This window comes from Malus sylvestris, chromosome 1 (assembly GCF_916048215.2).
Source record: "Malus sylvestris chromosome 1, drMalSylv7.2, whole genome shotgun sequence".
In the NCBI taxonomy this organism is placed as follows: domain Eukaryota; kingdom Viridiplantae; phylum Streptophyta; class Magnoliopsida; order Rosales; family Rosaceae; genus Malus; species Malus sylvestris.
Window position 1 is genome coordinate 9,588,951 of NC_062260.1, and position 72,089 is coordinate 9,661,039.

General features: G+C 37.6%; 2 long non-coding RNA genes and 1 pseudogene across 3 annotated transcripts; 1 reads left to right on the forward strand and 2 right to left on the reverse strand.

The window, feature by feature from the left end:
- Positions 1 to 30,770: 30,770 nt before the first annotated feature.
- LOC126628376 (metallothionein-like protein type 2) lies at positions 30,771 to 31,079 on the reverse strand (annotated as a pseudogene).
- Positions 31,080 to 55,871: 24,792 nt separating this feature from the next.
- On the forward strand, positions 55,872 to 58,989 carry LOC126628381 (uncharacterized). 2 transcript variants are annotated; one of them, XR_007625402.1, is made up of 5 exons: positions 55,872 to 55,915; positions 56,732 to 58,016; positions 58,133 to 58,224; positions 58,312 to 58,390; positions 58,479 to 58,989. It is a non-coding gene; the product is annotated as an uncharacterized LOC126628381 (long non-coding RNA). The 2 variants fall into 2 exon arrangements; XR_007625403.1 differs by having other exon boundaries at positions 57,780 to 58,016.
- Positions 58,990 to 60,978: 1,989 nt separating this feature from the next.
- Positions 60,979 to 63,610, reverse strand: LOC126628391 (uncharacterized). Its single transcript, XR_007625404.1, has 5 exons — positions 63,266 to 63,610; positions 63,023 to 63,182; positions 62,849 to 62,917; positions 62,100 to 62,158; positions 60,979 to 61,228 (listed from the first exon to the last, which is right to left on the reverse strand). It is a non-coding gene; the product is annotated as an uncharacterized LOC126628391 (long non-coding RNA).
- Positions 63,611 to 72,089: the final 8,479 nt, after the last annotated feature.

Consider the following 72,089-nt stretch of genomic DNA (forward strand, 5'->3'; position numbering starts at 1 on the left):
AGCTGAAAGAATAACTCATACGTTCCTCTAGACGATGGTCAACAAAAGTCAAAATCCTTGCCTCTAGGGCATTTCCGTCAATTCCCTTAATTAAAATAAATAAAAATGAAAATTTTAGGAACGGGTTGTCACATACTATTTGAATTTTAAAATGTTATATTTCTTAAAAAAATGGAAATAAGGATTTCACAATAAAAAAAAAACTCTGAAATCATGTCTTTTAATACTCAACGAAATTCATAATTGTTGTAGGTAATAATAAAATTCATTAACATAATTAGGGTATTGTGGCATAAGTTGTAAATAATTTATAATAATAGGTTACTTATTTCCCACATTCAACAAGTTTAAATTTTAGGTTTTATTAGAATGTTGAAAGATAGATGGGTTTAAGTTTAGGAAATAACAGTTACAAGGCCATGTCCAACCGAAGGGGGGCCAGAGGGCTCCTTTTAGCATTTTAATGAACAGTGTCAGACCATATTTCTTACCATCTTCAACCAAGAGGCCAAAAGGCCATAGGCCAAATATAGCCTTGTGACAAAAAATCATCTCTAACCGAGGGGGCCATAAGCCAAACATAATTTATTAATTGAATTGAATTAACATGGTTACTTAAATTAAACTACCTCGATAATTTTTCGAGATGAAATCTCAATAATTTTACGTCTTGAATTTCAAGTGCCACATGTCGATATGTGAGTAACTTTGCAGATTTCGTGTCGATAAGGAATCTCAATAATTTTACGTCTCGGATTTCGAGTGCCACATGTCGATATGTGAGTAACTCTCCAAATTTCTTGTCAATATGTAATCTCAATATTTTTTCGGATAGGATTTTGAGTGTCATGTGTCAAGATGTAATTGGTTGTGGGAATTTTAGATAGGATTTTTATCTGCATGATACTTCTTATCTTCAGCTTCCAATGTCCATAAATAAGGTGGATATTGGCCTATAATTCACACACCTTCAGCTTTGCTGTCTCCAATATCTCTTTCAATTCAAGTTTGCAATGAATTCCAACTTTGGATCCTCTTCGGATTCCAACTGGGGGTCATCATCCAATTCTGAATTGGAAGATAAATAGGCGCATATGAGATGAGAAGATGAGGAGTCTGATGAAGAAGATGAAACATGGTGCAATACATCATATATGGCAGCCATGGCGTTTTAAGTTTTATGTTGTTAAATGTTTTTTTTTTAATGTTGTTTAAGTTTCATGTTGTTAAATGTTTTTTTTTTAATGTTGTTTAAGTTTCATGTTGTTTAATATTGTTTAATGTTTTTTAAGTTTGATGTTATTTAATGATCTTCCGTATTGTTTAATGGCTTAGGTAGTTATAGGGAAAAAAAATTAGAATTTTTTTTTTAAATTTTGTCCCAAAACAAAAAAAAAAGCAAATCCAACGTCTACCTGGCATCACGCTGACGTCAGCTAGCTGTTGCAATTCAAACCTTGGGCCAGCTAGGGGCTGGCTAGATGGATTGGGCCAGCCGGTTGGCTTGATTTGGTAGTTTTGGCTTGGTGGGGCCCACGAGCACTTTGGCCTAGCCATCGGTTGGAGACGGTTTTCGTGTCATTTCGGGCTATTTTTAGCCTTATGACCCTCTGGCCGGATCGGTTGGAGATGGCCTAAAGTGTTGCATCTTACGAGGTGGGCCTTCGAGTTATCAGTTCTTGTGTTTTTAGGAAAACTAATGAAAAGAGCTTGAAAACTTTGAGTTATAACAATAAGTTCCCTTAGTTTTTCGTAACAAGGTAAGCTTGTTTGTGTTAAGGGTAAAACTAAGGAGATTAAATTTATAAACAAAATTTACAAACTAAATAATGTGTCACCAATATAAATGAGCACATTTAATAATGCTTAAGTAATAAACCAATCATCAACTTTCATATCCTTTAGTTTCCTAAATTTTTTTCTACAAATTTAGTTTTTCTAGTATTATCCTCGTGTTAAACTATTAATCGGGGCAAAGCAGAAACAACCCGGCCAATTAAAAAGAAAAAATAAAATAAATTTTAAGTTTACATCTCTTTCATCAAAATAAAACTCACATTCATATCATTGAAAAAAAAATAGAGATGTGAATAGGATGTGAACGGATTTGGTAGTTGGAGCATTGCTCTTAATATCTTACATGGACAAATTATATAAAGACTATGTTTAAGAGATGACATGACACAATTGTTCCCAAATTTTAGTCAAACAAGCAAACCACACAAACAATTTACTACGAGATATTCAAACCAAACGATGCAGCATGTTGGTCCAATGAAAAAGCCACGATGGTCCAATTTCCAATTATATATACATCAAATCGATTATTTGGACATGACCAATGAATAAAAATGTCATGCACGTGGTCAAACAAACAACCATTTCAATTCAAAGTATCAATTACCATATTATGTGAGTGATTTCCAATCGTGCTTCCGTTTGGTGCCGCCCATTCTAGCTGCGGCTAGGATCGATTGGTGGTTTTTTGTATTTGCTTTTTCTTTCTTCTCCCCTTCCATTTGCTGATGGTTTTTTCCTTTTCCTCTGGTTTTTTTGCTTTTGTTTTTTCTTTCTTCTCCCCTTCCATCTGCTGATGGTTCTTCTCCTTTTCCTCTTTGGCTTTTCCCATCCCTCAACCCCCATGGGTATCACTTTTCATGGCCCTTCCGTGCTTTGTTTTTCAGCCATGGTTTCTGTAGAGTTCGTGTGTAGAGTTCCGGTGTTGTATCCGGCTCTGGTGTTTCCCACACCACCACGTTCTCCTTGTTGTCTACCGTTTGCAGCGGTGTTGCTCGGGATTTTCCCTGAGCTTCTTTCCAATGGTTGGCTTCTCGCTTGCCGACTATCTCTTGTTGATGGCTGTGTGCAAGTGGCACCTGTGGAGGTGATGATCGGCGGTGGACAAATGATTGGATGGCTTGCTGCTTCTCGGATTGGCGGTGGAGAGCACATTGGATGTTTCTCAGATGTTTGTTTTTGTTTGGGCTTCACTGTCGTTGGGCTCATTTTATATGTTTTCTTTGTTTTTAAGCCCGTTCTTTGTTTGTTTCTAAGAATAAACTGAGCCTTTGTTTTGTTTGTAAGTGTGTTTGTTTTAATAAAAGCTTCTCGTTGGTGATTCAAAAAAAGAAAAGAAAAAAAGTATCAATTACCACACAACCTCAAAAAAGTCTTTTAACTTCCCAGAAATTGCGTTGTAGATAAGTGGGTGACAATCCGGATTGCGGGATTGATGAAGGATGGAGCCGATTGGAAAGGAGAGGGAGTGGATTGGTGAAAATCATGGAGGTGGAAGGAAGGGAAAAACGGAAGTAGGGGCAAGAACAGTTAAATCAGATGCAAAAGGGGTTTGAGGGAAGGGGCCAAAGGGCAGGGGATAACAGAGGCTGAGGGACAAAGAAAGAAAAAGAAAAAAAAGAGAAAGGAGGAGAAAATGACTGCCACTGACCCTAGTCGTAGCTAGGGCCGACGGCTATGAGAGAAGAAAGCGAAGGAAAGTCACTCATACACCAGAAAGAAAAGCCCTCACAGAAAGAGAATCTCTCTCACCAAACGGGAGAGAATACATTTGGATATATGATTAAATGATCATAACATATAACACTTCTCATTCGATGAAATTGAACTATGAATTTGAATGTAATTTTAACTCATACTTCACTCTGAGCACCACTTGAACATACATTAAGAGCTTTCAGTACCAACATACATTTTCAAATTGATTTGAAATTCTTTTGGTATTTCATTAGAAAACGTAAAATGACCCTCTGTAGATTTCGAACTCCCACCAAATGATTTCGAACTAAACTTAAAATTTGGCATACATATTATTGTAAGGAGGGGATCATTGTGGTGAATTTTCCTGAAATAGGACCTAAGATGTTGAGCGTGTGAATCCCCATCCCACATCGGGAAATTGAGGAACCTTACGCCGAGTTGGTCTATTCTCCTATTGCTAATTAATTTTGAGGTGAAACCTCAACTTTCTACTACATATCGTACGTTATCATCCACATATGAAATAAGACAACAGAACATATAGCAACTTAAAACCCAGCAAGAACAACCCACCTCCCATAAACTCTATAATTCTAAATATGATTAAGATCAACATGACAATATCAAGAAGATTGGTTGCATACTTATATTTCACATCGTATATTATCTGATACCATATTACAAAGAAACATATACTAATTATTTTCTGTGATCGATCGATCCTAAGAGAACTGTATATAGTTCCTAATTAAGCAATCGAATGAAATCCAACCAAATTCAGTTTGTTTCTTTTATCTAAGACTAGTCTGTGAGTGCTTGAGAACCTCCTTGCTTGATCTACTCCCCGTTGTCCGTAGAAGCTTCGACCAAAACCCTCTTTTCTTCTTCTTCCCACTACTATTCTTGTGATGATCTCCGAAACGATGATGACTTGTCTTCGAAACGACGGCAACCGATCTGCTCTTCTTCATCGGCCCATGACCACCACCACCAGTTGTAGGAACACAAGTCGTACTACTACTCCTTATCATAAAAGAAACCGAACCCAAAACATTCATATGGGAACTATTACGTCGACGATGATCTGGGCCGCTGCCCGCCACCGGCGGTGGAGAGTTACAAGTGGAGGAGGAAGCAGAAGAGAAGTCGGGTTGATCGTGTGAAGAAGGACCATTAACTTGGAGTCTGTCTGTGAGATATGTTGAGGAGGGAGCGTAGAGCTGAGAAAGCTTCTCACTGAGACAAGCGGAACAAACGCCTGGTGATATTAGGGTTTGCTTATTATCGGCGGCGTAGTACTGGAACTGTTGGTGCTTCTTGCATCCTCTCTGTGATTCCGACCAACCCATAGTTTTGAAATTTGGTCTGAAATTCTATGCGCTTAATTGGTATGCACGAGAGAATTCCTCGTTTTATAGAGAGAAGAGGATTGGGTTGCTTTCTAGGTACGATTCATTTGTTTATATCAAAAAAAGACGCACGGACGTAGTAATTTGCCACGGACATTCGTTGTGTTACTCCAAGGTGCTTAGGCCTTGTTTGCTAGTTTGGGAGAGATTTTTTTAGCGTGATCGGTACACGGAGTGATACATCACGTATTACTATATAAATGATGTGATATGTTTGCTAAAAAGTTAATAACTTACAAAATAAAATTTCTCACTACTTATATTAAAATACGTGATGTACCACCTGTATTCCCGTCACAATGAAAAATTTCTCCTAATTTGGGTGAGACATAATGTGAAATAAAATGTTTACTTTGAAGTCTTTGGAAGACAAGTCTCTTTTTTCAAAAAATTTTAAAGTTCTATTTTCTTTTACATGTGAGAAGACTTGATTAATAATTTTTTTTCCTTTTTAAAAAAAACCCTAACCGTTATTTAGAGAGAAAAAGAAAAGAAAAAAATTCATTAGCCTCGACATTAAATGTGACCTTGGGATCCGCAACAATCCTCCTTGATCTTTTCTTTCTCTTATGTGTTTCTTCGATCTTCAAATCATCTTTACTCTCTATTTGTGAGCACTCTTTCGCTTTGGCGAGAAGAGTTTTTGTGGTTGTGGCTACTTTCTCGTTCAGTCGATGAGAGTCTTTATAGTGTCCATGGTTATGGATCAAACTTCATATTTTTGAGACATAGCTATTGTTCAGAGTTAGGTTGGTTTGTGCGCAGGGCAAATAATTTTGAAAAGGAAAGTCGGTGTTTATTGGAGGTGACACATAACAATGCTTCTTTGCCGACGATTGCAAAATCATCAAAGGGTGGTGTGGTCATTTCCTCATGATGCGGTTATAGTGGTCCTACAACTTGCAAAGTTTAGTCCTAATGAATTTATCTTTTTTGTTGATCAAATATAAGTTATCTGTGATCGTTGAGAAATTACATTCATAATGAATTTGTTATTGTGAAATTGTGTGGCTTTACTGTGGCATGTGCGACTTCTTACTCATGTGTGACATGAATATCCTATATAACATTCTTGATGGGTTTCTTAATAAATTTTTATTATCTCAAAATTCTTTTTGAGTTATAGGACAGCAAACAAATATAACACGTTGACATAAGAAAGATTATTTGACTAGTAAAGGTGTGCACGTAAAGAAAAATGTGTGTTGAATGAAAGGTGGGAACAGGTGTGTGGTCCCTGAAGGTGGGCTGTCAAACCGATGGACGGCTGTGATGCCAATAAATACAAAAAATGTAGGACCCATATTTAAGTTGGAACTTGGAAGGTGTTCACAAGTCCTGATAGTTACTTGGAAGGGCAGGCAATGATGAGAGAGAGTGAGTCAAGAGTCAAAACTAGGTGCCGTCCGTGCGTGCGTGCGTGGGTGCTGCGTGTGCGTGGCCAAACGACAGAAACCACAAACGACGTGAGTGATGAGTTATGGGACGGCCGTGCACGTGAAAAGAATACACGTTTCTCTCGAGCCAAGTAGGCTGTAACCTAAATTACTTTTAAATATAAAATTTGATCATTTAGGATAGACTTGATATTGGTGTTGTATTTTTGTGTTCGTGTTATTTTCATGAATACTCAGAGATCGTGTGTGTAATATCCGTTAAAATAAAAGAATAATAGATCCGAACTCGACTCGTTAATATTAACGGATAATATGATTCGATCGGTTACCGTTAAAGAAAATATATTTTAAATTAATAAATAATCAAATGAAAAATGTAATACAAAAAACGTAAGTGAAATCTAAGAACCCAGCTGTAAGGATTTAATTTCACATAAGTGAGATTAAATCCTACAACTATTGTTGTAGTAAAGTTTTTAAATTAATGTAGAAGTTTGAATATATATATCAACTCTGAATTCACGATCATAATCCCATAAATTATAGATTTAAATTTAACCGTTGATTGTCGTTTATTTTTACGCTTCATTTTTTCTCAACGAATTTCCTTTTTTGATTTTTTTTCTTTAGATTTTCGCTTTCTAATATGTAACTTTTTAGTAGATGTTGATATCATGTTTAGGTTTTTACGGTTAGTAAAAATTTTGCTCAAAGTTTATAAAGTCCCTAGAAATTATATAACATCGACTCATATTTTAGTTAACTCAAACATCGGAACGTGATATCAACGATCCAAATCGTTCATTTTTCTTCATCTGCTAAAGATCATGTTTTCAAAAGAAAAAAAAAAAAATCTAAATCCAGGTTTAAGGATTATGGTGTCAAATTTCCTAGTTGATGTGACAGCCCATCCCGAGACATTTTTTTTCTTGATGGCGTGAAATGTCGATTCTACCCTTTTTATTCTTGAGTTGTGTGTGTGTGTGTGTGTATAACCTAAGGTTTTGGACCAATAGGTTCTATCCCTTATTATTTGGACTCAATTAGAACTAAGGTTCAAATTTTTTTGGTTTTGGTTGTTGTTAGTGACCCAAAACTGGACCACACACACCCACACACACACACACTCTCTCTCCCATTGACCCTTTCTCTCTTCCCTCTCGGTTTTTCCTCCATTTCCGTGCAGTACGTACGGACAAACCTCAAACCTGACAATCCCATGACACTAGGGTAACAGTCCTTTACAATCCCTCATGTTTATTAAACCATGAAATGTATATTTCAAAACACAATCCAAACAGTTCAAATATCCAACTCACATAATGTTTCATAAGTAGATCGATGACAACTTTATAAAAAGAATTATTTAGCATAAGACCTATTTTAAGAATTCATGGTGTAACCACAAAGTATATTATATTAGTATGGAAGATTTCAAAGTAATAACCATATCACATAGATTAAAATCACTCACCTGAGGTCCACACTAACGCACTCTAGCATGGAATTCAAGGCATCAAGCTCTATCACCGCCTAAAACAAAGCACAATTCCACATTTAGGTTTCTCTCGATAAATTCACATACCCAAAACTCTCATAAGTCTCCCACAACAACATTTAATGAGAACCAAACCGTCGATCAAAGGTATTGTCCATGATCTTACATCACTTGCTCCGTAAGATCCAACCACTAGATTTTCACTAGTAAGTCCCTAAGGTCCTTAACAATATCTACAATAGCATACTAAAATTTGGTGTCAATTCAATGGTAAGATTGTCAATTGTTAGAATATTCAAGTGGCGGACCTTATCGAAAATATACTCAACCAACAACATTTCATAAATCAAATGTCACACATCTAAAATTCGACTTTTTCCAAAAATTCTCAAATTTTACAAGAATGAAGATCTCAACAAGTAGAGTAAACTTTATACCTGAGGCCGAGTCCAATTTGGCCGGGAAGACCCTCAAATTGGCTCGCACCCGTCGAAACCCTAAGGTGGGTGTTCTTCAATTCGGCTTCCTTGGTGTTCCTATGCCCTAACCACCAGTTGGGTCTTGTTCCTATGCCCCAACCCCTATTTCGTGAGCTGCGTGGTCACGAAATAGGGGGGAAAATGTCACTTCCCTCATCCCTAATATGTCCTTTCTAACCCTCTAAAATCTGATTGGTTTTTTTTTATTTTTTATTTTTTTATTATTATTATAAAAAAACTAACTTAACCTTTAACCCACAATCTATAGTTCACAACTTCAAACATCCGTAACTATACTGTTATAATTCGGACTCGCAAATGGCATTCGCCTATGCGTTCGTGGGTACGAGATCTATTTAAAAACACTAGTTGTAACTTCGAAATGTCAACGAAAGATAAAGATTGATTATGAAACTTCCAACTCGATAACTAAATTACTAAACTTAAAATTAACATAATTAAAATTAACTAATAAAGATAACGTAATCGTGAAATACGAATTTAAAATACGAGATACGTAATAAATGGTGAAATTTCGAGGATGGGATTTCCCAGCGTGGGTGGTCAGAAATTTTTTCTAAACATAGGGGGATGTTCCTGAGGTTGAGTAGGTCTCAGTGGTATATTCAAATACCCCATTTGAGCATTATATGAGAATTTATTCCCTAGCTTTGTGTATGTGCTTTAAATAACGTTTATTCAGTTATTTCGCATATAGGTAAGATCTATCCTGAGGACGAGCGCCATCAATTGAGACTAGCGAACTATGACCCTTTGACATATCAGTGAGTGGGCTTTTGGTTTTCCGTATATACCTATATACTTGAGTTTTTCCCAGAAAATGAAATTGAATGATTATATGTTTTGAAATGCCATGCAAAGTATCTGCCTATTTTATTTATGCATTAGTAGTTACATATATTTATGGTTGGTGCTGTGGACGCACAGGTAAGTGCCAGGTAAGTTCATAAATTAACGGTTGAGGTTGCTTCAGTTATGTGAGATATGATGTGATGTATTGAGAGCTTATAAACCTGCACCCCGGTGTTAGTGCTCCCGCCTAGAGTTAGGGCATAGTCATTCACATGATGTTCACCTCTCGCACCATATGCTCACCTTGGATCCAAGTTAGGTGCACATGCTTGTCGTAAAGACCACTTTAGGTAGTTCCGACTCGTAGGTGACACGTGATTATTCGCATAGCATTCACGTGATCGTAGCACTAGAGCATATTTACTTTACACCTAGTCTTGTCGTATATACCACTTTAGGTGGTTCTGACTCGTGTACATAATTTGATTTGATATGATTGAGATTGGTTATGAGCTATATACTCAGCCGTGTAGTTTGAGTTAGAGAGATTTGGCTGATGCGATATTTGACATTGATATATTTTGCCTGGATTACTTATAGCATTGCATTGAGATACCTTGGCACGGTATACTTCTATGGATTTTCATCTTGAGTATCATTTCTGATACAACTTATTATTACTATTATTTTATGGGAAATTATACATGTTTTACGGCGAAGGGTTAGAACTTTTGAGAAATGAAATGATTTTGAAAAGCTTTGTTTTTGCCTACTCACACTTTCTGTTTTGCGCCCCTCTAGGTTTTAGGTAGGAGTGCTTTGGTGGATCACGAGGATTTCAACGGTGGTTCTGACAGAGCATAATAAATGTAAGATCACCCATGGGTGTTGTATAATTAGTACTTATCCTGCTTGACTGCACTTAGACTATTTATGCTTTGGTTGTATCTTTCACACTTAATCTCGTTCTAGCACTTTATCTTAGCTAGTACTCTAGTTGATTTGGTTTTTATTATCCGTAATTCCTTATATCTCTATTGCTTCCGCACTGTGCACTAGGCTACGTCACCCTCACGTGACGGCCAACACGCGCTGATTTAGGTCAGGGCGTGTCAGTTGACCCCTTCACGAACGTTGTAAAGCTTATCATTACGACTGGTTGTATATATATGTTTTTTATTTTTCACAATTCTACATTATTTATTATTGATTTTTCACTCAAACACTAAAACTATTCATGAGGGTTTGAAGGGTTTTAAAAATTTAAATGATTATGTAACCATGTCTAAGCATAGAGGATGCAATCAGTTTGCATATTCTTTTCACATTTCTCACTCTTTTACGCTATTATCATGAATTTTTATTTATTTTGAACTCCCCCCTAACAATCTTGTTCACCAGGGGTTGTAGGGTTTCAAAAATCAAATTTACTATGTACCCATTATCAAAGCATAGATTATGTGGCCACGACTGATTGCATTTTTTTTTTTACATTTTTCACACTTGTAAATTAATTATTATAATTTTAATGTGCTTTGATATTTTTAAATTGCGTTGGTATTTTTTTTGTGCTTTGAAAATTTTAATCTCACTTGTGTGAGTATAAATAATGTGCTATTGTAGTAAAGTTTTTTTAGTAGTTTAAAATTATTAAACTAACTTTTTTTCTTAGTGGGTTCAAATGGAAAAGGATCATTGCCGGATTCTTTTCCTGGGGATCCAAGGAATCCTGTGATTGTGGCCGTTCATCGTACATCGTGCGGTCAGAAATCATTTGAAATTTAAAATTTAAAATTAAATATAAATAGTACCTAACAAAAACTGACCGCACGATGTACGATGAACAGCCATAATCACGGTATCCCTTAGATCCCTAGAAAAAGGATCCGGCAAGGATCCTTTTTCGGTTCAAACGGGTTACTTGTGGGTTCAAGTGTGTGACCCAATAACGACCTGATTAGTTAACGTGTAGACTCGAAACCCGTTATTTTTGTGTCTTTTTGGGTGAAGTTAACAGGTAATGTAAGAAATTTTCAGGTCTAATCTTAGGAGACCATCTATTTAAATTTTTTTTGTAAATCATATGACGTGGTTGTTAATGATTAGGTTATTAAGTGTTGATTAATGTTCTTTTTTTTTTCTATTGGTGACCCGTCACATAATTTACAAATTTGGTCTAATAAGTTGGTCTTTGTACCTAGCATAATTCATTCGCGTGCCCATTAAAAGGAGAATGTAAGGATGTATTCGGTTTCATTCAGTTCAGTTGAGAATCAATCCAAAATACTATTTAGTTCGGTTTTCTTCAATTTTTTTTCGGTTCAATTTTTTTTTTTTATATCCAAATTGAAATTATTAAACAAAAATTTGAAAAAAAAAGTTAGCTATAAATTAACCTTATTTACCCAAATCGAAATCCAAATATCGAAAATGGCTAATCATTCACAAATTTAGTAGAAACTCAATCTGGAAACCACCCGGCCACGATCTAATTAGTTAACATGTAGACTCGAAACTTGATATTTTCATGTCCTTTTGGGTCAGGTTAACCGATAATGTAAGAAATTTCTAGGTCTAATATTAGGAGACCAATTACTTAAAATAAATTTTGAAACCATATGACGTGGTTGTTAATGATTAGGTTATTAAGTGTTGATTAATCTGCTTATTTTCTATTGGTGACCCATCACATAATTTACAAATTTAGTCTATGTACCTAGCATTATCCATTCGTGTGCCCATTAGAAGGAGAATGTAAGGATGAATGTAAGGATGGATTCAATTTCATTCAGTTCAGTTGAGAATCAAACCGAAATACTATTTGGTTCGGTTTTCTTCATTTTTTTTTTCGATTCAATTTTTTTTATCGAAATCAAAATTATTAAACAAAAATTTGAAAAAAGTAGCAAAGAACAAACCTTATTTTACCCAAGGCGAAATCCACATATCGAAAACGGCTAGTCATGCACAAGCAGAAACTCAATCTGGAAACCACCCAGCCACGGTGAAAGCTAAGTCCATTACCCCGTGGGCATTAGGATGTGAGGAAACTAAACGAATGTCCAATTGTTGCTGTTTGGATTCTGGCGTTTGTAAGTGCAGAAGATGAAGGTTGAAAGTTGTCATTCTGCTGAAGATTGTTGATCAGAGGTTGATGAAGGTAGAAGAGATCGAGAAATTAATGGGCTTGGTTTCTTCAAAAGTTTCCGTGTAGAGTACTAAAGGAATAAGAAGAGCATTGAAGTTCATATCTGTGAGGGTGTTGAGTCTGCGAAAAAAGAGAAAGCCAGAGAACTTGTAAAACGATAGGGGTGTTGTAAAACGATGTTGTTTTAAGACAAATCGGTTCGGTTCGGTTTACTTTGATTTCCAAACTACTGAAACCGAAAAAAACCCAACATATTTCAATTCAAATAGGTTTTTCTAAATTCTATTTGATTTTTCATTGGATTGGGTTTCGAACACACTCTTAGAAGAATGACTTGTATAACATGAGTACATTGTTACGGTGAATGTCACACAAGTTTTTTTAATTGGTAGAGGCGTTGCTGCACGTTTATTTAGTTTCAAATTTATCTCTTTAATTTTTATTTTTTCAAATTTTAATTTCTAATTTGTTGTTGTTGGTGGGTGAATACAATTCAACAACTACAACAAATGTTCTAAAAATTCTCACCTAGTTGCTTGCCAGTTGGTCACCGTCCTAATTAATTCCTAAGCATTTGAATAGGATGCCTAGAGATGCCTTGGTCGTGAGTAAGAGACTTGTTGAATACTTGGCTAAACACTCATTATATTCTGGTTCCCCATGTTTTTAATATGTTTTTATAATTTCTAATATATATGTCATTGTTGTAAACTTTCCTAGTTTAAGTGTGATTGTGTAAATCCTAGATTAGATTTGATTCTAGTTATCCTTTCCTATTACAACTTGTATTCCTTGGGGATGAAAGAATTTCTTATTTCCTTTTACTACTATAAATAAAGGCACTACATAGGAATGATAACACACATATTCCCCTACAATTCTACAAACACATCTCTCTCACTCTCTCTTCTCCTTGCCTCCGGCTCCCTTAGCCTTGTCAGATAAAATAGGCTATAACACGTTATCAACATGCTCTTACCATTGTGCTTAGGAATTTGACAAGGAAATTTTCTGCATCAAACCAGTTCATCCATATCATCACACAATCAGGTTCTTTCAAAACAACAGTTTTTATCTCGATATTTTTGCAGCCCTGATAGCATGAACATTCACCATAATGCATGACCCAACTTTATGTTTTTCGAATTTTAGATTCTACATAAATTGCATATGCATTATATTCATAATTGTTGAATTATGTGAATTTAATCGACCAACGGAGAGGGGGTGATGTGCCTTATATGTACATGCTCCCCTCCCTATAGCACGAGGCATTTTGGGAACTCACTGGCTTCAGATTCCATCGGAACTTTGAAGTTAAGCGAGTTCGGGTGATAGCAGTCCTAGGATGGGTGACCCACTGGGAAGTTCTCGTCTGAGTTCCCAGAAACAAATCCATGAGAGAATGGTAAGCCCAAAGCGGACAATATCGTGCTACGGCAGAGTCGAGTGTGGAGTGTGACACGAGAACCCTAGGGGTTCTTCGAACTCATGACCCCGATACAACTGGGCTCACACAAGCCCACTATAGGTTGCGAAGCACCAGAGCAAAACCCTTGCTCCATTTGAGAAGATGCCTCTGGTATCGAACCTTAACCCACGGTGCCACCTGAAGTCGGCTATGGCTTCACCATCGTTGTTCTTGGGAAATCACACATGTAGTTATGATTGGGACGTCGCCATCGTCAGAGACGATGTGTTTTTTTCTCAAAAATCCGAGGAACATCGAAGAAACTCTTCGACGGATTCCTTGAATCCTCACCGTTGTCGGACCTCCCCGACATCGAAACCTCATTTTTCTTCCACGATTTGGGTTCCTAGTTGAACCCCCATGCTTCGTTGTACCGTGACCCTTGAGGAAAGTTGCTTGAAGCGACGTCGGTGTTCTCCCGACCATATTCTGACACCCAGCGTTGTTGAGGTGTCTCGAACCTTTTCGACCTGAGCCCAATTTGGCCTCGAACCCTCAGCTCGAATCAGTGCTCGTTAGGCTTGCTGCTACCCTGCGATTGTCTTGGCCCAGTTTCAATAACCCATTGGGTTTTTATGTTGGACTCGGCCCACATAACACCAACCAAAAACTTGGTGCATGATTTTCCCCCGTGTCTTGTCACATCGGATCCCGCCTTCATCTGGGCCATCTACTTGGGCCTGATTTCCTTCGCAACCCAGTTCTGTTACTATTGGACCTACAACTTACTATCACTTAGGGCCTGTTCCACCCGAGCCTATCCCAGCCCATTCTTGGCCTTGGGCTACATGACTCCTGTCTGCTCACCTCACCCATAGGCTTTGGCCTATAGTTTTAGGTCTCAAGCTTCGATTGTTTAATATTTTTAGACAATTTGGGCTTTATATTTTTTCACCCACACTTTAAATTTGGCTCGAAGTCCAAATAATTAATTCAATTATAATTGTAGACATGAAGTTCTATTTCGTATATTCTTGTTGCATATTTCTGTGTATATATTTGTGTTTGCCTACAGGAACATATGAACCTGAAGTTCATAATTATTTCGAAACCTGAAGTTTCTAAAAAACACGCCTTGTTTGAAAACCTGAAGTTTTCATTTAAAAACATCACCCATGAAAACCCGAAGTTTTTTCATGCAAAATTAAACCAATACATGTCTATTAGAACCTGTATGTTCTACTCCAATGTGAATGGATTGATTTTTCTCTATTACACTAACCACATCTTGTCCATTTATTTTGTGATAGGAACATGTCAAATTTGAACAAACTCGACTTCACCACTTTGAAGGTCTTTGGAAGGAGCTACCTTAAGTGGGTTCAAGATTTAAAGCTCCACCTCATTATAAAGAACTTGCGTCTAGCCATTAAAGAAGAGACGGACAACCCTGTTGGCGAAGCTGAAAAAGCCATTGCTATGATCTTCATCTGAAGACATATCCATGACGCCTTGCAAACTGAATATCTTGCTGAGAATGATCTACATGCACTATAGGTTGCTTTGGTTGATCATTTTCATCATTAAAAAGGACATATTCTTGCCTGAAGCAAGACATGACTGGCAGCATTTGCGCTTCCAAGACTTTAAGTCTGTGAATGAATATAATTCTGAAGTTTGTCAAATCCGATCACTTCTAAAGTTTTGTAATGAAACTTTGATTGAAGAGGATCTCCTAGAGAAGACCTTTTTTACCTTCTTTGCTTCCAATATTGTCCTGTAGCAACAATATAGAGCTCAGAAGTTCACTAAGTTCTCGGATTTGATCTTGGTTTTACTTCTCCCTAAAAAGTAGAACCAGGTGTTGATGAAGAATCATTAAGCTCTACCTACTGGGGTGACTGTTGTGCCTGAAGCTCATTATAGCACAAATTAACGCCTAAAATGCCAAAAGAGGCATGATAGGGGTGGCCAGACGCCATCCCACCATGATTAACAGAGTCAAGGCCCATCCAAGGGAGGAAATAAAGCCCAAAAGCTCTCAAACCTCGCTCCCAAGGCCCCGAACTTCAAGAATAAGGACAAGGCACCTGAAACCATGGATGTGGACATGTGCTATCGTGGTGGTTCAAAGGACCAGTGGTCCCGTGTTTGCCGAGCTCCTCAAAAGGTTGTAGTTAAATATCATTCTCGTCATAAGAAGTTTGAATCAAACTTCGTGCAAGTGGACGAACTGGAGACTACGAAGATAGAGTTTTCTGACTTTCAAGAGGATACCACCCCTATGGAAGATTAGAATCTTAGACATAAACAATTTTAGTTAGTTAAAATTGCACAATGGGGTTGAATTCCACCCAGTGGCCGAACCCCCCCTTTGTTTTTTGGTTGATTTTTGAACAACTTTCCTTTATGTTTGGATTATTTGTTGGTGATTTATTTTTGGATATTAAGTTTTAATTAATTACCATCCTTGAATAAATGAAATTATTTTGAATTGATTCTAAGTATGACTAGTGGGGAAGTTAGTTGTCTGGAAGATAGTGCAACCACGCACACCATTTTGCGTGAACACATATATTTCACTAACTTCATACCTAAGAATGCACATCTGACAACCCTCTCAGGCCCAACCAACCTGATATAAGGATACGGTAAGATATGTATAATATTGTCCAATGGTACAATCTTGACCATTGCTGAGGCACTCTATTCTCCACGTTCTGGAAGAACGTTGTTAAGTTTCAAGGACATTAGAGATAACAATTACCATGCTGAAACCCACGTAGAAAATGGAGTTGGATTTCTTTGCATAACTTCCTACAAATATGACTAGAAGCGTATTCTAGAGGCATATCCCGAGTGGTCTGTCTACTATAACCATACGCCCCACAGAATGCCACTATGTGGTCAGCCTTGCTATTGGGATCGCGCACAAAATTACTTTTTGGCATGATCGTTTGGGACATCCTGGACGAATAGTGATGCGCTGTATCTTCAAATCATCACACGGGCATCCACTAACCTAAATTTTAGGTTCGATCCAAGGAATCACATGTCAAGCATGTTCCATAGGAAAGCTTATCACTAAGCCTTCTTATGACAAGATTTGTTCGAATCCTCCCATTTTTCTACAACGGATTTAGGGGGACATTTGTGGACCGATTCACCGTCTTTGCGGACCATTTAGATACTTTATTATGTTGGTTGATGCTTCCACACGTTGGTCACGTGTGTGCTTGTTGTCCACAAGGAACAATGCATTCTTCAAACTGTTGGCTCAGAGCTCACCACCCTAATTATCCGATCAAATCTATTCGACTAGATAATGTTGGAAAATTCACATCTGAAATTTTTGATGACTATTGCATGTCAGTTGAGGTTGAAGTTTGTTTATACCATACTTAGGGCCTTCGTATTTAGATCTCGTATAAATACTCGGGGGATTTAAATGCAATTATATAATAAAGGAAGGGGCAAATATGTAATAAGTGAGGAGCCCTTATTCTATAAAAGGACCCTTCACCCTCACAATTAGGGGGAGCCTCATTCTCACCCTCGGATGCCAATTCCTAGGCCCTCTCACCCCCTCTCAAAGCTCTCACTCTCAGAGCTCTCTCTCCCTCAGATAAATACATAATCAGTGTGGACGTAGCCTAAACCTTGAGGTGAACCACGAGCCCAAACCTTGAGGTGAACCACGATACATCTTGTGTTATTTACATTTCATGCACATTCACGGTCAGATTTACGTTGTTCCAAGACCTCCGGTTTTGTGCATCAACAAAGTTGAACATCCCGTACCCCATATTCACACCCAGAAGAGCCTGGCAAAGGCTTTCATTTAGTGGTCACAAATGATTGCTCGATTGTTGGTCATACGTACCAAGCTCCCGATCGCTGCTTGGGGCCATGTAATATTGCACGCAGCAAAGTTGGTTCGCCTGAGGCCTGATACGAACCCGACACATTGCAACTGCGCATTTTTGGTTGTGCGGTATATGTGTCGATCTCGACACCCTTACGTACAAAAATAGGGCCTCAGCAAAGGATGGGAATCTACGTACAAAAATGAGGCCTCAGCAAAGGATGAGAATCTATGTCGAATATAATTCTCCTTCAAATATTCATTACTTGGAACCAGGGATCTGTTTACCGTTCGGTTCATGGATTGTCACTCTTATGAGACAGTCTTCCCTTCGTTAGAGAGAGATAAGAATGTCAACGTTCCTGAAGTACGATGCGAATTAACTTGGATGACTCCCACTTTGTCTCATTTAGATCCCTGCATTGCTCAGTCTAAAATTGAAGAGCTCGAGAGAACAGCCGCGCACCTAAAGTCATAATTTAAGATGAAAGATCTAGGTAAAACTCGATACTGTCTCGGTCTCGAGATAGAGCATTGTTCGGATGAAATCCTAGTACATCAATCGAACTACACCCAAAAGGTGTTGCGCTGCTTTAATGATGATAAAACGAAGCCTTCGAGTACTCCTATGGTCGTTCAATTACTAGATGCAAAACGAGATCCCTTCTGTTCGAATGAGGATGATAAAGAGATTTTGGAGACTGAACTTCCTTATCTAAGTGCGATAGACACTTTATTGTACTTAGCTCAATGCACTAGAGTCGACATCTCCTTCGCTGTTAATCTTTTGGCACGATACATTAATACACCTACATACAGACACTGGACTAGCATGAAAGACATCTTTCGTTACCTGAAGGGTACTACATATTTGGGCTTATTCTATCTTTACGGATCCTCAAGTGATGCCGCACCCCCTACTTCTTAAGTCAATTCTCACATTGTTGGTTATGTCGACGCAGGATACTTATCTGATCCGCACAAGATGCGTTCTTAAACGGGTTATGTCTTTACCGTTGAAGGCATCGCAATCTCTTAGAGGTCAACTAAACAAACCTTAGTTGCCACTTCGTCTAACCATGCTGAAATTCTCACCTTACATGAAGCAAATCAGGAATGCTTTTGGTTGAGAGCAATAATAAGCCATATTTGAAGCTATTGCGAACTTTACCTCGCCATAGATGTCCCTACGATGATCTTTGTTGATGCACAAAACCGGAGGTCTTGGAACAACGTAAATCCGACCGTGAATCTGCATGAAATGTAAATAACACAAGATATATCGTGGTTCACCCCAAGGTTTGGGCTACGTCCACACTGATTATGTATTTATCTGAGAGGTGAGGGAGAGAGAGCTCTGAGAGTGAGAGCTTTGAGAGGGGGTGAGAGGGCCTAGGAATTGGCCTCCGAGGGTTAGAATGAGGCTTCCCCTAATTGTGAGGGTGAGGGGTCCTTTTAAAGAATAAGGGCTCTTCACTTATTACATATTTGCCCCTTCCTTTATTACATAATTACATTTAAGTCCCTTGAGTATTTATATGAGATCTAAATACGGAGGCCCTAAGTATGGTATAAACAGTAGTCCCCCAAATCTTCAGTCAAGAGAGTCTTTTGGCTGGAGACTTGAAATTCAGTCCATGTGTGGGCCGAAGTAACTATGTTGTCTTGAATTGATGTTCGATATGAGGCGGTGCTCAATCTGAAATGATGCTCAACTAGAAGTAGCACATGCTGTGAGGTTGCTCGACTCGTGGCTTATGTTACCTTGGTTAGCTCGGCTTGTGGTGTTGAAGGTGAGGGAGTCCCTTTTATAGAATAAGGGCTTGCTCCTTAATACATGAATGATGGGCTAGAGTTGATGCTCTCTAATAATGGTGAGGGAGTCCCTTTTATAAAATAAAGGCTCGCTCCTCAGTACATGAATAATGGGTTAGAAGTGATGCTCGCGGCGAAGTGGTTGCTCAGCTGGCGGCGATGTTCTCTAACGAAGGTGAATGAGTCCCTTTTATAGAATAAGGGTTCGCTCCTTAATACATAAATATGGGTTAGAGTTGATGCTTGCGGCGAGGCGGTTGCTTAATAGGCGTCGATGCTCTCTAATAATGGTAAGGGAGTCCCTTTTATAAAATAAGGGCTCGCTCCTCAAAACATAAATACGGGCTGGAATTGATGTTCTCTAATGGTGGTGAGGGAGTCCCTTTTATAAAATAAGGGCTCGCTCCTCAATACATAAACTAGAGTTGATGCTCGTAGGGAGGCGGTTGCTCAGTAGGCGGTGATGCTCTCTAATGGTGGTGATGGAGTTCTTTTTATAGAATAAGGGCTTGCTCCCCAATACATGAATAATGGGTTAGGAGTGATGCTTGCGGCGAGACGGTTGCTCAGCGGGCGGCGATGCTCTTTAACGAAGGTGAGGGATTCCCTTTTATAAAATAAGGGCTCGCTCCTCAATACATAAGTGATGGGCTTAGTCCCCCAAGTATTTTTCATGAGTGCTCTCTATTGAAAGTGAGGGAGTCCCTTTTATAGAATAAGGACTCGCTCCTCAGTACATAGATAATGGGCTAGGTCCCCCCAAGTATTTTCATGAGTGCTCTCTAATGAAAGTGAGGGAGTCCCTTTTATAGAATAAGGGATCACTCCTCAGTACATAGATAATGGGCTAAGTCCCCCAAGTATTTTCATGAGTGCTCTCTAATGAAAGTGAGGGAGTCCCTTTTATAGAATAAGGGATCGCTCCTCAGTACATAGATAATGGGCTAAGTCCCCCAAGTATTTTCATGAGGCTTAGTTGAGGCCCAATATATGGTACATAATGTAGTCCCCCAAGTCTTCGGTCAATAGAGTCTGTGAAGGAAATTTTGTGAAAAAAATGTTCATTTGAGCAACATCTATAGCATGCAATTAACAAATTAAAGGCGGAATCATGCTTGCATGCACTCAAAACAAAACATTACCTATGAAATTCAAAGCCTAGTAGTTAGGTGAACCAAGACTCAACCCAAAAGAAAGTGAGTTGAGAAATTTATACCTTTGTAGATTCCTTTTTGCAAAAACAAAGAATAATCACCCAAGAGATAGAGCCTTCATTCCTTGCTTCTTAGATCCATGGATTTGGATGGAAGAATAGGTTTCTCCAAGTTCCCAAAATTGAGAACCTGTAAGTCTCCACACCAAGGTAAGATGTGAAGAAGAGATGAGTGACCTTGGAGGAGAAAGATTACTAGCTAATCCCTCCAAGGGTGGCCGGCCTCTTTAGAGAGAAAGGAGAGCTTTGTGTTCTCTCCAATTTCCTCAAAAAACCCTAAATGAATTTTGGCTATAAAGTCATATTTATACCTTTATTCATTGGAGTGACAAACTTGTAATTAAAGTAAGTTCACTACCCTTCCTCTAAATGGCCGGCCATAGGGTTTCATTGGGCTTTTTAGGCCTTTGTGAATTATTTGTCATTAAGTTGCATACAACTTAAGTCAATGGGCTTGACGTTCGAAGCCCATTGGGCCTTGAGGCCCAAAACTAACCCGTGGTCTTTTAACGAACTTTATTCGTTTGATTAATTAACATATTAATTAATCCTTGCCATAAATAAATAATTAAACCATTTAATTATCCTTACTCATCTCCGTTGTTTCTTCAATCTCTACCTTACACGGTGTACGATCCATTAGGTTCCTTTTAGCAAGGCAGTGGGCGATTAGAACTCTTTCAAATCGATTGTGAATTGAAACTTACTTTCAATTCTCCCTTTAGTGATTAGACACGTTTAGGGCTTCCACAAACCATGAGTGACACCTAGCAGTATGTCATGGTTACCCAAGCTAATCAGAAGAGGTGGAGAACCTATTCAGTTTAGGATTACAATGCAATACGGTCTTTTTCTAATACAATACTCTTGACCACATTGTTTGGTTTGATAGTTTATTGATGCGTAAAATAACTAAACACACAAATTAAACCCTCTTTTTTCAAATTGTAGTAAAGATGTAAGTAGGGATTGTTCTAAACCGGGGATTAGGAGGGATTGCTAAACTCTTGAAAACTAACTCAATAATGTAAAAACAAAGTTTAAAACACTAAACTAGACTCAAAGAATGTAAAATTAAAAGTTAAAACACCAAAACAAAGCAAAGGAACCAAAACAGCAAATAAACACTTAAAACTGCCTTAGAAGCACAATCTGGGCAGTTTTGAGTACTAACACAAATTTGGACGAATATATGTTATAACTTGACTCAAAACACTTAAAAACACAAATCAAAACACTTTCTAACTAATCTAAGACTTCAAAATAAAGGGGGATTTGTTTTGGACGAAAATTGAAAACAAAACAGAAACTTTAAAACAAAACAGATTGTAAAACGTTTCGGATGAAAAGGATGGATAAAAGGCTAGTTAGGAGGTTCTTCTCCACACATGACACACTTGCAAACAAAACGATTTTCAGTTGTTCTTCCAATAAATTATGAAACTCAACACCCCAAGTTAATTAGATACGCTTAAATTAACCTTCAAGTTCTCCTTAAGTTAATGAATTGGATGGGAAAACGCATACAACAATTCAAAGCATTCCTCAAAGGTTCCTTACGTGATGAGCACAATAAAGATACAATCAAGAATCATGAAGCACAATGAGAACTATAAGTGTTGACGAGGCATTCGTTACTATGATGAGCATGAAACTCGTGCCAAGAATTCATTCAACGCGATCGTTTTCAAGCGACCTTCACTACTTGTGATTATAAGATTGTAACTATTAGGTGAAACTCCCTCATAATCTAGCATCATATTCATGCATGAAAACTAAGCGTGCACTCTCAATCAACATACACAAATAAGTTATCAATCAAGTAGATGAACGAATTGAATCCACAACTTATGAAATAACACTGAATGTAATCAAATCATATTGCAAGCATGTACATGGTTTCGAATCACCCCCAACTAAGGGGGTTTAGTTCCTCATACTCACAACACAAAGTTTATTGAATTGAAACATTGAAAACATAAGAAAGATTACACCTAAAAGTTCCAGCAATCTGCAATAGACTAGCAAGCACATTCAAGAGCACTCCTTCTTCCTTCTTGTTGCGGCACAAGGTATGGAGATGGTTTGGATGGGTTTTGGATGATGGAGAATGGTGGGAAGGTGTCTAGGATGGGTGTATGGCACGCTAGGAAGGTTTGGGGTCAGAAAATATGGATTTGGGTGAAGGTTGGGCACGGCAAAGGTAGGGGAAAGGTTTCTGGCGTGAATGGATGTGAATGGGTGTGTGTGGAATTGTTTTGTGGCTGCAACAAGCAGGTTTATTTAAAGGAAAACAGAAATTAAAACCCTAGGTTGATTAGGAAATCAGAAATTAAGTCTAAGGATTCTAGAATTAGGAAATAAAATCAGAAACTTAAAGGAAATAGGCAAGGATATGCGGCAATTACTTAAAACACAAAAGGAATGTGTTTTAAGTCAGATTTTGGGAAAGAAACCCTCTCCCTTGCACGGCAAGGAAGAGGAAAGGATGAGGGAGGTGCGGCTCATGTTTTAAGAAAGGAAACATGTCCTAAAACTAAAGGGAAATAGGTCCACTTGTGCGGCAAGGGTTTGGGAAAGGTCTAAGTGACCTAAAACTGATGGGAAAGAGGATCCCTTGCACGGCAAGGAAGGGGGATTAAGGGAAAGGTGCGGCAAAGGTCCTAGAGTGGTTTAGGGCCTTTGTTTGGTGTCCCAAAGTGCTTAAAAGGTATTCAAAGTGGCTGGAAATTAAGGACATTTAGGAATAGGGAAGGTCAACCAAAATAGGAAACCTTGGCTTAACTTTCCTACTTCAAGTAGGAATCCTTGTTGGAGTAGGAATCCTTGTTCTTCTAGGAATCCTCAAATGAGTAGGAATCCTTCTTCAATTAGGAATCCTTTGTTGATTAGGAATCCTTCTTGGATTAGGAAACCAACTTTCTTCAAGACTTCAATTTATCCATTCCTTTTGCTCCAAAAGGCTCCAATTTGCTTCTTTTTGCACACTTTGGCCTTAGAACCTGAAAACACACAAAAGTGACTTTAAACACTAAAATAGCTAAGTAAACACAACTTAAATGCACGAGAACAAGCCAATTAAGTAGCATAAATATGCTCCGGTCATTTATTCATGTCTACTATCCAATGTGATTCATTTACTTATATGATTACTTTGAATGTAATTTGGAACGACTTCCTAAATCTCATTCATACTCTGGCCAGAGATTCTTAATCATATCATAGAGTATTCTCAGTCAAACGGTTTGAAGGTTAGAGATCCTTTGTTGCGCATTCACTTGCCTCCATTGCTAAGTGGCTTAACCCCAACTATGCCGTGGACACCCGCGAATGGAGTGACTTTGACATAATCAAAGATCAAGGACCTAACCATAAGACAACTATGATGCCTCAGGTCAAAGGACTACTTTGCATTATCCCAACCATGAGTTCTCATATGACATGAGTATGAGAACTCTTCGTTGATCGTGTTCAGTGAACTCATTCTTTATTGAGCACCTACGCACTTGTCTTGGTGTCAGTCACACCAATGACTCGATACCAGTCACTCTCACTAAGAGAAGAAATAACACATACTGATCTTGACGGACTGTCAATGCCCAATCGGCAATCCTATGATCAGGAACGTTTAGGATATGTATACGAAAGAGAATGGTCTCATGAATCTAACTTCTTTAAATTACATTATCCTAATTACATATTCCTTGGACTCATCGTTTAAGCATATAACATTTATATGAGACGGCTTAAAACAATAATCTATGCCCTTGATATTAAACTAGATTAGTTTAACATGTGAAATGTCCGTAAAGTATCATCATATGATTGGTTTTAGGGCACATTTCCAACAGTCTGTTGGCTAGAGACTTCGAATTGAATCTATGCATGGGCCGAAGTGGCGGTTGTTCGGAGGCGGTATTTGTATACCCTATACTGAAGCTTTGTAAGTGAAGCTTTGAAGCTGGAGCTCTGTAAATAAAGCTTTTGAAGCTAGAGTTTTTGTAAATGAAGCTTTTGAAGCTGTAGCTCTGTAATGAAGCTTTCGAAGCTAGAACTTTTGTAAATGAAGTTTTTAAAGCTGTAGCTCTGTAAATAAAGCTTTTGAAGCTAGAGCTTTTGTAAATGAAGCTTTTGAAGCTGATTGACATGAGTGATGCTCATGAATGTTTGATTGACATGAGTGATGCTCATGAATATTGACATGAGTGATGCTCATGAATATTGACATGAGTGATGCTCATGAATGTTTATGTATGATTGATATGAGTAATGCTCATGTATAATATGAAGTATTGGGCGTACTTTTGATCACCTGGTTGGTGGTAATAGCGGCAGGTTGCTGAATAATTTTGAAGTACTGGGCGGACTTTTTATCACCTGGTTGGTGGTAATAGTGGTAGGTTGCCGAATAATTGTGGAGTACTGGGCGTACTTTTTATCACCTGGTTGGTGATAATAGCGGCAGGCTGCTGAATAATTTTGGAGTATTGGACGTACTTTTGATCACCTGGTTGGTGATAATAGCGGCATGCTGCCGAATAATTTTGGAGTACTGGACGTACTTTTGATCACCTGGTTAGTGATAAGCAAGTGGGTGTCTAGTCAAACAAGAGATCACCATGAGCACGTGGCTCATCAGTCTATAAGTTGGTAGACTTCTTTAATCAGCAACAATGTTGATCAGTGGATCTAGTTACTCAATAATTCCTGACAATAAATGATAGTATAAGTACGACCGTATAATGAATAAATCAAATTGACAAAATTTGTCAAGGCAAAATATTGTATTATGTGCCTTCTATGAATAAATGATTTATTCTGTTGTGTGATAAATGATATGTTGCATAAATCAACAATATATTAGGTATTGCCTAAATGTGTGTGTATATATATAATCATGAATAAATGATTTATTCAGTTGTTTGATAAATGACATGCTACATAAATCAACAATATATTAGGTATTGCCTAAATGTGTGTGTGTATATATATAATTATGAATAAATGATTTATTCAGTTGTTTGATAAATGACATGCTGCATAAATCAACAATATATTAGGTATTGCCTAAATGTGTGTGTATATATATATAATCATGAATAAATGATGTATTCAGTTGTTTGATAAATCACATGTTGTATAAATCAATAACTTGGTAGTAATCATGTGATATCAGAAATAATATTATTTAATCATAAGTCATTATGACATAAAAATAATAAAATTATTATTTTATAATTAGCCATCATGACAAAGATAATAAGATATTAAATAAACAAATGATAATTTTAAATAAATCAGCCAAAAGATATGACGCTTATCTTTTTCCATATGGTCGACAGTTGCAGGTTGTTAATGTGCGCCTACTTGAGCGTTTTACTTTTTCTTTTCTCTTTTAGCAGATGGCAGACATCAACATAGCCTGTTATCTTTGGCGGGGTCGGTTAATAATGGTGAGCTCAGCCAAAAAGTTGTCTTTACCGTGGAAATAATCCCTGGAATTTTTTTTTTCGCCACCTCCAAATTCTCTTTGGGTAGTACACCAAATCCGTCCAGACCCAACGACATTAGTGCCGCCGCGGGCACGCCTACGCCCACCCCCAGCCTAATCTTCAACCCCGTTTTGCTATCCCTACCTTGGCCACCTGGTAGAAGCTGCTCCGTCATTTCAGTACACAGTGCAGCTTGATCACGGTTCCGGTCGAAGCGGTAAAACTGAAGTAAGATTGCTGTTTCACAATATCCTTGAGGTTGATGTTGTTGGCAGTTAGGATTGGGCTTGTGGGTCTGGGCACGATGACGAACTCGTTCGTCTGTGGATCCTTCTGCTGTTGGGCCATATGCATGTCTAAAAGGGATGAGTCGACTACGACGGGATGAGTTGGCTACGACGGGATGAGTCGACTATGACGGCTACGGTCAAGATCGACGACTTCAGATCCTTCATTAAAGGTTATGGATTGCCTTACTGGTAAAAACTCCTCAAGGGCTCAATAACGGGCGAGGATGGAGAAGTCAGCCAGTGTAGATCAATTCTTCAGCCTTTTCGAGGTCTCAATGAGTCAACCGAAGTGGTTCCGTCGTTACGTTCCGACGGACCCGCTAGCAGCCTTATCGGAGCCACACCTCTGGTGAGGACATGAACGGTCGAGATTGGTGATCTGGGAGCGAAGATTCGATGCGATTTCTCTGAATCGCTTCAACGTAACGACGGTGGCGGTTTTGGAATCACCTCCATCGCCATTGTTCAAAGCAGTCGCAGACTGCTCACTGCTCAATACGCTTGAAGTCAGCGGAGGGAAGCGGGAGAATCAGTAACACTGTGAAAAAATGAAGGGACCCATTTGCAAGACGCCATGGATTTGCAGAGTGAGCTTTGTGTTTGCAGAGGCCACACGTCGAAGGAAGTGAGTGGTTTCCACAACATCATGAGAAGTGGAGTTCCTCCTTGTGTGGTTGTTTCTGTGTGATAACATCAAAGTTGAATGGATGGATGCATGTGGGCTTTTGATTACTTGATGAGTGTTCTTTTTCCTGATAGAATAAAACAAGTAGCCAGCTTCCCCTCGCTTAGCAACAGGTGCAGGTGTCTTCAAGATAAAATCACAAAACAGATGACTTTTGACGAATAACATTCACCCACCAAAATTCTAACCAATCGCCTCACCTATCTCTCTCACTCTGGGGATTCCTTTCAGACTCACGATGAAGCTCCGGGGTTTCTTGAACCGGGCCGAACCCGACTCCCCATCTAAATATCTATTGCCGTTGTCGGATAATCGTTTCATCACTCTCTGAAACTTGGGATCTAGGCGTGGGGAATGGTACGGCGTAGATGGCACAACCGGAATAGTCGAGGAAGAGAAGATCGGACGATCCAGGGTGAGCAAGCGTCGAGTGCGGGTTGACGCTGAGTTTGTGGCTGTCGATTGTCGTCGTGACGGTGTACCCGTCTTCAAGCACCACATCGGCAAAGACTTAAGGTGAGGTGAGGCTGATGAGGAAGACGAAGAAAGCAACAGTGGAGGACTGGCAATGTAAGGCCATTGATCGTGACAAAAATAGAAGCAGAAACTTTGCCAAGCTAGGTGGTGAGATGATGCCATTTTTGTGAGGATGAGCAAGCACCGAAAGTTTCTTTACATTTTTGTGATTGTTGTTCCTCAATTTTTCTCACAAATTAGAAGCAGCTACTGCACACAGAGAGAGCTCTGTTTCTGTGTCTCTGTGTGGGTTTTGCAGATCCACGGTGGACGGACAGTGGTGAGGTTGTGAAGGTTTAACAGTGGTGAGATGAAAAATTGAGAGAGAACCGACATAGCTTTTTGTGTCGATTCCCACAGACGGTGCCAAATGTTGATGCACAAAACCGGAGGTCTTGGAACAACGTAAATCCGACCGTGAATGTGCATGAAATGTAAATAACACAAGATGTATCGTGGTTCACCCCAAGGTTTGGGCTACGTCCACACTGATTATGTATTTATCTGATAGGTGAGGGAGAGAGAGCTCTGAGAGTGAAAGCTTTGAGAGGGGGTGAAAGGACCTAGGAATTGGCCTCCGAATGTGAGAATGAGGCTCCCCTTAATTGTGAGGGTGAGGGGTCCTTTTATAGAATAAGGGCTCATCACTTATTACATATTTTCCCCTTCCTTTATTACATAATTACATTTAAATCCCTCGAGTATTTATACGAGATCTAAATACGGAGGCCCTAAGTATGGTATAAACAGTAGTCCCCCAAGTTTTCAGTCAAGATAGTCTTTTAGTTGGAGACTTGAAATTCAATCCATGTGTGGGCCGAAGTAACTAGATGTTGTCTTGAACTGAATACTCAATATGAGGCGGCGCTCAATGTGAAATGAGGCTCAACTAGATGTAGCATATGTTGCGAGGCTGCTCGGCTTATGGCTTATGTTTTCTTGGTTAGCTTGGTTTGTGGCGCTTGAGAGTGAGGGAGTCCTTTTTATAGAATAAGGGCTCATTCCTCAATACATAAATGATGAGCTAGAGTTGATGCTCACGGCGAGGCGGTTGCTTAGTAGGCGGCGATGCTCTCTAATGATGGTGAGGGAGTCCCTTTTATAAAATAAGGGTTCGCTCCTCAATACATAAGTGATGGGTTAGGAGTGATGCTCGCGGTTAGGCGGTTGTTCAGCTGGCAGCGATGCTCTCTAATGATGGTAAGGGAGTCCCTTTTATAGAATAAGGGCTCGCTCCTCAATACATGAATAATGAGCTAGAGTTGATGCTCTCTAATGATGGTAAGGGAGTCCCTTTTATAAAATAAGGGCTCGCTCCTCAATACATAAATATGGGCTAGCTCCCCCAAGTAGTCCCCCAAGTCTTCGGTCAATAGAGTCCCTTTTATGAGGCCCAATATATGGTACATAATGTAGTCCCCCAAGTCTTCGGTCAATAGAGTCTGTTGGCTGGAGACTTCAAATTGAATCCATGTATGGGCCAAAGTAGTGGTTGTTCGGAGGCGGTATTTGTATACCCTGCACTGAAGCTTTGTACGTGAAGCTTTGCAAGTGAAGCTTTGAAGCTAGGGCTCCGTAAATGAAGCTTTTGAAGCTAGAGCTTTGGAAATGAAGCTTTTGAAACTGATTGACATGAGTGATGCTCATGAATGTTTATGTTGATTGACATGAGTGATGCTCATGGATGTTGTCATGAGTGATGCTCATGAATGTTGACATGAATGATGGTCATGAATGTTTATGTATGATTGTCATGAGTGATGCTCATGAATGTTTATGTATGAATGACATGAGTAATGCTCATGTATAATTTGGAGTACTAGGCGTACTTTTGATCACCTGATTGGTGGCATGAAGGAGAGTACGGGTTGTACATTTCATCACTTGGTTGGTGGCATGAATGGCTAGTTGCCAAATGATATTAGAGTACGGGTTGTACATTTCATCACCTGGTTGGTGGTAATAGCAACAGGTTGCCGAATAATTGTGGAGTACTAGGTGTACTTTTGATCACCTGGTTGGTGGTAATAGTAGCAGGTTGCCGAATAATTGTGGAATACTAGGCGTACTTTTGATCACCTGGTTGGTGGTAATAGCGGCAGGATACTGAATAATTTTTTGTAGTACTGGGTGTACTTTTGGTGGTCTGGTTGGTGCTATTTTGGGCTATTTGTAGTACTGGGTGTACTTTTGGTGGCCTGGTTGGTGCTATTTTGGGCTATTGGCCTTCACTCTCCCCACAACATTCCAGCCCATTTATTTTGGGCTTTGCCTTTTTTTTTTTTTTTTTTTTTACCCTCTGATGGGATTTATACAGATGTTTCTAAAAGAAAGGAAAAATAACTCACATCATACAAAAACAAGAAAAGTAAATCACATCATTCTGGTGGGGTATTTATTCCTTGCTTTTGCTTTCTCTTTTATTTTCTCTTTTGCTTTCTGCTTTTGCTTTCTCTTTTGCTTTCTCTTTTCCCTTAACATCATGGTGTCGTCTGTGAAGAGTGGGAACATACACTATTTCATGATGAGAGTCTTTATCTTTTTCAGAACTTGATGCCTTTCTGAATGGCTCCAGTTATCACGTTCGAGAGCATTTTCTGTATGGGTGGTTGAGAGACCAAGCAGGAGAACCTGTACTTGTACCAGAACTGCCCATATGCCTTCTTCTAGTAGCACATGCCGACCCCACGCTGCAATTAGAATGCTCACTTGAGACTGAACCAAACATGCCGACCCTACGTGCCTTTTTCTGCTTTTTTTTTTTCCATTATTCTCATACCTGGCAACTCATACTACTTCAGTGAGGCCACGTGACCAGTTCCATTCCCACTCCCCATTTTTCTTTTCTATAAAGGAAAATAGACTTTGGGAATCTGTGAAAGAAAAGAAAGAGCTTTTCTGGTGCTTTGGAGACATTCTTTTTTGCAAAGGAAAAGGGGCTTTGGAGACATTCTCTTTTGTTGCTTTTGGCGCTGCAGCTGAAACGGTGGCGTTGGGGTCGACGACGACAGCGAGGTGGATGCCGAGGCACTTTTATGTAGGGCAAATCCTCGTGCTTTAACATCTTCCATAACTCTATCATTCCTGAACCTCGTGGGAATGACAGGCCCGGACTCCATATGATTCACTTTGCTCAAAGTAAAAATGAAAAGCAAAATCGTAACCCCGCATAGCGCCCACCAGAAGGCATTGGGGAACCACGACCGCGGTGGCCACCGGAAGTCCGCGCGAACTCAACACATAGATTACTACTGCTAAACATAGAAGCCCCACGATTCTCTTGCTTCGTCAGAGTGTGACATCTGTCACTCATTTGGTACACTTGTAGGGGTTGCAGCTATCCCTGCACTTGCATCCGTTCTCAGCTGCAACTCCCATCTTAGATGCCTCAAAGTTCGACTTTTGGGGAGCAACTCCCATGACAAAGGTCTCAATGGTGGACCCCTCCATGTAGCTCAGATCAGGAGCCATCCCACACCCGTTGCAGCACTGCCACAGCCGCAGTCGGACTCGCAGCCACATTTACCACTGCAGCACGACGACATTTTTGGAATTGGAGATAAACAAATTCAAAAAGGAAGGTTTGATTGAATTGATGACAATAAAGCATATGACCACAACTCTGTTTTTGAATCGGAGAACCCTGGTCTTTCGTCACCCTTGCTTTTCAAGGAACTCATCACACCTATGAACCAATCGCCATTTTCTCAGATAGATCGTAAGCTCGAGCCTCCCTGTCGTAATCTCGGGCCGCCTCAATCAAATTGGAAGCAGCAGCACTTGGGTTATGAGCTCCAGATTCTTACGTATCCATTGGTTGAGGCAGATCTGAGACGAGATCTTCGGCTCTGTAAATGAAATGGCACAGGTTTTATTTCCCACTCGAAAGTGCCTTTAGTCTACCTTGATGAGGATGGTGTCACCATGGAAAAACGGTAGTTTTTCCATGGTTTTGGGATTCATTGCAACGATGGAGTTATCATCGTTTACAGCCTCATCAATGACGAGACAGTTCGTTGACTTCTTCCGCCCCAGAATTGCCGTCCACAAGTCCTCCTTCTTCCAGTTGGACGATTCGGCTTGGTGAGCCATGGCGGTGGATCATTTCAGAAATCAGGAACTGTGGTAAATGAAGAACAGAAAGAAGAGAGAGAGGAGAGAGAGAGAGGGAGTGTTTGGAATGTGTTTAGCAGATCTGGGTCCTTATTTCCCCTAAATATCAGGGTCCTCCTTTGCCATTCTGTAGGTGTTTGGTTTCTTGGATTTTGCAGATTCTTCGGTGGACAGTGGTGAAATTTGATGAAAAAATGAAAGAGAACCGACATAGTTTTTTATGTCGATTCCCACAGACGGCGCCAAATGTTGATGCACAAAACCGGAGGTGTTGGAACAATGTATATCCAACCATGAATCTGTATGAAATGTAAATAACACAAGATGTATCGTGGTTCACCCCAAGGTTTGGGCTACGTCCACACTGATTATGTATTTATCTGAGAGGTGAGGGAGAGAGAGCTTTGAGAGTGAGAGCTCTGAGAGGGGGTGAGAGGGCCTAGGAATTGGCCTCTGAGGGTGAGAATGAGGCTCCCCCTAATTGTCAGGGTGAGGGGTCCTTTTATAGAATAAGGGCTCCCCACTTATTACATATTTGCCTCTTCCTTTATTACATAATTACTTTTAAGTCCTTCGAGTATTCATACGAGATCTAAATACGGAGGCCCTAAGTATGGTATAAATAATCTTTGAAGACAACGCAGCATACATTGAACAGCTCAAGAAGGGTTACATCAAATGAGACAACACCAAGCACATTGCGCTGAAGTTCTTCTTTTCACATCAACAACAAGAGCATCAAAAGATTAAAGTCACGCAAATCCTTTCACAAGACAATCTGGCCAACCTTTTCACCAAATCACTGTCGAATACGATGTTTCAGAAGCTTGTTCATGGAATTGGTATGTGTAAACTTTATGAGTTGTAACATTGTTATTTCTCTTTGGAATTGTGTCAAACTCGGGGGGAGTTTCCTGAAGATACTTGCTTGATCTTATTGTACTCTTTTTCCCTATGATTAGGAACATTTTTCCCTGGGTTTTTGCTACCTAACTAGGTTTTAACAAGGCACCCACCTTGGGATGGTCATGTCCTTGATGATGTCCCATAGACGTTTCATTTGACTTTGCATTTCTCACACATTTTTCCTTAGACTATGGATTTTGTCCTTACTTGGGTTTTTTCCATAGCCTTAGGGTTTTTTTAGTGAGACTTACTACTTATGCAAGTCCCTACCTTATTGAGAATAAACATTGTTCCTTAGAATCAGTGTCGACGAGTCGACTTCCTCAACTTCTGCATGATACTAAATCTACCTTGAGTATTTACACACTAAAAGGGGAGTGCTGTAAACTTTCCTAGTTTAAGTGTGATTGTGTAAATCCTAGATTAGATTTGATTCTAGTTATCATTTCCTATTACAACTTGTATTCCTTGGGGATGAAGGAATTTCTTCTCTCCTTTTACTACTATAAATAAAGGCACCATGTAGGAGAGATAACACACACATTCTCCTACAATTCTATAAACACATCTTTCTCACTTTCTCTTATCCTTGCCATCGGCCCCCTTAACCTTGTCAGATAAAATAGGCTACAAGGGTTATTCTATTTTTCGATTTGTGTATCCCAATACAATTATATATATATTAAGTATAAACAGACACTTATGTATATAATATAAAATAAGTTTACTTAAATTTGCATAGCCTCGGCCCCCCTAAGCCCCAATCCGTCACTGGAGCGGTTAGCATCTTTTAGAGCCTTGACTACAACAACCAAATCTGGATGACTCAATAACTGAGGGTCCAAAGATTCATGATTGGCTCATAACTTAATTTAATTGAATCCAATTCATGTGACATATCTTTTAGCATGTTAATTTTACACCAGCACATCATATATGTGAATTCGAATATCTATGAAAATATAACTTTTTATTTGTACATTGTTTACCTCTTTTGGATTATAAGTAAAATTTTCTACAAAAAATATCGATTAATATATCTAAGCACTCCATATTGACACATTTGTTGATGCAGGGGACGATGTTTAAGGTTAGAGAAAAAAAAAGAGTTCTTGTGATAAATTTCACTCAAGGTTATCGACATAAGCTAATTAAGCAAGAAATTCTTTACACATGTTGGAATCAAATTCATGCACTGCCGTATGAGGTGGAAATGCACAAATTCAACTACCTGTAAAAGAACAAATAACCGTGGCTAGCCAAAGACTCTCAGGTGGGGGGGGGTGCTCACCAAAGGGCTATCCGACAGTAGGTAAGAGAATAAGTATGCGATAATTGCGTTACAAGAGATAAATGCTAGAAGGGTGTATTTATACTAGTTGAAGATATGACCTTTTAGGATAGTAGAATCCTTATTAAATCAGGAGAATGTCAAAAAAAATCTAAGAAGTAGATATTGCATCCTCTTAGTAGTGTGTTACTTATGATGCACACCAATCTTTAGACTGCAAAGACTCCAATATTATAGGAAACCTACTGATTCCTTACTAGATTAGGTTTCCGTATCTTACAGAACAAGCATACAATCTTAGCGAAATCGTTAGACTTCTTACACTGATTCCAAAACAGGATAATGGTGGCATAGCTTATCCGTTTATTTAGCTTCACAGCAGAGGCTGTTGAGTCATGACCGGGCGTCTGAGGTTTGCGTTTTTTGATCCATCTTACTCTGCCTTAGCAAATCATGATCCCACACTTGCCCCTGACTATGTATCTAAAATGACTTATTCCCTTTGAAGATGGACAATTATTCAACAAACACGTATTTTGAAGTAAGTCGGAATTAGTACCTTTTGAAGTAAGTCGGAATTAGTACCTTTTGAAGTTCTTCTAACGTGTGGAATCTTGACTTTGTAATCCATGAACCTTGTGAATATGGCGTTGTACTCGAGTCGTGCCGCATTCGAGCCTGTTTCCTGGCAAAATGTGCCATCAATATCGCAATGGTGGAAATGTCTTAGTTTCATGTGCACAGGAGAACAAGGGTTTATCTGTTACTCTCTCCAATTAACTTCAACAGTTTGGATTCATTGATCTCGAGACATGACAATCCTGATTCAATGATGAGATGATTTTGAAATACCCCCTTTAAATTTATTCTAATTTCTTCCTTTGTCTCTCCAAAATTCTCAAATTCTTTTGTTCAAGAAAAAGTGTTGAACATTTTCCCACTCTTTTGCCTGAAATTATCATTTTTTTCTTCAACATCTTCTTGAATTTCTTCGTTCTTCTTCAATGGCTCCCTTAAACGAGTTTCCTACCCTTGCAGCCAACTGCAATTCTCAATAACCCTCTGGTAGTTAGGGTTCACAGTAAGAAAGAAGGTGAACCATTTGCTTGTATTCATCAACACCTCATAAATTGATGTACCATCAACTAGAAGTCTGGTCATGACGTTTAGAGCCCTTAGCCTGAACCTTATGATCCCAAGGTCCATGTACTTGAACCTTCTGGTATGTAGGTTGTTCTTCCTCTAGAGAAGCAGGATGGCTCCATAGTAGCACAATCCTGTCATGGGTTTTCATTCATTTTGGGGCCGTAAGATAATGGGGTTTTAGTTTTGCACAACAGTTTGTATCCTTTTTTTTTTATAGGAAAACTAATGAAAAAGGCTTCAAATCTTTGCATTTTAATTGAAAACCATTCACTAACTTTATTTAATGATAAGGGACAAAATATAAAAAAACAAAAAAAACCACATGCGCTGGTGCGCATACACCCCACCCCACCCCCTATTTCCACTCAGTTTTCTCCCCATTGTCAGCTAACATTAAGCCATTATTTTTATTATTTTTTTGCTTAGAATAAGAGAAAGACTTCAAATTGAATTACATTTTCCCAGTTTCATTTTTGTGGTGTTGTTTCCCAATAATAGTCAAGATGACAAGAGATTTTTCAATGTGCCCGGAACACGGAGTGATACACCACATCTCTATACAAGTGGTGAGATTCTTGTGTTAAAAAAAAAAAATTCCCACCACATACATAATAACACATGGTATAGAAAGTTAAGATTGTAGGTGGAGGAGAAGAGGAAGTCGCAGATGGGTGGACAATAGAAGAAAATTAAGTAATTGGTGTTAAAAGTTAAGAAATTGAAGAGATACAGAGAAAATTTGATGAGTATCGAAGAAAATTATAAGAAGGAAATGTGTTTGGAAGGTGACAATGTGCCAAGAAAATTCAAGAAGAGGAGAAAGAAGAATGTAGTACCATAAAGTTTCATAAACAGTGTAGTACCGTAAAGTTTCATAAACAATGTAGCATCGTTAAATTTCATAAACAGTGTAGTACCGTTAAGTTTCATTAACTATGTAGTAAGTTTAAAAAACAGTGTCATAATTTTTCATAAATAGTGTAGTAAGTTTCATAAAGAGTGTCGTAAGTTTCATAAATAGTGTAATAAGTTTTATAAACAGTGTATAAAATTTCATAAACAATTTGTGTGAGAATGCATGGATCCGCGAATAAGATTTTTTTTAATATTAAAATTATGTCTTTTTCATTAAAATTTAAGTTATTTTTTGTCTGTTTTATTAAAATTCAGTGTTCTAAAAATTGGCCTAGGCAGCCTATGCGCTGGTCGGCGAAGCTTCGACCCGATTTAGGCCAAAACATTCGGTTAAGGTGGGGAAGATTTAGGCGGCCGTCTAGGCGTTCACTGGGTGCTTTAGGCGGTCTAAGCAGTGCCAGGCGTCACTCTAAGCGTTTTGAAACTGAATGCAGCTCTTCATCGAATCTGCAACTCTCAATTTTTATTGTATCAGTGGAGCCTTGTGCCGAATTTTTGCAACTTTTCGTCTGTGCGTGGACGAGGGAAGAGAAAGCACGAAGGGAGAAAGGGGAGAAAGAGCATATTTCTATCTGTGTGTGGACGAGGGAAGAGAAAGGTGCGAAGAGAGAGAGAGAGAGAGAGAGAGAGAGAGAGAGAGCAACAATAGGCTTTTGGATTTCATATCTAGTTTGTGTTCTGAAAGAAGAAGAAGAAGAAGAAGAAGAAGAAAATAAATAAATTTAAAACGATGGTTTCCATTTTCCAAGGGGTCAAGGGTAGTAAATCCGGACTCCACCTTGGATTATGTGAGAAATGTGGGGTGGAGGATTAGAGCAATTGATTGGTTTTAATTTTTTAGGAAGCCAATCACCCACCACTGGGGTGTCTATTTTTTATTTACTTATTTACTTAAAATAATGTTTTATGAGGATATATAAACTTGTTGTACATTACTATATTTTCTTATTTTGTTCCTATTTTGCATTTTATGTGATGTTGCATTGTGAACTTGTTGTACATGTGTCACCCTACAATGCTCCTCACTATTGTTATATGACATATATGCTTAATGTGTTTTTAAATTTTGGACTTGTTGGATATTCATTTTGCATTTTAACAATCTTTTATTATCTTACCTATAGATTTCATGCAAGTATAATTTTTTGTAAGTGTTAATATGCACTTATTTACAAGATATACAAGAAATTTACCTAAATTTGCCTAGGCACTAAGCGCTAGCCCACTGCCCGACTAGTGCATAGCGTTTTTTAGAACCTTGTTAAAATTTAAGGGTTTTTCATTAAAATTTAAGTTTTTTTAATTAAATAAAGTTATAGCATAGTTTTTTTTTTATTAAAATAAACTTAGCCAAGCCCTTTTCATGAAACTTCCTTTTTTTTTTTTTAGGTTTTTTCTTTTTATGTTTTATTATTATTTTTTTGTTTTGACAATAATATTCATCGGGATTGTATATGTTGTACCCTATTTTATCTGACATGGAAGGGGGCTGGTGGCAGAGAGAGATTGGAGAGAGATATGTGTTTTTAGAGTTGTGTAGAAGAATGTGTAGAGGATATATTACCCCTCCTACGCAGTGCCTTTATTTATAGTAATAAGGGAGAGAAGAAATCCTTCATCCCCAAGGAATACAAGTCCATATAGGAAAGAATAACTAGGATCAAATCTAATCTAGGATTTACACAATCACACTTAAACTAGAAAGTTTACAACACTCCCCCTTGAGTGCGAAAATACTCAAGTAGATTTGGCATCATGTAGAGGTTGAGGAAGTCAACTCATTGGCATTGATTCTAGGATTACGCTATTCTCAATGAGGTAAGAACTTGCATAAGGAATTAAGTCTCACTAAAAAACCGAATGGCTATGGTAAAAATCCAAGTAAGGACAAAACCCATAGTCTAAGGAAAAATGTGTGAGAAATGCAAAGTTAAATGAAACGTTTACGGGATGTCATCAGGGATATGGTCAACCCAAGTTAGGTGCCTCGTTAAAACCTAGTTAGGTAGTAAAAACTCAGTAGGAAAAATGCTCATAATCGTAGAAAAAAAGAGTACATTAAGATCAAGCAAGTATACTTTAGGATACTCCCCCTGAGTTTGACATAATTCCAAATAGAACTAGCAATGTTACAACTCAGAAAATTTACGCATACCAATTCCATGAACAAGCTTCTGAAAAGTTACCTTCGACAGTGATTCGGTGAAGAGGTCGGCCATATTGTCTTGTGAACAGATTTGTGTGACTTTAATCTTTTAATGCTCTTGTTGTTGATGTGATAAGAAGAACTTCAGCGCAATGTACTTAGTGTTAGCTCCTTTGATGTAACCTTTCTTGAGCTGTTCGATGCATGCTGCGTTGTCTTCATAGATCGTCATCAGGACATCAACGACGGGGTAAAGATAACAAGAGCTTTGAATATGGCCCACAACTGCTTTCAACCAAAAGCATTCCCGAGTTGCTTCGTGTAAGGCGAAAATTTCAGCATGGTTAGACGAAGTGGCAGCTAAGGTCTGTTTAGTTGACCTCCAAGAGATTACGGTGCCTCTAACCTGTTTGAAAGCGCTCACTATGCAGATTAGATAAGTATCCTACGTTGGCATAACTACAAGGCGAGAATTAACTCGAGATAAGGGGGTTGGGCATCACTTGAGGATTCGTAGGGATAGAACAAGCCTAGATCCGTAGTAGTCTTAAGGTACCGAAAAATGTCTATAACGCCAGTCCAATGTCTGCATGTTGGTGCATTACTGTATCTTGCCAAAAGATTAACAGCAAAGGAGATGTTGGGTCTAATGCATTCAGCTAAGTATAATAAAGTGCCTATCATACTTAGATAAGGAACTTCAGGCTCCAAAATCTCTTCATCATCCTTATTCAGACGGAAGGGATCTCGTTTTGCATCTAGTAATCGAACGACCATAGGAGTACTCGAAGGCTCGCTTTATCCTCATTAAAGTGGTGCAACACCTTCTGGGTGTAGTTCATTTGATGTAATAAGATTCCATCCGAATGGTGCACTTTCTCAAAATCGAGATAGTATTGTGGCAATTTTGGCAAGGTCTTCAAGAGTTCCAATAAGGTCCATGTCATCGACATATACTGCAACAATCGCAAAATCGGAATGTGATTTCCTAATGAACATACAAGGGTATAGTTCGTTGTTCACATATCTCTAACTAGTTAAATACTAACTCATACGGTTATACCACATTCTTCCAGATTGCTTTAAACCATAGAGTGAACACCTCAATCGAATTGAGAGCGTGTTCTAGGGTTTCGAAATATTTGATCCAGTCAATGTAAGTCCTTCAGGAACTTTCATATAAATTTCCGTATCAAGATCCCTATAGAGATGCGCAGTTATTACGTCCATCAGCTACATACTCAATTTTTCAGAAATTACAAAACTGATAAGGTAGTGAAAAGTAATCACATCCATAACAGGTGAATAAGTTTTGTCATAATTAATCCCTGGGCATTGTGAGAAGCCTTGCGTAACTAGACGAGCTTTGTAATGCACAATTTCGTTCTTCTCATTATGCTTCTGAATGAAACCCCACTTCTAGCCAATGGGTTTCACATCTGGAAGAGTAGGAGCTACAGATCCAAACACCTTACCTTTCGCAAGCGAATCGAGTTCAACTTGGCTTGCTTGTTTCCAGTTTCACCAATTCATTCTACATCAACATTCCTCAACAGAACGAGGTTCAATGTCATTACTCAACATGATCTCAGTAGCTATTGCATATGCTAAAACATCATCGACGATCATCTCATTTCTACACCACACATCATCTAAGCTAGCATAATAGACCGAAATCTCATGATTCTCGGGAGGTGGATTTGTCTCTTCAAGGAAGCTTCCATAATCTAGAGTTTCCTCATGCTTTGGATAGAATGAGTAAATGACAGTCGAATTCACAGTAGGCTCTTCAGGTGCTTGTGCTGTGAGTTTCCTGTTTCTAGGGTGTGAATCCTTTGAACCAAGAGGTCTGCCATGCTCTTGTGCAGGGGCAAATGATTAGCTAGCCGTTAATGTACATAGATCACCAAAGTTGGTGTCCCAGGCCTCCAGGAGGGAAGTCAGTCGTACATTTGATACATCCATCTTTACAGACACATTCACAACTGGAATATGTGATCTTATTATTCCTGTTAGATCGATGAATGCATCTAGCATGCTCTGAAGATTTAATATGCACTGCACTTTAGTTTCAAACTGAGTGGTACGGGTATCTAAATGAGACAAAGCGGGAGTCATCCACGATAATTAGCTTTGTTCTTCAGGAACGTTGACGTTCTTATCTCCCCCTAACGACGAAAAGACTATTTCATAACAGTGACAATCCACAAAACGAGCAGTAAATAGATCGCCTGTCAAAGGTTCTAAGTAACGAATAATCGAAGGAGAATCATATCCGACATAGATTCCCAGCCTTTGATGATGCCTCATTTTGTATGAAAGGGCGGCGAAATCGGCACATAGACCGTACAACAAAAAACGCACAGATGCGATATGTCAGCTTAGTATCTGGTAACCAACTAAATGGTGCTATATGGTTGGGTCACAACATGCCTTAGGCGGACCAACATTGTTGCGTGTAATTTTACATACCCCTAAGCAGTGATCGGGAGCTTGGTATGTATGACCAACGATCGAGCAATCATTTGTAAGTGCTTAAAGAATGCCTTTGCCAAGCCGTTTTGGGTGTGAACATGGGGTACAAGATGTTCAACTTCAACCCCAACTGACATGCAATAGTTATCAAAAGTTTTAGATGTGAATTCTTTAGCATTATCCAATCAAATAGATTTGATCGGATAATTAGGGTGGCGAGCCCTGAACTTGATAACCTGAGCCAACAGTTTGGAGAATGCATTATTCCTTGTGGTGTGACCAATGTGTGGAAGCGTCAACCAAAACCATAAAATATCTAAAAGGTTCGCATGGAGGGTGAATCAGTCCACAAATGTCCCCCTGAATCCTTTGTAGAAAAATAGAATGATTCGAACGAATCTTGTCATAAGAAGGCTTAATAATAAGCTTTCCCATAAAACAAGTTTGACATGCGATTCCGTGAATCGAACCTAAACTTTAGGTTAGTGGATGCCCGTGTGAAACTTTGAAGATATGGCACATCACTATTCATCTAGGGTGTCCCAAACGATCATGCCAAAGTGTAATTTTGTGCATGGTCCCAGAGGTAGGGCCAGCCACATAGTGGCTTTCTATGGGGTGTATGGTCGTAGTATACAAACAACTTGGGATACACCCCATCTTCTCAAGAATACGCTTCTGGCCATATTCGTAGGAAGTTATGCACGGAGATTCAACTCCATTTTCTACATAGGTTTCAGTGTGGTAATTATTATCTCTAATGTCCTTGAAACTCAACAAAATTCTTCCGGAATGCGGAGAATAAAGTGCTTCATCAATGGTCAAAATTATACATGCCTTACTGTATCCTTCGATCAGGTTGGATGAGCCTGAGAGGGTTGTCAGAGGTGCATTCTCAGGTATGAAGTTAGTGAAATAGATGCGTTCAAGAAAAACAGTGTGCGTGGTTGCACTATCTGCCAAACAACTAACTTTCCCACTAGTCAAACCTAGAATAAAATTAATTTGAATCGGTCACATGTATAAAAGTTCTAAAAACAAATATTCATTCAAAGTAATTTTAAGTATTCAAGGATAGTAATTAATTAAAAACTTAATATCCAAAAAAAAAAATCACCAACAAATAATCAAAACATAAAGGAAAATTGTTCAAAATTTAACCAAAAAACACAAGGGGGGTTCAGCCACTAGTTGGAATTCGGCCCCATTGTCTAAATTTCAACTAGAAAAATAGTTTTTGTCTAATATTCTAATCTTCCATAGGGGTAATAGCCTCTTGCAAGTCAAAAACCTCCATCTCAGTACTCTCCGGTTCATCCACTTGCATAAAGTTTGATTCAAACTTCTTACGACGAGAATGATATTCAGTTACAACCTTTTGGGGAGCTTGGCAAACACGAGACCAATGGTCATTTGAACCACATCAATAGCTCTTGTCTGCATCCATGGTTTTAGGTGCTTTACCCTTATTCTTGAAGTTTGGGGCCTTGGGAGAGAGGTTAGGGTGCTTCTGGGCTCGATCTCCTCCCTTAGATAGAGCTTGACTCTATTGACCTTAACGGGGTGGCTTTTTTCTGGCCACCCCCTACGCCTATTTTGGAGAAGTAAAACAAAGATCAAATCCGATAACTTAGTAAACTTCTGAGCTCTATATTATTGAACCAAGACAATATTAGTAGCAGAGAAGGTTAAATAGGTATTTTCCAGTAGATCCTCTTTGGTTAAGGTCTCGTTACAGAACTTGAGAAGTGATCGGATTCGACAAACTTCAGAATTATACTCATTCATAGACTTAAAGTCTTGGAAGTGCAAATGATGCCAGTCATGTATTGCTTTAAGCAAGTAGATGTCATTTTGGTGATCAAATCGATCAGCCAAAGCTACCCATAGTGCTCATGGATCCTCTTCAGCAAGGTACTTGGTTTGCAGTGCGTCATGAATATGTCTTCAGATGAAGATCATGGCAGTGGCTTTCTCAGCTTCGCTAACTGGGTTGTCCGTCTCATCTTCTATGGCGGGACGTAAATTCTTTGTAGTGAGGAGGAGATTCACATCTTGGACCCACTTGAGGCAGTTCCTTCCAGAGACCTCCAAAGCTGTAAAGTCTAGTTTGTTCAAATTCAACATGTTCCTATCATAAAATAAAGGACAAGATGTGATTAATGTAATGGAGACAAATATTAATCCATTCACATAGGAGTAAAACATTCAGGTGGCTTTAGTGTTCGCCATCTCCAACCGCAAAGGGGATATTCTACTTAGAGCCTACCTGACTTGGCTAGCTACCGAGCCCGTACCGGCACAATCCGTTTTCTCTAAGCCAAGCCTAGTTCCATGTACCTGTAACCCGGAACAGCAGAAGTGCTTTTCTCTAAACTTGACTTTCACTCTTCCTGCTTGCCGAACGAAAAGAAAGAATGTTTCACTTTCTATACCGCCGGCATGGCTCTGTCTTGTTCGTTGCGATTTTGAACGTCAAAGGCAGTTTTAACGACCTTCTAAGAACACTGGTTTTTTAGAGCGGACGGGAACAGAAGCAAGGATACGAAGTCAAGTCACTTGTATTGGTTAAAATTCGCATGAAAAAACTTCGGGTTTTCATGGGTGATGTTTTTAAGGAAAACTTTACGTTTTCAAATAAGGCATGTTTCTAGAAACTTCAGGTTTCGAAATTATTATGAACTTCAGGTTCATATGTTCCTACAGATAAACATAAATATATATACAGAAATATGCAACAAGAAAATATGCAAATAGAACTTCGGGTCTATAATTATAATTGAATTAATTATTTGGACTTCGGGCCAAATTTAAAGTGTGGGTGAAAAATTATAAAACCCATTGGGCCTAAAATAATTAGGCAATTAAACTCGGGGTCCAAAATAAGGGGCCAAAGCCCACGGGTGGGCTAAGTAGGTTGATACCGTGCGAGCCCGAGCCCAAAAATTGGGTTGAGTATAAAGTGGGTTGAGCCATTAGAAAAGGCTGCAAGCTTTTCTGGGGCTGTAGGAGCAGGCCCAACGTTTTTAGGCGAGGTCCTAGAGGGCTCGTGAAGGGCACGAATCAGATGTAGTGGGGACACAGGGACACCCAAGCCCAATTGGGCTAGTGTCGCAAGTGGGTCAAAGGGTAACAACAACTGGGCTACTTTCGTAGGCCCAATTTTTTTTTTCCACTAATAGACTAAGAAAGGTTTAGGCCCAAAGAGTCGTGGGTCAGACTGAACACAAATCACAACCGTGCTAGATATGTGCATCAGAGAAGATGCCCAGCGCCACCGTTTCTGGCAGTCGTGTCTGGGTTGTTAGCACTCTGGGCGAGTCATGATGATCGTTAACGACCACGATGGTGAACAGAGATGGTTTAATCTCAACGTTTCAACAACCAAAACCCTAGAAAAATTTGAATAGGATTTTCAAAAAAAATTATGGTGAATCTCAGTCCAATTTCTATCGGGGACGACTTCTGGTCGTCGGTGACAATGACCAAATGCTTAGGGTGGTGGTTGCAGGCCAAGCTCGGGGTGGTCATGGACAAGGACACCAAGAATGGCGTCAGGGTTTTCTGGGTTACAAAGCCTGGAGCTTTTGGCTCGGTGGCTTAGTGTTTCTCGGCTCGGCATAGGGAGCCCAACGACATGGCTTCCAGCTGTCACTCTCTGGGTTCCCCACGAAACCCTAAATTTTTTTTTAATTCAATTACAAAATATTAATTTAATTTCAATTGCATGAGCAGATATTTGATGCAATTCATGGCAATATCAAATTCACATAATTCAACAATTATGGATATAATGCATACACAATTTATGTAGAATCTAAAATTTGAAAAATGTAAAGTTGGATCATGCATTATGGTGAATGTTCATGCTATTTGGGCTGCAAAAATATTGAGACAAAAACCTTTGTTTTGGAAGAACCTGATTGTATGATGATATTGGTGAACTGATTTGATGTAGAAAGCTTCCACGTCAGATTCCTAAGCAAAGCGATAGCAGCGTGCTGATAACGTATTGTAGCTTATTTTATCTTACAGGGGATGGGGGTTGGCGGCATGGAGAGATTGGAGAGAGATATGTGTTTGTAGAGTTGTGTAGAAGAATGTATTGAGGATATATTACCCCTCCTACGCAATGCCTTTATTTATAGTAATGGGGGAGAGAAGAAATCCTTTATCCCTAAGGAATACAAGTTCATATAGGAAAGAATAACTAGAATAAAATCTAATCTAAGATTTACACAATCACACTTAAACTATAAAATTTACAACACTACATATATTTTCAATTGTGACTTCAAACTTTCTAATAGTAAAAGTAAACTCTCAGAAAATAAAAGAAATAGGAAGATGACATGCTTGGAAGCACTAGTCCGGAGAGTGACGGAGACAATAAAAAATCGTAGGAGAAACTTTATGGTTGAATTTGTTTATTTTTTATGTTTGAAATAAAATTTAAATATGGGAAACACTTGCTAGAATAGTAATATATAAAAATCTGTATGGCAATCTTATGGTTGAAGTTTTATTTTTGATATTAAATTTGGGACTTGGATCCTCTCCTGAGCTAATGGAGAGGATCCTCCTGACCACTAATCATGGGCCGTTGGATTTTTATCCAACGGCTACAAACAGGAAGGTCATTTTAAAGTTATAATAATTATAATCGTTGGATAAAAATTCAACGATCCATGATTAGTGGTCAGGAGGATCCTCTCCATTAGCTCAGGAGAGGATCCAAGTCCTTAAATTTGATGAGATGACACACATTGACGTTGTCCGAAATATGGTTTATTAAGATGTAAGCTATAGCCTCAGCCTGCCAAGTTTGACTGGCCAAATGAAATTAGATATCAAAAGTCTTGGAAAATGAATTCCAAATTTTTAGTTTGTTTTGGTTCATAAAATTGACCTTCGACTTTGTTTGATAAAGTATACAAATACACCAAACGGTTATTTTGGAGAATGGGATAAAATATTATAACCAGAGAAATTAACTTTAAAATAGTGGCTACTTATTCATTTTGCTTGTCAGTAGGTGGTTGTAAGTCTGATTCTCAGCTGACACCTCCTCTTGTAAGCTAGCTCCATTCGATGGATCGCTTTCGTTTGGAATTAGATTCGTTGGGAATTGGATGCTCTGCAGCAAAGGACCTAGCTGCTGAAGCAGGTGATCGACTCGATAGGGCAGTAAGAGATGAAGATGCAGAGTCTGATCAAGGCTGGTCTAGAGATTTTTGAGGCCCGGTGATGCAAAAAAATGTGTCATCCTTTTATATAAGAAAATTATTTGTTTTCACACGTAAGACATCGATAAAATTATACTTAGAAAAACACTTCAAACTTAATAATTTAGAAACAAGGAAAAACTAATTTATTTTGTATCGTGAGAAGGAAACAAAAAAAATTTGGGTTTATAAGTAGATAGATATGAGTTTTGTTTTCCATCTGAACTTTTAAAATGTTTTTGTATAAATCGTGAGGTGTTTTTTCTTATTTACTAACCTTGTCAATATGGGACTAAAAAAATAATGATATTTTTGAGTCTTTCATTGATATGTATAAGTAATAAATTGGTACTAAATTAAACTTTTTGGTGACACGTTCTATGATTTGCAAATTTGGCCTAAAAATTTGATCAAAGTATTACTCTTTGTGGAAGATTAGACTTGAATTGGAACAAATGTTTAAAACTAGAGAGACTATAGATGCGGTCCCTAGTTATGAACAATTTTTAACTGAAACCTTGTTGTTTTTCAATTTTTGATCCAAGTCCCTAAAATTAATTGATAATTTATTTCTATGTACGTTACTATATTTTTTAAATTAAAAATTAAAATTTATAGTTGTTTATAGTAATGAGATTTTAAATAAAAAACCATAATTTGTGGGATTAAAAATATTAAAATATAAATATACTATTGTGTGTGTGTGTGTGTGTAAACATGGGTACATTCATAAAAAATAACCAAAAAATTATTGTATCAAAACATGGGTACATTTAGCAAAAATAAAAATGGGTACAAATAAATAAAAAAATATGGGTACAATACAAATAAAACTTTAAAAAATATGGGCACAAAAAGAAATTAATATATGGGTACAAATTAAAATTGAAAGGAAAATTGGTACAAATTAAAAAAGGGTTGCAAATTAAAAATGGGTACAAACTAAAAATAAAAATATATGATAAAAAATTTAGCCATAAATATAAATATACTAATTGTAACATTTTTAATATTAAATGAATATATTTAGAAATAAAAAATATTTTATTATTGAAATAATTAATGATATTATTAATACAAAGGACATTGATCAAAAATTGAAAAGTAATAAGGTTTTAATCAATAGAGTAGTAAAAATAAGGATGAAAACCTAATTACTCCTTAAAACTAACAACCCACATAGCTACTAGCTATTAATTAAAAATAAATTAACAACCAAACAAAATTTCGTAAAAATTGAAAAGAATAAACATGCACTTAGCATTTCGAACTTAGGACCTCTCGTTAATTTTAAACAACAAAAATAATTGATTCTAATTAAACTTCTTGATCATTTAGCCAAATTTTATATATTTATACTCTTATGAAAAGAAATTTGTAAAAATTGAAAAGTAAATAAGCACACATGATATTTTGAACCCAAGAGCTTCTCATTAATTTCAAACAACAAGGCCACCAGTTCTAGTTAAACTTCTTTGTCATTGGACCAAATTTTGTAAATTTATACTCTTATAAAAATATATATAAATATACCGCCCTAATAATTTTGGTGCCCCCAATTATTTTAGGCCCAGGACAGTCGCCCTGCTGGCATTGGGCCTGGGCCGGCCTTTCCAAGTTCCAAATAAGGTCCATGGTGTGTGAAGCCCATAAAATGAGGCCCAGGATATCATTAGGAGTTGTAGGCCCTTGATATTGTGATCAAAATCTCATGCAAAATAGTGATCAACGTTGATACACTTTTTGTTGGAAGACCATGTATTAAGAAGACATAATCCACTCCTCTTGGTACAAAATTATGGTGACCCTCTAGTTAACAAGCCCAATCTCCATTGCTAATACTATTCGAAATATAAAGGAACCAATACAAAAAACATCACCAAGCATTATTTATAGAATGTCCGGAGGTTCTTCAAACCAAGAACTTGAGTTTTAGGGTGAGAAGGGCAAGATGGTGGGCAGCACCATTATCTTGGCGGTCGTAACAAAATATATTGAAGTGGGTTGTTTGTTGGGTTTTTAGCACAGGAAGGCATTTCTAAATCGACGTAGTTTAAGAGCAAAAAATATGCATATAGACTTGTATATATAATTCTGTGACCAAGACATTATATGAGTTACATGGTTGAGTAAGAATCAACACGATCAACATTTAATCAATAGTGGTGGAAAAGTGTTGAACTCTGCATGATGACGTGGGTTCTAACCCCGTCGGTGATTAATCTAACAAAATCTATCATTTGACAAAAAATAAATAAAAACAAAATGCTCTAGTTCACAAAACAAAAATTTAATTAAGATGAATTAATTTCAACTCTACTTTACGTAAGAGGTAAATGTTTGTTATTTTTTCTATGGGCTTACATCCAATACAAGATTTTGTTTACAAAATTTTCCTAACATGAATCTAGCCCAAAGCCCAGGTAGTCTATGAGCTAGTTCTGAAAAACCTAAAAGCAAAAAAGCACTTTAGATAAGAATAAGATTTGACTAATTTTGTAGCTAATCCCCTCCACACGCTACATGTGGCCTAGATACCATATGAAGCAACAACATATTTTTGGCTCCCGTCAAACGGTATCTTAAAGTAGAATCGGTGATCTCGAGGAATCAATTAGAGTTTAAACTTGAGTTAAGGATTCCAAACTTTTTATCGCTTTTCACTAAACCAACCCTTTGTGATTCATACCTCTAAAAGATAATAAATTATTTTATAGTGTGAATTCAGCTGAGTCCATCTTAAAATCCCGACTTCTCTAATTAGTGCTACAAAGTTTCTGCAGAATTTTGGATCCTGGATTGTGTTTGTATTTGTAGAGCCACTACTCCAACTAATAAGCAATAACATAAATCACAAACGTGTAGCAAGCAAGCATGCATGCATGTATGTATGTATGTATTGCTGCTTGGCTTGGCTATTCTGTTCGGCTTAGCCTGTTAACCATTAGCCATCATGTTAGTGGGAATTTGGCTTTTTACATCTGTTAAGATAATAATATTGTTATTCACAAACTAATTTATTTTCACAACACATTGTTAATTTTTGTCTATTGGGTTTTTTGTCAAAGGATAGATTTCGTTAGATTAGCCACTAACAGGGTTTGAACTCACGTCATCATGAATGACTCAACACATTTCCACCACTGTGGTAAATGACCACTTGCCTATTGGTATTCTTCAATTCATTTCATTCGAAAATCGAAAATTAAGAAATGTATGAGAAGTAAAAATAAAGATGTGGATAACATTGTATTTAAATAATCTACATTAAACTATAAGAAAGGAGATTCGAACATAAAACTTTAGATACAAGGATAAATGCTTTTAGCAAACAAAGCTACAAGCCACTTGCTGGGATTGAAATTGTTAAATAAATTGAATTTTTGTGAATTTGTTATGCAAATGACGGAATTGATGAAAAACACCAAAATTCTCTTAACCCTTCAAAAAATTGCGAGTGCTAGATTGATAAGATAAGTAGCTTTTTCTTCTCTACCCACTGAATTTTGATTTTAAATTATTTTCACTCAGCTTAAATTAAAAAATCTTTTTATTTATTTATTTATTTTTATGAAGGACAAATGACAATATCATGTATGCAGTGCGCCCAATCAGCCGAAGCAAGTTGTTTGTTTGAACCCCATAACCCAAATAAGTGCACAAAAATCTAAAGCAACCTCCATAGGTCAGAAGAAATGCTTCTAGGGACAAACAAATGAAACCACCAAGCACTCAATATTCTCGGGAGGCAAGAGTCAAATATGGGTTACGTTATCGAAATAAAAAGGGATGTGCTATCCACACATCATTTTTTACTTCTCCTACACCCTTTGTTAATTTCTATTATTTGATCTTCTTTAATTCATCCGATCCGACGGTCGAAAATTAAAAGGGTGTGAGAGAAGTAAAAAGGGATGTGTAGATATTACACCCCAATAAAAAAAATAGAGAGGGGAAGAGAAGCAACCCACAACAAAACAAGGGAACAAAGGGAAAAAGTTGGGGTGAGTCTTGAGAGTGAAAAATAACTTACATTATGCAGATATATCGTCATTTACATCCCATGTTAATAAAAAAAGAATGTGGATAACAAAATGTTGACTTTTGTGTAATACTTGTAATATTGGGTTTCCTAGTCTAGCTCTGATTAGTTGTAACTAGCCGATGAGCACACTCTGTGTGTGTAAACAATTTCATTTTATTTTTTGTTTTTTTATTAAGGAGTGTGATTAGTTTTTAAAATTTTAAAATGAGTGAAAAAATGATAGTGGGACAATTTCTCTTAATAAGTGCACATTTTATTTTAATATTACATAATTACTATTTTGTCCTCCTTATGTAAATATTGTGTATCAAAAGTGAGGGTAAAATAGGAAAAATAGGGATATGATTGTCATTTTCTTAAAAGATACAAAATTACTATTTTACCCTCCTTATGTAAGTATTGTGTATCAAAAGTGAGAGCAAAATAGGAAAAAAGTGGCAAAAAGTTGACAAGGAGGATTTTCTTAATAATAGTATAGATTAGTCATGTAATTGTGGGATTATGTTTGTAAATCATGAATATATACCCTCAACGTGAGATGAATAACACATTATTCAGAGTCAAACAACATTCTTCTTCTTAGCACCAGAGCTGGGAAGAAAAGAAAAAAAAAAAAAAAAACTAGCAGCCGCTGCAAAACTTCTCTACAACCGCTACAAGCCTACAACCCGCGCCAATCTCGCGCCTGACGAAGCCCGACGCAACAAACTTGCAACGCTAATGCCCGTAAATGTCCCATTGTGGACAGACCAGACATTCGAAGAATCAATGCTATGAGATTGTTGGCTAACCTGATTAGTGGGATAAAACCCGAGATTCTAGGTTCAACAAGTCTCGTGCCTCAAGTGCTGAAATCAAGGATGATTCCGCAGATATAGCCGAAATCGCATCCACCTTAGCCACCACTGCAGGTAATGATGGTAAGCCCGTAAAGGTTTCTACTGACTAGTATAAGAAGGGTAGTATGGTCCAAAGGATTAAAATCTTGCTGATGTGGAAAACGGTTAAGAAAGGCAGTTAGTTAGTTAGAGCTGTTAACATCAAAAGCTTAGGAGATACGGTAGCTTTGAGCTATATAAGTGTGTGAGAACTTTGTAGCAATTCATTCGAAGCAATACACAGAAAATCTATTTCCTTTGTTCTCTCTCTACAATTCTCTTTCTCTCTCTGTCTCTAAGTTTTTCTAGTTTTCTTTGATTTTCTGTGCACTGTTATCAGTTTCTGCATCTATTTCAAACAGTAAATGGATATCAAAGGGAGAAAGGTAAAGAATATGGCTGTGGCATCGTCATCTTATACATGCCTCGTTTGGGGATTTGAAAAATTATTTCCGAGTTTATTTTCAGGACTTGATGTTGCTAATTTCCATTGTTATGTTTGTGAACTAGCTAAAAGCCACCGAGTTTCTTTTTCACCAAGTTTGAATAAAAGTTCAACTTCGTTTATTTTGGTTCATTCTTTTGGGTCCATTTAAGGATACTATCTGTAGTGCCCGTTGGTTGGTTACTTTTATTGACGATTGCACTCGGATGACATGGGTGTGCCTTATGAAATTGAAAAGCGAAGTGAATTTGTTGTTTGAGAAGTTTCATAAAATGGTTTACATTCAATATAATTCACATATAAAGGTATTCATAAGTGATAATGGTGGTAAATATATGAACTCTAACCTGAAATTGTACTTGTATGAACACAGTATCGTACATTAGACTACATGTTCATATACTCCATTACAGAATGACTGAAAGAAAAAATGTATATATACCTCAATGTGCTTTCTAGGTTCTTGGACAAGTTGGACATGTGTGATATTTATGACGAACTTGAGGGGAAGTGACCTTTGCATAATAATTGTAATATTAGGTTTCCTAGTATAGTCCTGATTACTTATAATTAGTCATGTAGTTGTGGGATTATGTTTGTAAATCATGTATATATACCTCAATGTGAGACAAATAGCACATTAGTCAGACTCAAACAACATTCTTCTTTTAAAAATGTACATATGTCTTTCTTTAATTGGCATCAGATGTCAGCGTGATGATGTATGCGTGTCATGTAAGTCATTAAAAAAAGAGTGATCTCGTCTTAAACTAAAATGTCTACGGTTCTCCCGAAATATTTTCTATTTCGAGATTTTAAGCTATTAGATGGTGGCCATGCATCTTTTACTAAGAATCTAATAGCTAAACAATTCTTCGAAAAAGCTCAAAGTCTATAACATCTCATTGTGCACTAAAAAAAGCTCTAGAGAACACATTTTTAAGTTTTTAACTAATGACATGAATAAGCAGTAATACCAAACTATTTAAGTTTTCAACTATTTAGAAAGTATGAAAGGAAATAAAACCAAAATGAGATGTGTTGTAGAATTATTAATCATGTTATTCAGCAGTAGAGAGCCTTTGATACAATGATATATTTACAATAAAGTGGAGAAGGAATAAATTGATATCGGGCACATCATTCATGAAATGCAAACATAAGGCCTATCATTTACAAGTCAAGAGTTAAGTACTCTTATAAATTAGTAAAGTGCATGATGTTTCATCCCAAAAGCAACTTACGTGGAATGGGTTAATCCTCATGAAATGTGATCATTTTCTTCTGGTGCATTTCGGCACAAATACCGAATTCTTTTTGCCATCTAACATCATTCCTTTTTTTTTTTGGGTCAAACTAAATTACTTCTATTAATTAAAAAGGCAAGTACAAGTCACTTAGTACTATGGTCTAGTGATAATCCTATTCACTTGTAAGTGAGAGGTGTTAGGTTCAATTCTCGTCAAAGGCGAATTTGAACCACAGTATTGTTAACCCATTATTAGGTTAAGCTCATCTCCCTTCCCCTTAATGATCACATATAATTATATTATTAAACTGAGACACTTCATTAGTGATAAATCCATTTCATATAAGTCATTTTCCTTCTTGTTGTACGAAAAATCCCAACCTATATCTCGTTGTAATCGCCTGACCAAAATTTCCACGCTTGTCAATATGAAAAAAAAAATGTTAGAGTGATCATTGTGGCTAATGGGTGCATTTTTTGCGCACCACCCTCAAATGGTGATAATACTCACCACACTACTTATTATTATAGGATGAGTTTAAATTTTAAGATTTGTGTCTATGACAAGACAAGACAAATATTGAAATTAAAACTCATCTAACAGTGATAAATAGAATGTTTAGCATCACCATCACTTGAAGGTAGTAAGCAAAAATATTGCCGTCGACTGACACTATGAATAAGATACCAAAAATTGCACTAATATATTTTCTTGTTCATAATCTCTTGCAAATAATCAGCGAGTCTTTTCTTTTTAATCTTGATTTCTTCCCTTTTTTTTTTTTCTTCAAGATTTCTTACTTTTTAATTTAGGTATGTTGCGGTTTTGATATGATACCGTGAGTCCTCTTGGGCCCGCACGGCTCCTCATTAGGCCATCTACAACCGAAGGGTCTAGAGGGTCAAAAATAGCCTGAAAACCGTCTCCAACCAAGGGCTCAGCCAAAGGGTCAAAGGATCAACCGGCTGGCCTAACTCAACCAGCCAGCCGCGGGCTGGGCCAGAATTTTTATTATTCTTGTTGATTATATCCAGCAGGAATGGTAGGCCAAAATTTCAAATACAATGGCAAGTTACAGTTGGATTCAATTTTTTTTTTGGCCAAATTTTTTTTTATGAATTTAATTTGTAGTTTTTAAATTTAAGTTTTAGTTTTAAATATAAGTTGTAATTTTTAAATTTAAGTTGTTGTTTTTAAATTTAAGTTGTTGTAATTTTAAATTTAAATAATAAATTATGTTCAGCCATATGACCCTTTGGCACTTAGTTGGAGACGATTTTTTGTGATAGGGCTAAAACGCGCCCTATGGCCCTCGATTGGAGATGGAGGCAAATATGGTCATGTATTGTTTATTAAAATATTAATATCTTTGAGGGCAAAATGGCTAAAACGAGCCCTCTGGCCAACCTTCGGTTGGAGATGGTCTTACTACCCTCTACCCATTACCAACCATGTGATTTACAACCCCATAGTTTGGCGATTTTTCTTCTGGTGCATTTCGGTACAATTGCCGAATTCTTTTTGGCGTCTGATTTCATTCCTTTTTTTAATTTTTTTATTTTTTGCCAAACTAAATTACTTCTATTAATTAAAAAGGCAAGTACAAGTCACTTAGTACTACGGTCTAGTGATATGCCTCTTCAATTGTAAGTGAGAGGTCTTAGGTTCAATTCTCGCCAAATACGAATTTGAACCACATTATTGTTAGCCCATTGTTAGGCTAAGCCCATCCCCTTCCCCCTTAGTGTAGATAATATTGTTTTTTCACAAACAAAAAAAAGAGGCAAGTACATAGAAAAGGCAGCCCACTAACTAAGTATATGCCCAACAACAAATAAGAAAATGCAGTAGATAGGCCCAAAAGTGGTAGCTGAACAACAACAAAAAAAACCTAAGAATGGAATGGAAACCAGCAGCCACCAGATGCACCTCAATTGCAAGGCCACACTACCAACAAGAGAACGAATCAACGAAACAACTGGATCAACGGAAAATAGGGGTAAACGAGCCACCCGTGTAGTGAATGCTCCCATAATCCTACCAAATAATGCTAAAAGCACTTTAACAGCCACCCAACACCTGAGGAGAAGCACACAGGCGGATTAGCATTGAGGACGCGTGAAATATAGTAGCATCGGAATAAGGGTCCAGATCTGAGGCCAGCTCATGGAAATTGAGACAAAGTTCAAAGAATAAAGCTTAAGAGAGGCCAAAACAAATACCAAAAGAGAAAAAATGCAGAAATTAAAAAAGTTTTTGAGTGGAAGGATGGGTGAAGGATGAAGGAAAGAAGGGGGAAGAAGAAAGATGCAAAGAGTGGAGATGGATGGGAAAGAAGGAAGGAGGGCTAGAAAAGGTGGGAAGGATGGGAGAAGGATGAGGGAAAGATAGGGAAAGATGGGGAAAGATGGAAGATGCAGAGGATGGAGAAGGAAGAGAAAGAGGGAATGAAGGCTAGAAAGAGGAGGGAGTCGGGCTGCTGCCAACATCAACCCGTTTGATATCATTTAGCAGCTCAAATTCATCACTGATTGACTAAGTTACAGAGTATAATATCAGAAAATTAGAAATTTGTCTAGGTTGGGAGAATTATTGGAAGTTAGTTGGAAAGTCGGCTCCTTCAGAAAAAGACAAATTAAAACGGGTGATTCGTCTGAAAGACTAAAATGCCCTTGTGGAATCGCTCGAATCTGTTGCTCTTCGTTGAGGAAGCAATCGAGCAACTGATTCTATCCCCGTATTGGGTCAAAAGGGCCAGACATTTTTCACAGATTCAATCCCTCCTCCGCGGACCTCGGCGTGGGTGTGTGTGGAGGCGGTGACGCGACTCATGTTCTAGAGGTTAGTGGTGAACGACGGTGTGCAGGTATCAGGGATTGCCTGTGTAAGGTTAGATAAAAATTAAAATTTATATACGAGATTTCAAAAAAGGCGAATTTTTATTCAAATTCTTTCACAGGTAATCCCTAATAGTTAGTTGATTAATAATAAAATATGAAAAGAGATGAATTGTTCATTACTAAAATATTCATTATTTTGTGAAAATAGCGGATTGTTGAAGATGCTCATGTTAAATTGACTAGCTATAATAGCTTTTGGGTGATTTTGATGCTAAACTAACAAAATTTTAGCTAGCATTGTTGGAGATACTCTTAGGCTTCAATCGTTCGTTGGGCTTCCAGTCTTTAAAACATTTCGTGCCACCACATTATGACGTAACTTTGCTACATGCTTTCTTGGACTTTTGATTAAAAATGATATTACCAATCTAAGTTACGCTATAGAGATAAGGGGAGGGAGAGAGTTTGACTTCTGGCAATGGCGGAGTTAGAAATTATCGGGGGAAGGGCGAAATTTAAAATGTTAAAAGATCTCAAACATGTAGACAACCAAATCTTAAACATCAAGCTAATCATTCTAATGACCCCGCATAAGCATTAGGGGGCTGGCTACCAACTCGATTAATCTCTAAACGTTTGAAAATTAAGAAATAGTGTCTAGACCTACCTAGGCACCCGCTAGTTGGCGACTCTCACGCAGACATAAAATAGGTAACTTTTATTTTGCATTTTATCTTTTTCAATAAATTGTAGGAGACTTGTTTAATACTTGGATGAACACTCATTATATGCTGGTTCCTTATGTTTTCAATATGCTTTGATACTTTATAATCTATATCTCATTCTATTTTTCAATTTATGTATCCCAATACAATTATGTAATTTTTTTTAAGTATAAGTAGACATTTATTTATATGTTATATAATAAATTCAATTATAATTAAAAAAATCGCCTAGGCACCCGTCTTGAAGTTAAGGCTCTAGCCCTCTGCCTACCGCTTGACTAGCACTTAGTGACTTTTAGAACCTTGCAAATCTATAATCGGATAATATCGCAATCAGGACATCTCAAACACAAACACAAATAATGACAACCCTCAACCAAAAGAACAAAACCATGAAAAACATAAAAAAATTAAAAAAAAAAAAGACAACATAAGACAAATTCATTACACAGAAAGAATAGAGGCAATGTATGTAAAATCAAGCGGTGAATTTTCCTGAACTACTAAAATGCAGACCCAGCAGCCATTGACATAACCATGGAGCACTTGGGAAGCTGAAAATTTCATCACTCCGAGAAGCGGCTTAGCTGGCAGCTCCTCATACAACCCATTTTCTCTGAACACAAACTCCCCCTCCACTTCATTTCTCTTCCCTTCATCTAATCTTTACACATGCAAGCTCCTGATCAACTCGGCTACACAAAAGAGCATAAAGATTCAATATTTAGAGAGAAAATGGAAAATTAGAAAAGGTGGATGGTGTGTTTTGATAAATTTTCCGTGGTTGATGGTGTTCTTAAAGGCCATGAGAGGTCTCAGCAAATGGGGGTCAAAGTCACAGTCACAAGAATGAGAAGCGAGAGAAGAGGATCATGCTGTTGGGGGTAGAAAAAGTACCAAACGCGGTCGATTTCTAACGACCGGAGGTTTGATAGCACTTCCTTGCTCCTTTGTGGCTTTGCCACTGACCCCAGGGCACAGTGGGTTGAGGAGGAAGGTCTTATCCACTAGAAAAATCCATCATTTGTTGATTGTATGAATATTTGTAGTATTATAAGATTGTATCTTTCCTCATGATTTTGTAGTATGGCCAAGTAATTTTATTTTGTATAAATGATTCCTTTTGAAAAGTAAGAGTTTTGCCGAAACAAGCATAAGCTGCATAACCACATTTTCTAGAGCAAATACATTTTCCTATGTACTTCAGTTCGAACCATTAATCCTCTTAGCAATTTAAATTAGTTTGAAGTATAAAAGGCCACTACTATTCATTGAGCTTCTATACAAACAAAAAAAAAAATGTAAGCGGTTTGTTCACACCCTCTTCTTGAAGTCTAGGTACGTACATCAAAAGGAACAAGCACTAGTAGAAAAAACCATTTGCGCGATAGATCTTTGTGCCACGAAGGAGAGAACGTCATGCAAGGCTGTTTCGCGCGACGAAATCAAGGGATCGTCGAGGAATTTCGTCGGACTAAAATTAAAGTACCAAAAAATTTGTGCGACGAAACAGGGTCATTGCATCACAAAGAATGGACCCCATCGCGCAAAGTTTGGCAGAAAATTGCATGTAAGCCTTTAATTGGCGCCAAACAAATACGCAATGAAACAATTACCACAAAAATCTTGCGCAAGAAATCTTCGTCGTGCAATGAGTAAATATTTATGCCAGACAGTTAGTCATTTGAGTCAGAGTAAACATTTACGCTAGACGGTCGGTCTTTTAAGTTAGAGAATCAATGCCAAGCTTCCTTTAAATTTACAGTTTCCCTCTCTTATTCTTCCCAATTCATTTTGGAAACGCCTTAATTTTTTCTGGATTATTATTCCAATTGTTGTTTGAATTTTAGTATGATAGCCGACTCTGGTACTCGTTCGTCAAAGAGAACCTTGATGCCAATAAAAAAAGGTGCATCCACGAGATTTGCACCGGCTAGTTCACTCAGTGGAAGAGTGACCTCCACAAGCATTATGAGCGATATGACGATCTAGAGGTCGCTCTAGCAGTTAGGTGGCCTAAGAAGTTGGTGAACTGTCGGGATGAATGAAAGTGGATTTGCGGCTATTTTCAGGAAGAAAAATACCTTGTAAGTAACATACATTTTAAAAATATTTTTATAATATTTTAATGATATTATATTTTTCTCATTAATTTGTTATAAATATCGAAATTAATATGTTTTTTTAATTTAACAAAAAAAAGTGAAGGCAAACTTGATCAATCGATTGAAGAAGAAACTTCTTCACCACTCTGGCTTGTGACGCTTCTCTTATAGGTTGGAGGAGCGACATCAGGTAAGTGTATATTTATTTTTAGTTTTAATATTTTTCATTGTCCATTACCCAATTGATAACCTATGTGTTAATATTCTTTTATTCAAGGGGGTTGAAGTTTCCATAGATTGACATGTTTAAGGAGGTATACGTTCGGCCCGACAATGAGTTGGCAGAGCAGCTCCATGTAAGTTATTTCAACTTTTAATATTTAATTAGTATTAATATTAATTACATTTATATTAAAATCAATTTGTTTGTTTTCTCTATTCTAGGCCACTATGATGGAGAAGATCTAGATCGTTTTGCAGGAGGTGGCTTCCCAGCTTCCTCTGGAGACCTCGCTCGAGGATATGGTTCATGCCGAGGATGCGGGTTTTCAGATCATGACGGACACCCTAGACCAGACCCTTGGTCGTAGGTTGAGGAATGTTCACCTGGGGCTTAGGAATGCCTGCCATTGGGACCCGCCTACCTTCTCCTCCAGATAGAGTATAAAAGAGGTCGAATCGTTGACATTTGAAGTGGTAGGCCTAAAGCAGCATATTGCGGTCCAGAGCAGTATGATGAACCAAATTCGTCTCCCCCTTCAGTTCTTTGGCATTCGGTTCCCCGATGCATAACCTGCTCCAACTACGACCTCCTACACCCCCTAACACAGTAGCAACACCACCGGCCGACGATTGTGACGTGGACGACTATATTTTGTAGTTTTCTTATTATATTCGGATTTTATAAATTTTCCTCCCATTGTATGAACATTTTAATTAAATATTCTTCTCTTCATTTTCTGTTTTTAATTTCATTAAATTAATTTAAAATAAATAAAACTATATTAATTACAATTACTAAAAAAAAAAAAAATTGTGCAACGAAGACACTTCGACGCACAAAATACAGAGAAAGGAAAAAATTTTGTCGCGTGATAGTCATTGGACAAAATGCATATAATTAATCATTATTTAAATTTATGGAAATTGATAAAACATCGTTTCGTTAAATTTTGCAAAACGAAAGAGTTCATTGCGCAAAGTTTATGGCAACAACGGACTTTCGTCGCACAACGTTCTTAGTGTTGACGGTATTTTGTCACTGAATACTTACTGGGACGGATTCTTTTCGTCATGCGGTTGCGATTGCGCAATGAACTACTATTCCTCCGTCGTGCACAACCTAACGTCATGACCTTTGTGCGACAGAGACTACGCGACGACGATTTCACCGTTCAAAATTTCTAGCGATAGATTTCAGTTTAGCGAGAGGCCTTTTCTTCGTTGCGCTACCTGTTATTCTTAGTAGTGAAGTGTGTCACCCACTGAATAATGTACATATAAGACCTACACTTGTAATTTGTCTCATTGTCTAAATACTGAGAATGTGAAAATAAAAACAAAAAAAATCGTCAAGATTGAAACCTTAAGATGTTATGCAGGACCCAACCTTGCCATTACATTGGGAAGAGGATCCTCTTCGGACCCAATGTCATCGGATCTTCCGGATCCTTCTTCTTTAAAGGCCAAGTTGGCGTCATGGTTTTCTCGGAGCTGGCGTCGGCCCGGAGTTGGCGTTGTGGCCTCCTAGGAGCTAGTTATTGGCAACGTCATAATAGTCATCGACGACTTGTGGTTTTGAAGTTTTCCAATAAACAAACAAAAAAATGAAGAAGAAGACTCAAAATTAAAGAATTAAGGATTATTGAAGAAGAAGAATTGAAGGAGACGAGGAAAAAGAAGAAAAACTGCAGAGAAAAACGACGGAGGAGGAGGATCCGGAGTGATTGGGTCCGGAAAGGATCCTCTCCCATTACATTGCATTAGATAATTTGGACAACTTCTGGAAACTGGTCAGGAAAACATTGCACAAGGCTCAAAATTACCATTAAAATGTTGAGAATCAACTTAGGATCAGGCGCCATAATAGACCGAGGTGTTGGGTGGAAACGGATCCTCTCCGGATCCCTTCCACCAAATCCACCAAGTCAAAGATTCCAGGCCCTTTAAATTTGATCCAACGACTAAAGTTATTATAACTTTTAAAGGGGGTTCCTGTTTTTAGCTGTTGAATCAAATTTTAAAGATCCTGATTCCTTGACTTGATGGATTTGGTGGAAGGGACCGGAGAGGATCCCTTTCCATGTCCGATTAAAAGGGTGCTTTAGATTTTGGCCCTTAGAACTCAATATTTCTAGATAAAAACCCATCTATCTTTAAAGATCCATTTTAAGCCCAAATTTAAAATTTGCAAACATATGGGAACACTATTGACCTATTAATACAATTTATTTACACTCATGCCACTCATACTTTATGGTCCTTTTTCCAAATTCCTAAATTTATGCCAAATTAATAGTAGAAAAAGTGAAATAAAATGTAAAAAGTGTTTGCATTAACCGTATCCATGTCAAACTAGAAAAGTAATATTTTTTTTTCGTGATATATTTTGTAACAATTTTACCTATATTAATTGGTAGGTAAATTAGTTTGTTCCAATTATTTAAAAAAAAATACTACACCTATATTATATATTTTGAATCAAATAACATTCCTCTAACTTGTAGGTAAATTATTTTCTATGTATTGTTATATATGTTAGACAAGTTTTGTTGTTGTATAAACATGAATGGAACATAATATTGTTGATTTTATACATCAAACTGCATTTCTTTTGTTATAGGTAAATTATTTTCCATGTACAAGTACTTATGTTAGGCACGTTTTGTTGTTGGTACATACAATATTTTGAATCATTGTAAAGAAAGATATTACATTACACCCATGGTATAATTGTTGTAGGTAAATTATTGGAAATTAATTTGTAGTTAGGTAATGAACATTTTGTGACACACCCCATCCCGAAGGAGGACATGCTGGCCGTCACGTGAGAGTGACGTAACCATTTGCACAGTACGGAAGCTTTAAGATACAATTTATAAGTTGATACACCCGAAGGTGAGTCCTAATTTTGACCAATCTGTCAGAACACCGTCGAATTCCTCGTAGTCACCACACCTTTGTGATTCTTGAACCTGGAGGGCGCAAAACCAAAATTGAGTGGGTCAGTAAAACAATTCTTTTCCAAATCCAAACATTTCTCAAAACGTTGTAACCCCTCTCCGTAAAACCTGTATACTTTCCCAGAAATGTAAAATATAAATATACATATATATTCTCAAAACTTCATTTTTACTATCTCAACATTTTTCTTTATCAATCATGCCATGCCATGTCTAATTCAACAGTTAAATATGGATGCATCAACAATAATCATATCAGGTGCAAGAAAGTAATCAACCGGAGGCCCTCTAATAGCCCTGTACGGTTGAACCTAGAGCTCAAAATCTATCACTATCACTCTACCGGAGTCACCTCTGTGACCCGTCCGGCCTTCTGCACACAAGTTACGCTCTAGTGCTTTCTCATCAATCATCTGTGCACATAATCTAAGGTCACCCACCAGTCGGAATCTCACTAACACTCTCGCGACTGGCCTGTCGTACCCACTCCGCGTGGACTGTACGACTAGCATCTACTTGGATCCAAGGCGAGCGTGCGATGCGGTGAATACTATAAGCACTAAACCATGGTGCAGGATTTGAGCTCAATATATATCAACATCATCATAACAGTAATTAAATACTCACCTGATACTCACCTGTGTGTCCGCCGCACCATTCATTCATATGCATCATATCTCAATTCATACTTTTCATATCATTTCATGCATGGCAATTCGATTCACATTTCTATATACTTTTCATATACTTTTATGCATGGCATTTCAACTAATATATCTCATATACTTTTATACATTTTCATTAAAAGCATAATTTCATGCATTTTCAATTTCTGGGAAACGGCAAGTATATATGTATACGGAAAACAAAACTGTCCACTCACCTGGAGTTCGCCCTACAACTCCCTAGCACAATACGCCAAGGCGTCATGACGATCGGCGCCTAAAACAATAATTAATTCCAACCTCAGAATTCATAGTGATAGAATATATAACTTATATAAAATACGTCACTACGTAGTTCGATCCGGAAGATCTGCCACTCAGATTTTAAATCCATAACTTCCAGAGGTCCACAATATACCTCTAGGACAACTTCCTAAAATTTCATTACCATCCAACGGTCGGATCTCCGTCAATTTCCAAAACTAAGTGACGGTTAACATTTTATTTTATGAACTTACAATTCCAATTCCGGAAGATCCGTAACTCGGATTCCCAATCCGTAAGTTCCAATAATCCTCAAATATTACGTATTAAAATGTATCAAAGTTTGGTAACGATCCAACGGTCGGATCGTCAATTCACATTTTCACCAAAACTATAAAACGTTATTCGAACACCTAACCAACAATCCTTAATAACTTTCTCATACGGTGCTCAAATTGGGTATATGAATATACCACGGTGATCTACTCGACGTCACGGACGTCGACATATTTTTAAAATAATTTTATTTATTTATTTTTTTTTAACTGTAGCACCTTCTTCTTCCTTGGGTCGCCGGACTGGTTTTTCCGGCGGCCGTTTTCCGGGCAGTTTTTCAAATTGTCATAACTTTGTCATTTCTCAACGAAATCAAGTGATTCAAAAACGAAAGTTGTAGCCCTTGAAGAGACAAAGAGAATGGTACCTTGCACAACACCTAGTTCGCCGTGGTTTGGCCGGAAACTGCCTCGAAAGCCTCGGAGGTCGCCGGAAACTGGGTATTTTTCAAATGAGTATAACTTCTTCAATACTCAACGAAATTGAGTGAAACAAAAAGGAAAGTTGTAGTACTTGACGAGACGAAGAGATTGATACCTACCTTGACTCCTAACTCGCCGGGTATTCGCCGGAAAATGCCTCGAAAGCTCCGGCCAAACTTTGAACTTGTCGATCTCCGTGTTCTTACGTCCAAAAACTTCCAACGAAGCACTCCGAGCTTCCTTGGAACCTCACTAAGCTCACTGTGAGCTTGGATTGTCCTAAAACAAAGTCAATTCGAAGATCATGAACAGTGCACTTTCACGGGGAGTTTAGAATCTAGGTTTTCCGAAGTAAAACTTACCTGAAATTGGTGTCTACGTGATCGTGGAGTCTCCAGGAGTTCGATGGTGGTCTTAACTCCGTCGTTGGTATAGATTTAGGGTGGTTTTGGAGCTCGTCTGTGTGAGTTCGAAGGAGAGGGAGAGAGACAGAGAATGAGAGATTGTGAGGGAGGAGAGAGAGAGACAGGGTACGGGAAATAGGGAGGGATTTGAGGTGTGTGGTCCTACCTAACCTCAAATCATAAAATTCCATCTCCAAATAACTTAGAAACATATATTTCACCAATATATGATTCACATATCTTAATCACGTTTAAGGGAAATTCCGTCAATTTACAATCACGAGTGTAAAACTTTGGGACGGGCTGTGACATTTTGCATCATTAGAAATGAACATTTCAAATAGTAGGTAGGTAAATTAATTTGTTCTAATTATATAAAAAAAATTACACTACACCTAGTTATATTTAATTTTTCCAATTATTAAAAAAATTTATACTACACCCAACCAAATAACATTTATCTAACTTGTAGGTAAATTATTTTCCATGTATTGTTAGATATGTTAGGCACGTTTTATTGTTGTATAAACATGGGTGTAACATAGTTTTTTTAATACTATGCATCGAACTACATTTCTTCTTAATATAGGTAAATTATTTTTCATGTATTAGTACATATGTTAGGCACGTTTTGTTGTTGGTATAAACATTATTTTGCATCATTGTAAAACAGAGATATTATATTACACCCATGGTATAATTGTTGTAGGTAAATTAATGTGCATGTAGATAATGAAATACACTGTTCTAATATATTAATAAAAAAAGATAAATTCAAAAGTATTCATGAGTAGGGTGAAAAAAACCGAATCGAATAGTTTTATGAAAATTCAAAGCCTTTCTAAAAAATTAATATGCAATAAATTTTTGACATTAATGTCTTTTTTTTTTTTTTTGTTGCAAAATCATTTACTCTCTCCTTACAATTAATTGTCTACATCAAATATGTAATAGGGGTATTTTAGGAATGTGAAAAATGTAAAATGTGTGAAGTAATATGAAATTAATGAATTTTCTTATGTGGATCCTAGTTATTGGGTTTTCTTTGAGTAAAACAGTGATGTAGGGTTTTATATGAAGAAAATTGAATTAGAAGGGCTAAAATCATATTTTCAGATTAAAATAATAAATTAACATCTTCTCGTTATGCAATTCATCTTGAATTAAATAGTATAAACACGCAACAAACAAAAATATAACACTAAACACTCACGAGATCACTAAACAATGCAAGTCGTAAAATTACCGTTATGACACCACAAGAAAAACTGCACCACCCTTAACAATTGTTGAGTTTCCCCTTCATAGCCTTTTGCCATGCGCAAAACTAGTAAAAACACAGAGACTACCACTTCAACTTTAAACAACAACCATCACCCAAAAATTTGAGTTTGAACACTAATTTATATGTGCTACAAAATCTTTTTTTTAACATAATGAGAGAGCGACCATAATTACCAAATTTTTTCTTATCAGAGCAAAAGAGCAGCCACAACAAAGAAATAGAGATGATTAGAAAGTGAACAACGCTTACTCGGTCCCATACACACTCCTAAGCTTAAGCAAAAGAAGTAGATTCTCCAAAATTATAGTTTTTAGTTAATTACCCCCACAAAACCAAAATATCCATTAATTTCCTATTTTTGAAACCAGAAACGGAATGCATGTTGCCACCTTTGTAGCATCCTCTCAGTGGCTCGGCTTAAGAAGCCCCCTTAATTAGCCGTATCCGATGGATCAAGTATGCATTTTTCTTGGTTGATGTACTACAGCTTGGATGTGACCTAAGTGATCATTTCGTAAGTCCTCTGTAATCCCAATTTTTTCAAACGTAGCTTTAAATAATTTCTTTTATATTTGCACACAGCCACCACCTTTCGTTGTCGCGTCCCTACTATATATAAAGATATAAGAACCACCCCAAATTAAAAATTAAAGTTTTAAAAGAGGTTGAAGATAGAGGACCCATGAGCCCCAATATCCCAACTTACTTTAATCAAAAAAAAAAAAAAAAAAAAAAAAAAAAAAAAAAAAAACAAAACCAAACCTTATGAAATATCCCTTTCACCCATTTCATTCTGGAAGGTCCTTTTAGTCCAAAAGAAGGGGAAAGATGGTAGTTTTGGGTTTTTCCTAAAGCTAAAATTACTTTTGGCATATAATTTTTCTTTTTTAAATTGTCTCTAGCTATCCCACTAATCCAGGGGCTCCACCAATGACAGCAAATAGTGTTTTGTCTTGTGTTAAGTAACTTAGGCTTGGTTTGGTACTGAGGTGATTCTAAAAAAAATAGGTGTAAAAAAAGCTGGGAGCTTTTTTGTGTTTGGTAAACATTCAGCTTCAACTTTTTTTCACAGTTTTGGATGCAAAAAAAAAAGAAAAAAACACAAAGTTGCAAAACCCAACTTTGAAAAACTGGCTTTTTTTCACATTTGTTTTACATAAAAGTTTACCAAACACTATCATACTGTTTTTTTTTTTCAAAAGCACTTTTACAAAAAAGTTTACCAAACACTCTGTTACTTGATTTCACAACTGCTTATTCTCACAGCACAGCAGAAACAGTTTTTTTTTCAAAGCACAGTAATACCAAACCAGCCCTTAATTCTGTAATATCAAATATCCCATGTTACCCATATATGACAAAACCAAGAATGTGTGAAGAAAGAAACATAATTATTCAATATTCTTAAAAGTTTATAGAATTTGATTATATGATTATTTTTCTCGAATTTCAGGATTCCCATGCAAGTACGTACCAGTAGAAGTTAAGTTACTGTAAATGCTTCCATCGTTTGTCCAAAAAAATAAATAAATTATTTAGTAAGATGTTTGTTAACATTGATAATATATTACGTTCTGATACCCTCACTTACATGTAAGCCTATTTCTATCCGAGGGCTTCTACAATGAAATGAACTCATGTTTAGAGATTGCAATTTCGTACTTGTTAGTATTCGAAAAGGATAAATTAAATTGTTAGAAATAATGATAAATTAAACACTAAACAAGTGTATCATTATTTCTAATTACAGATTTTTGTTGCCCCCAATTTTTATTTTTAATTGCCAACTTGACTTTTCACCTTAGACTTTTTCATTTTTTAACGTTAAAGAAAATCGAACCATAAGGGTGTGTTTGTTTGCACTCACTAGCACTCATTAGACTAGACTGGACTAAGTGGCAATCTAGTCCCATGTTTTTTGCACGCCGGGACAAGCATTAATGAGACTCGCCCCGACTATACGGGACTAAGCACTTCGCTAGAGGGTCATTACGAAGCCCCCCAAAAACAACGGGATTGCTAGTCTCGTCTCCTTCTTCTGCAAGCCGCATCCCGTGAACCAACATGAGCAGCATCATCCTTTCTTCGCCAGTGACCAAACCAGAAACGGTTGTCGCCGATCTCCATTGTCCTGCAAACCCAACACCCTTTTGGCATTTCAATTGGTGATTTGGGGTCTTTTGCCATCTGGGTCAACCCGAATGACGGCAAAGATGGATGTTTTGCTACCACCGCTCTGCTTTTCCCCTCCCATCTCATCCTTCCTAGCTTCCGACAACCTGAAAACCTAGAAAATCGAACCCAAAAACCCCAGAAGACTGAACCCAGAAAACCCAAAAAAAAAAAAATCTATGAGATGAGCTTGAATAAACGATGGGAGTGATGTAGACCAAACCCAGAAAACATAAAAATTGTTGATCACAGACCTTACCTATCTTTAACCTTCGAGCCAATTGTACATGCACCTTGCCCCCAACTCCTTAATTTACACTCTATTTTTTGCTCTGTGGTTTGATTTTGAAGATATGCACAATTGATTATAAATTGTGAGAGGGAGTGAAGAGGGTGAAATGGTGGGGGAGAATGAGCTAGACGGGAAATGAAAAGGGAGGAGATGGAGAAAATGAGGAGAGATAGTTTGACTAAAGAAAAAGGGAGAGACATAGAGACTTCTAGAAAATAAGAAAAAAAAAGAAATTTTTTTTTATTATCCTGCTCTTTAGTCTGAAATTACACCAAATACTTCACTAAATTAGTCCAGCTTAGTTTATTCTAAGCTATTCCAGGTTAGTCCATGGAGCTAGTCTAGTCCGAGATAGTCCGATGCAACAAATGCACCCTAAAACCATAAATTCCAACTCTTACTCCTAAACCCTATTTAGAAATATAAGTGGTTCCATGAACTTAGGCACTTGTTGCTATATATGCAGAGTCGCAGACGGCAGTGAGGGCGACAAAACATAGATCTATAGTTCTGAACGGCACATGGATTGCAGTCTTTCTTGACTAATTGAGAGTCCAAAGCATGCACACAAGTGCACCAACTGTTTGGGAGTAGGATTCTCTCCCCTTTTTTTTTTCCCTCTCCTCATATTTGAACAGTCACGATTAAGCCACGTTAACATCTTATATTAATTTTTTTATAGAAAGAGAAAGACAAAATAGAGAATGTGAGAGGAAGGGATGGAAGGGAATGGAAATAGGAGGGGAGAGAATCCTACTCCAGTTGTTTGAACTTTGTAAGAGATGTGTGTCAATGTGTTCTTTGCAATCAATTTCTTCAGATCAAGCAAACACTGACCAAAAACCACAAAGATAAAGCTCAAGCAATCACTGATGTTTAAAAAGTAGTTGTATGTAGACTGCTGATATATTACGCTTATCATTTCTTCGGACATCTGTCGACCCTGATTGTAACATCCCACATCGCCCAGGAGAGTGGATCATGTAAGCATTATATGTATATTCCTATCTCTACCTAGCACGAGAATTTTTGGGAGCTCACTGGCTTCGGGTTCCATCGGAACTCTGAAGTTAAGCGAGTATTGCGCTAGAGCAATCCCATGATGGGTGACCCACTAGGAAGTTCTCGTGTGAGTTCCCAGAAACAAAACTGTGAGGGCATAGTTGGGGCCCAAAACGGACAATATCGTGCTACAGTGGTGGAGCGGGCCAGGGATATGGTGGACCCTGGGCTGGGATGTGACAATTGGTATTAAAGCCTAACCCTGGTCGTGGTGTGCCGACGAGGTCGTCGGTTCTCAGAAACAAAACCGTGAGGGCGTAGTAGAGGCCCAAAGTGGACAATATCGTGCTACGGCGGTGGAGCGGGCCTGGGATGTGGTGGACCTCGGGTCGGGATGTGACACTGATCACTCTTAGTAGCTAGCTTTAGGTATGTAGATAATTTTTTTATCAAAATAATATTGGCAAAAACCCTTTTTCTTATAGATATATAAATAAATCCTACCAATTTTTCATGCTGTTAATTTGATACAGAACTTGTATTCACTACTACAAAAACACTCTGCGCGACGACATAAGTTTGTTGTGCAAAGTACAATTTTGTCACGCAAAACGTTACGCGACAAAATTTTGGTCACGCATGGTTCGTCGCGCAAAGCTTGTGAAGATAGGGTTTGCGCAACGAAATATTTCATCATGCAAAGATTTTTGTTTTTTAATTTTGCAATTAAATTAAATTAATTTAATATTTTGCGCGACAAAATATTTTGTCGCGCAAGGTTTTTGACTTTTTGTTTTATTATTTCTCTAATATTAATTGTTTGCGCAACAAAATATTTGGTAGCGCAAAATTTTTCAAATTTTTACTTTTTAATTTAATTTAATTGTATGATTTAATTTTTTAATTACTTTAATTTAAATTGACATATTCAAAATAAAATTACATATGAAAAATAGTGATCAAATAATCCAATATATATAATATATTCAAAATGTACACATAAATTAACAAAGTACAATAATAAAATCCTAATACAAGTCTATTGCGGTGGTAGTGGCGGGGGATATGGTTTGATAGCGTCCTAATCCTCAACTTTAACCGTCAAAATCTTGACAATTCCCTACAAAAGAACAAACATGGTCAAATAACCAAAAAAACAACATAAAATAATACCAAAAAATTGACATAATCTCCCCTAAAATTAGAATACCCCAAATCTGACCCCAAACTTCACCCTTTACCCTGTACTTGACCCCAAACCCTGCACCAAACTCAAAATTAATTCCAAAAACACATATTAATGATAAAAAATTAAAATTTGGGGAGAATATACCTTTTGGCAAGATTGAGAGTGAGTAAGAATGAGAGGAGGAGTGAGTGTGAGAGAATTAGAGGAGATAGTGAGAGAGAGATGAGAGAGATGAGAGAGTGAGAGATAGTGAAGAGAGAGAGAGAGAGAAGAGAGATTAAGTGAGAGGAGTGAGTGAGAGAGGGTTGGATTTGGTGAGAGGGAAAGAGCGCGGAGAGGTAAGAGAATAGAGAAATACATTAAGAAAATTGTGGAGTTATTTTGGTTTTAAAAACCGTATCACTTTGCGCGATGAAGGATACGAGTTTGCGCAACAAAATATTGGTCGCGCAAAGTCTTAAAAATTTTAAATTTTTTTCTACATCCCATTTTTGGTGCTCGCCCAAATTTTTAGAGTTCTGTGCGACAAAGTGTTGGTCCGTCGAGCAAAATTTATAAAAAATAATTTTATAAATAATAAAAAAGAAAATAATTATATTTTACAATTTCAAATATAAATAAATTAAAATAAATAAGGTTTAGGCGACCAAATGTGTATTCGTCAGGCAAAAATAAAAAATAAAAAAAATAAAGAAATAACTAGTTTAACAATATAAAATATAAAAATAAATACAAAACAAGTAAATAAGGTTTAGGCGACGAAATATTGATATTCGTCATGACACACCCCGACTCGGAATGTCCATGTAGACACTCAAATCGCAATGTGCTGGCGGACAACTAGAAGGTGACGAAGTCATAAAGTATAGTGATGTGGAAAATGTGAATAAATTAAAACATATAAGTGACTAATTTAGAGTGCGCATGTGAGCGGGATTGATCCCATATCACACAAGTGATGTCAGAGCATAGATAAACTGCAGTAAAAGAAGAGTAAGGACATTTATACTGAAAGGAGAAGTCTCCTATGTAACAACTTTTATCAACAATCCTCGTCGTCACGAAAACTCTGGCACTAAGAACCTAGAGGGGCAAAAAACAGGGATGAATGAGCCTGAAAATAAAGTTTTGTAAAACATTTTCAAAAAGTGTAGCCCATTGCTGTAAAGCAAGTATATGGTTTCCCAAAAATATTATAATAATAATATCAACAAGTGTAGCCCATTACCTACGCACTCGTAGCGTCATGTACTTCGAGAATAAGTGTGCAGTATCTTCGAGTTAAGCCCAAACCAAAAATAAATAACTAAATGAATAAATAAAAATACTAACGTAGACGAGCCTACTTGTCCCTTTGCTTAACGAATCCGAAGAATAAGTTATCGATACTACAGTTTACAGCCCGCAATACCAACAACTCACTGTTGTCCCGAAGCGAGTAACAAATTCCCGAGGGTGCAATATTGCCATCTTTCCCCTCATTGGGAAACACACATACATCATTTGATCAAAGCCTTGATCGCGTTCACGTACTACCCACTCGGGCGATAACGCTAATAACACTCAATTTCCTAAATTGTAATCTCGATCCTTCGATCACCTGTTTGCAATACTATTATGTCAACCATATACTATGCATATAATCTATACAACGTCTTAAACGATGCTATACCCAAAACTGAAAGTTGTAGCCGTAGTTACATGCAACTGTAACAAGGATAGGTGTCAGTCATAATCATGCTAAAATTACACAATGAATAAAACACAATACATCAACAGAAATCTAGATAGTTCGTTCAGACTGGCCATTAGTCTGAGGGTGAATGTGGTATTGGATAACAACTTAGTACCCATGGCTTTCAAGAAGACTTCCCAAAACTTGGAAGTGAAACACGCATCACAGTGAGATAATGTAGTGACATGCTCACCATATAGTCTAACAATGTAGTTCACAACGCCTTAGCGAGTAGATTCATAGTAAATTTCTCTCGAATTTTAGCGAAAAATTATGTCGAGAAGGCTAAAAGAACATTCAAGAATTTGAGAGTCAAAACAAGTTCATCAAATCTAGAGTACAAGGTAATTGGATTAAATGCATACCATCTCGCTACAACGGTAGCTTCTGGAAGATTCAATCACCAAGGGTAGAGATTCGTTTAGTAGAGTACTTGTTGGGTGATTGAGGCATTGATGGTCGTAACTAAAATTTCAAGGTCCGAGCAATGTTCCTAGACAATCTGTCTTCTTCAGAAATAATACCAAAAAGGCAGTAAGGTAGACACGTGCCTAAAGTTGATTGGAATATCGTCCAGCATAAGAGGTGAATATGGGATCATGGTCAAAGTAGATACCAACCAAAATGCTAGAAAATCTGATAAATTCAAGCATGAGAAATTTTACTAAGTGGTCTAAAATGTAGTACCTCTAGGACCAATGGAAAGTGAACTGACTTGTCAAGTCGGTTGATAATCACCAAAACATCATCATAATGTCCACATGTACAAGATACCTCGTACAGGGAGCTTATGGTGATATTTCCCTATCTCCATTTAGATACATGAAGTAATTATAACCACTTAACGGTTTCTTGATGATTTATAGGTAACGTCATATCAATACTCATGAATTTCTGTTAGAATAAGATATGACAGGTTGAAAGTGTTCAAGGGTAGATATGTCTTTTGCTATAGTAATCAGTAATTATGTTTGCACAACTGGGGTGGTACACGACGGTGCAATTGTAGGTGTTGATCTAGTTCGTCCATCGTCGCTATAAGAAATTTAGTTCCTTTCAAAGGAAGATATATTTGAGAAGTTTGTGAGATTGGTAAAGATTTTGGAC